This window comes from Aulostomus chinensis, chromosome 18, assembly GCF_037954235.1.
Source record: "Aulostomus chinensis isolate RoL2024-O1b breed Wild chromosome 18, RoL_Achi_v1.0, whole genome shotgun sequence".
Classification (NCBI taxonomy): Eukaryota; Metazoa; Chordata; class Actinopteri; order Syngnathiformes; family Aulostomidae; genus Aulostomus; species Aulostomus chinensis.
This window is the reverse complement of record NC_141337.1, coordinates 23,325,583-23,395,386: the sequence shown is the minus strand read 5'-3', so window position 1 is coordinate 23,395,386 and position 69,804 is coordinate 23,325,583. Positions and strand designations below refer to the sequence as shown.

Sequence of the window (69,804 nt, the reverse complement as noted above, 5' to 3'; positions counted from 1 at the left end):
GGCTGGAGCCTATCCCAGCTGCCTTTGGGCGAGTCGCCAGTCCATCGCAGGGCCGACACATACAGATGGACAACCATTCCCTTCCACAGCCACACCTACGGTCAATTTCAACGCTTTTGGATGTGGGAGGAGGCCAGAGTGCCTGGAGAAACCCACCCAGGCTCAGGAGGAACATGCCAACTCCACACAGAGAGATCCCACGCTCAGCTCGAACCTGGAACCTTCTTGCTGTGAGGCCCACTGTGCTGCCCATCCCTCTCCCACTCTCAGCCAATCTTCACCCCAATCAGCCTCTACCACTCACACCTGTTCACCCCACAGGTTATGAAGCTTCCCCTGCCCTCCTCATTGTCAGATTGTTTCTCTGCTTTGTGAGAGTCTCCAGCACTTTTCTCCTGCTTGCTTTGCCTGTTGCCGACCCTGCCTGCTCCTGTTTCTGCCTCCTGTCTGCCCCTTTGGTAACATCCATGCTGACTTTTCCTTTGTTGTGTTTTGTAGAAGACCTTTTTTTTTTGGACCTTTTTCCTTTCTTGCTCTGATTTTTGTTTGCAGCCCCTTCCCCTCTCACCTGCTCCCGTTCCCTGGTGGACGTGCTTCTGCATCAGCCAAGCTTTCCCAAGTTGCTCAGAAAGTTCTTTTGCATTTTCCTTCACCAATGTCTCGTGTGTTGCATTTGGGTCCATTTTACTCCTCGTTTCACATGAATTGTCAATCAAAGGGGATTAGTGTCAGATTCACTCGTGCCTCAATGATGCAACAATGAGATTAATATCCACAATCAATCATCTGTTCATTAAAACTTGATTTTTCTTGTGTCAACACATTTCTTTTAAAATCAACAGGAGTTGTCATGGAATCTGGTTCTGTCTTTCAATGGTATGATAGCAGTTGACAGCGTAGGAGCTCGTAGCTTTGAGTTTGGTGCTCACATAACACAGCAGCTTCAAACAGAAGCTTTTCTTGTTTTGGTCAAGTGAAGGGTTTGTTGTCCCAGAAAAACATTCACTGTAGTTGGTGAAACTCAAATGTTTACCATTTGAGTAAAACTCTGTAATTGTACTGATCAGTACAAGGAGCAACCCAGTCTTTGTAGGGATTAGGGTTGGGATTCATTAGGATTTGAATGATTCCGAATCCTTACCGAATCCTTCAAAATGGTCCGAATCCTTACCGAATCCTTCAAAATGGTCCGAATCCTTACCGAATCCTTCAAAATAGTCCGAGTCCTTACCCAATCCTTCAAAATGGTCCGAGTCCTTACCCAATCCTTCAAAATGGTCCGACTCCTTACCGAATCCTTCAAAATGGTCCGAGTCCTTACCGAATCCTTCAAAATGGTCCGAGTCCTTACCCAATCCTTCAAAATGGTCCGAGTCCTTACCCAATCCTTCAAAATGGTCCGAGTCCTTACCGAATCCTTCAAAATGGTCCGAGTCCTTACCCAATCCTTCAAAATGGTCCGAGTCCTTACCCAATCCTTCAAAATGGTCCGAGTCCTTACCGAATCCTTCAAAATGGTCCGAGTCCTTACCCAATCCTTCAAAATGGTCCGAGTCCTTACCCAATCCTCTGACTGAATCCTACATTGTATCCATGATACCTGCTACCAGACTATTAAATATCAGATCTCTGATGCTGAAAACTGAATTGGTTAATGAACTGATATCTGACAATTGTACTGACCTGCTCTGTCTCACTGAAACCTGGCTGCTTGTTGATGAGTATGTTAGTCTAAAAGAATCCACTCCTCCCAGTCACATTAATACTCATTTTCCTCCAGGCTCTGGCCCAGGAGGTGGAGTGGCAGCCATTTTTGACAAAAGTTTAGTTATAAATCCCAAACCCAAAATAAGTTTCAATTCATTTGAAAGCCTGATTCTCAGTTTGTCTCATCCAGCCTGGAAAACTCTACAGCCACTCTTATCTTCTATTGTGTACCGCCCTCCTGGTCCTGACTCTGAATTCTGATCTGAATTCTCAGAGTTTCTATCAGTTTAGTTCTCAAATCAGATCAAGTCATGATTGTAGGTGACTTCAATGTTCATGTGGATGTTGATAACCACAGTCTGGTACTGCATTTCTCTCTCTTCTAGACTCACTTGGTTTCCATCAGTCTGTTCATGAACCGACTCACCATCACAACAACACCCTCGACCTCCTCCTAACATATGGAACTGAAGCTGAACATCTAGTTGTATTTCCACAGAACGCTTTTATCAGACCATCAATTAATCGCTTTTGAATTTGCACTCATCAACGACACTCCACTCAGGAAAACGGTGGTTTCCAGATGTTTGTCTGATCAGGCCACAGCTGGATTTAAGGAAGCGATTCCATTGGCGCTAAATTCAGTGTCTTGTCCCATTGTTACAGAGGACACTGTTGTCAACCTTAGTCCCTCCCAAACTGATCATTTTATCAAGAGTGCAACAGGCACCTTAAGAACAACTTTGGACTCAATTGCCCCATTAAAAAGAAATCTATAAATCCAAGGAAACAAGCACCTTGGTACAATTCAGAAACCAGACAGCTTAAACAAAAAACCCAGAAGTTAGAGAGAATATGGCGCTCCTCCAAACTGGAAGAGTCTCATACAATCCGGCAAGACAGCCTTAAAAGTTACAAGAAAGCCCTTCGTATAGCGAGAGCAGCCTACCACTCGGCACTCATCGAGGAGCAGAAGAACAACCCCAGGTTCCTCTTCAGTCCTGTAGCCAGACTGACAGAGAGCCACAGCTCTACTGAACCAAGCATTCCTGTTTCCCTGGGCAGCAAAGATTCTACGGACTTCTTTAAAGACAAAATTGTCCTTATTAGAGAGAAAATTCACCTCCTCCTGCCATCAGCTGACAACATGGCACCTATAGCCTCAGAAGCCTTCGAGGCTGCTGGAGGACCAGACATGCACTTGACAGTTTTTCTACCGTTAGCCTTGATGAGCTCAGTTCAATCATTTCCTCCTCTAAACCATCCACCTGTCTTCTCGACCCCATCCCAACCAAGCTACTTAAGGACTCTCTACCCCTCGTTTGCCCCTCTCTCTCTTGGACATGATCAATGTGTTGCTGGTATCTGGTTACGTCCCACAGTCCTTTAAAGTAGCAGTAATTACACCCCTTCTCAAAAAAGCAACCCTGGATCCAGGAGTTTTGGCCAACTACAGACCAATATCAAGTCTTCCATTTCTCTCCAAACTTCTGGAGAAAGCAGTTGCTCAACAGCTCTGTGACTTTCTCCACAGCAACAGCTCATGAGAGGATTTCCAGTCAGGGTTCAGGATTCATCCTAGCACAGAAACAGCACTAGTCAAAGGAACTGCACTAAACTGGTTTAGGTCATATTTACTAGGTCGAGCTCAGTTTGTACTAACTAATGATAAACCCTCGGAAACCACTGCAGTCACTTGTGGTGTTCCACAAGGATCTGTGCTTGGACCAATCCTCGTCACCCTTTATCCGCTTCCTCTCGGTCACATTATTAGGAAACACTTAATTAGTTTCCACTGCGAAGCAGACGACACACAGCTGTACGTATCAATGCATCCTCATGAAATAAATCAGCTGACTAAACTGGAGGCCTGTCTGAAGGAGATAAAAACTTGGTTGACCCATAATTTCCCTCTATTAAACTCAGATAAAACTGAAGTCATTGTCCTGGGCCCAAAACACCTTAGAGACACCCTAGCTCATGAGACAGGTACCCTGGAAGGCATTACCTTGGCCCCTAGCACGACCGTAAGGAACCTAGGAGTTCTCTTTGATCAGGATCTGTCCTTTAATGCCCACATTAAGCAAATTTCTAGGACTGCTTTCTTTCATTGACAAAACATCGCTAAGATCAGACACATCCTGTCTCAAAAGGATGCAGAAACACTAGTCCATGCCTTTGTCACTTCCAGGCTGGATTACTGCAATTCCCTCCTATCAGGCTGCACCAATAAGTCCCTAAAGACTCTCCAGCTGGTCCAGAATGCTGCTGCCGTGTGTTGACAAGAACTAGTAGAAGAGACCATGTCTCTCCTGGACTGGCTTCTCTGCATGGCTCCCTGTGAAATTTAGAATAGAATTCAAAATTCTCCTTCTAACATACAAAGTCCTCAACAGTCAGTCTGCTTCATCCCTGACAGAGCTCCTAGTCTCCTATTATCCAGCCAGAACCCTTCGCTCCCAGGATGCAGGGTTCCTGCTGGTTCCTAGAGTTCTAACAGTAGAATGGGAGCCAGAGTCTTCAGCTATCAGGCTCCCCTCCTGTGGAACCGTCTCCCAGTTTCGGTCCAGGACACAGACACCCTCTCGACCTTTAAGAGCAGACTTAAGACCTTCCTTTGCTTCTTAGGCTGGCCCTTAGATATGCTGCTATAGGCTTAGGCTGCTGGGGGATCTCCCATGGTGCACTGGGCTTCTCTCTCCTCCTCTCTTCCCTCTCTACCCTCCTATATGCAGTGTTGGGGTAGTTACTCAAAAAAAGTAATCCATTACACATTACTAGTTACTTTTAAAAAAGTAATCCCTTACTTTACTTAGTTATTCGCTGCTGAAAGTAACTAGTTACATTACTAGTTACACTACTTTTGGATTACTCCGCAATATCACCTGAGCTGCACCTAACTTGATTGCCAATGAACAACATATAGTTAGAACTTTATTACTGCAGTGCCCAGATCAGCACAAATGTGTATTCTAATGAGGAGGACATACACAAGATCTCTCTTTTATGCACTTTAATGCAACAAAGCTGTAAAATCACTTTACAGGAACATTTGCCAAAAAAGGCTACAAGACTTGCTGTATGCAAAATGTCTCAAAATAAAATTGGGATTAAAGCTTTCACTCTAATCTTAATTCACTCAGTAAATGTCTGATTCTGTTTCCATGAGGTGAGCATCAGCAAACTGAATTTCTTTACAACAATATAACATTCACTTATTAAATGTCTGTTTGTTTCCATGAGGTGAGCATCAGCAAACTGAATTTCTTTACAACATAACTTAAAAGAAGTTGTCCTTCCAACCACCCAGTGCAAACAAAGTTTGTTTAAATTATATCATTAAATGAAATAAGACAATGGCTCTCATCACAATATCAGACAATGAATGAGGCTTCAATGGAAAATAACTTAACACTACATATTAAGTGTAATTTGTAATTATGTGAACTATAGCTTTACAGTAATTTTTTTTCATCCTACTCGACATTCTCATCAAAGAAATGGTTATACCTCAGCAGGAGGAGTCTCTCAAACCGTTTGTCGGACAACCTGCTCCTCCTGGGAGTCAGTACCAGGCTGCCAAGGCTAAAGAGCCTCTCAACCGGTGCACTAGAGGGTGTGGCTGTGTTGTACTTCAGTGATTCAGTCTTTATTGTGGGGAAACGGTGCAGGATCTCCATCTCTGACCCCGACTGCAAATAGTCAATGACTTCAGTTTCATGGTTGTAGGGGGCTGGATCCTCCTCATCAAAGTCAAAAAGGTCATCCTTACTTGTGCTGGAGGCGGGTGTCTGAGGTGCACGTACAACCTGCTTGTCGTGGGGGTAAGCACGGCATTCAGTGATCAGCAATGTCTTGAAGGCATCTCTCCTCTCTTCTTCTTTCAGCCACCGCATTTGAAACCTTGGTAGTGTGACAGCAGCAAGGAGAGCATCTTTGCTGTCCAGCAGCAGCTCAAATCCTTTCTTGATGGCCTGCAAATACGATGTGGAAAGATTTGATGAGCTTGGCCGTGTACAGTATAATTTGCAATAGTATAAGATTCATCTACTCAGCTGTAGTTGCCATGTGAGTAAATGAGGGATTGTGACATATCTGTGGATTCACTTCAAAAAGTTTAAAAATAATTATGAATTGACATTTTATGGTGCTTCATGTAGTGTACATTCACTTAGTAGATTTTGTATATGTATGTGATGTCCACATGAATAGACTTTTTATTTATTCTATTATCTTAATAATTAGCTGTTAGTTAACTCTGATGCAATTACTTTAAATTTGTGCTGTCCCTGTAAAAAAAAAAACACTAAAATAAATTCATATATCAAATTCATAAAAGAATGCTTTTGACTTTCCAATTCAAGATTATTAAAACATACATACCTGTACTATGGCATTAGGCAGGCCTGCTGTCATCTGGGAGAGCCCATCTTGCAGTGCCAGTGTCCTTGACATCAGAATCTCCAGTGTTGGCAGGAGACTGCCATAATCGCAGTTATCTTCGCCTTGTAATATGTCCAAAGCCACTGTGAGTGGTTTCATGACTGTGCAGGATTCCTGAAGGAACTGATATTCCCGTTCAGTGAAGGCTTTCATTTCTAGTCGACTGCAGAGAGTGTTCAACTCTGACATGGGAATGTCAATGATGCGGGACAGGGCATCATGGAGGGAGTTCCATCTCGTTGTTGTAGGTACTATGAGTGTTCTTTTGCACACTCTCAACAAGTTCAGATGCCACAGTAGAACGGCTGGTTTTATTCCAGAGGGCAGAACACTTCCCAGTTGCACTTCTGTAAACAGATTTGGACTCGGAGTTTGCTGTGAGCCACTTGTCAGCATCATTACTCGAAATCAAATTCAGTTATTTAGATAGCGATAGACAGATAGATAGATATTCAGTAGCGGCCTCCTCACCTGTCTTCTGCTTAGGATGTTACGGAAACTCGGCGATTCCACAGTCGAAATAGGCAGCATTTCCTCCACGATGTATGCTGCTACAAGCCTCTGTATCTCAACTTTTGTCGATACATGTTGTTGAAAATCAAGCCTCGTCTGCTTCGATGGTGTCGGCATGTTTTCCTCAGCGTCACTCGGGGTCCGTCCTTCTTTAGCCACTAGCTTGGTGTTAGCATGTTGCCGATGTCGGTGCTTGGACAGATTTGAGGTGATGTTTGAGGCAGTGGATAGTTGCTTCTGGCCAGGGCATAATGTACATTTTACAGTCACATTCTTCGCCTGTAGCGCAACAAATTCGAAGTAGTGCGCGTATCTCCACCCGTCAAAAGACGTCCTGAGCGGCTCTGCCATCATTTCTTCTCCACCTTCATGAAATCGCGCTCCGGTCACGAGGTCACGTAAAATCACGTTCCTGAGGTCAGACAAGTGTTGCGGAGCCGTGAACATGCATGAAAGGGATGTTGGATTTTTTTTTCTGTCCTCGCGCTCTGCATGTAGCTGAACAGCTTAAAGTAACTAAAGTAAGGTAATTTTTTTTGTCTAAGAGTAACTGTAATGTGATTACACAAATTACAACTGTAACGCGGTACATTACTGCGTTACTGGCGAATGTAATCCCGTTACAGTAACGCGTTACTTTGTACCGCGTTACACCCAACACTGCCTATATGTGTCATATATAAATCATACTCAAACGTATCACTAACTCCTCTTCTTCTCCCCTCATCCCAGATCCTGGGTGCTGCTGGAGGAGGCTGCAGACCTGAAGAGGCTCCAGCTGCCACCCGTAGCTCCATCTGCTCACGTCCCCGTCTGTCCATCAGTCTCTTCCCTTTATAACTCTCTTTATCTCTGTCCCTCTCTTTCCTTCTGCATATCTGTCTTCCTCCATTGTCTGTCTTTGTCTCTGCCCCGCTCTCCTGCTCTCTTTCCCCTAAGCGGTCAAAGTAGAAGGCCGTCCCCACTGAGCCTGGATCTGCTCGACGTTCCTGCTTGTTAAAGGAAGGTTTTCATCGCCGCTGTTCCAGGATGTGCTGCTGATGGAGAATTGTTGGTGTAAATTCAGTGAAGGAGTGAGGTACTGGACCTGCTCTACTTGGAAAGAGTCAGGAGAGAACTTTTGTTGGGATTTGGCGCTAAATAAATACAACTGACTTGACTTGACTTGACATACTGAAAAAAGTATATCGTCCATCATCGTCTTCCGCTTATTCCTTACTCAGAAGGGTTGCGGGGGGCTGGAGCCTATCCCAGCATCGACGGGTGAGAGGCGGGGTTCACCCTGGACAGGTCGCCAGTCCATCGCAGGGCCAACATACAGAGAGGAACAACCATTCACACTCACATTCATACCTACGGTCAATTTAGAGAATCCAATCAGCCCAGTCCCAAAATTGATGTCTTTGGATGGTGGGAGGAGGCCGGAGTACCCGGGGAGAACCCAAGCAGGCACGGGGAGAACATGGAGACTCACACAGAAAGATCCCGCGCCCGAGCCGGGACTCGAACCCGGAACCTTCTTGCTGTGAGGCAACAGTGCTGACCACTGCACCACCGTGCAGCCCTAAAAAAGTACATAATTAACACAAATGCAATCATACCAATACAAAAACTTGATTCTAACTTGCACAGTACAATTAGAAGATTTGTGTAAAGAAATGGATCAGACATTTAGGTTGTTGGGAGCATGAATAAACTTAACAGTTCTTTTGCAAGGGACTTACCATATCTGCTTTTTCTGGACGAATCCTAGACTGTTCTTGGCTACTGAGAACACTCTGATGGTGTTGATGACAGAGGTAGGACATTCGGTTCCTTTAATGGATTTGAGTCCTTCTGGGTCACTCGCTTAACAGATCCGGGTTAACGGGTCTTTTGAGTCACTTGAGTCAGTATCACCAAGACCACAATCCTAGATGACACACAGCCTGTGAGTGACAGCTGTCATAACCCAGCTCTTAGGCCATGACAAAACTGGGAACAGACAAGCGGCGGACGGCCATAAAGTAAATATTTATTTAAACAAGGTAATCGACTGAAGTTAAACAATACAAAAATGGAGTGTGGAAGTCAGTCAGTTCAGTAGTGTAAGTGTGGATGTGTGGAAAATGAAGTGCAGGGTGTTGTGGGTGAAACCAAACAAAAGACAAACCCAAATCACAGCTGCCCGCTGAGATGCGACCAGGTAGAAGAGAGAACCAGAACTGCTGCAAGTTGGCCCGTTTCTATTTCTATTACTCAGATAAGTCAGTTGGTCACCAAGGCCAAGGCCTCCACTTGCTCCCTTGACCCCATGCCCACAGCTCTGGTCAAGGGCTGCCTCCCGTCTCTCAACTCTCACATTACGGGCATTGTCAATGCATCACTCTTGTCTGCTTCGGTGCCCATCAGCTTGAAAAACGCCTCTGTCACTCCCATCCTGACAAAGGTCGGCTTGGACCTCACTGACCTTGGACACTATCGACCAATCTCCAACCTCCCTTTCATCAGTAAGACACTCAAGAGAGCAGTTGCCACCCAGCTCCACCATCACGTCCACCAATGAACTGCATGAACCATTTCAATCTGCCTACAAGACCCACCACAGCACTGATACAGCCCTCATAAGGATCACAAATGACTTCCTGAGGGCTGCGGATTCTGGCATGCTGGTCCTGTTGGACCTTACTGCTGCCTTCGACACAGTCTCCCACTCCATTCTTCTGACCCGCCTTTCCACCCATGTTGGACTCACTGGTACTGCTCTGTCCTGGTTCCACTCCTACTTGTCTAACAGAAAACAGTTCATCACTATTAATGGATCCAGCTCTCACCCTGCCCCCGTCGACTACGGTGTGCCACAAGGTTCTGTCCTTGGCCCCCTCCTCTTCATCATCTACAAGCTCCCACTTGATCAGATCATCCGCCATCATGGTTTAAATTCCCACTGCCATGCTGATGATTCCCAACTGTATCTCAGCACATCACCATCTGCCCTGCTCCCCCTACAATTTCTTACAGACTGCCTGCATGAAATTAAATCCAGGATGACCACCAACCTGCTCCAACTCAACAGCCAGAAAACGGAAGTCATTGCCATCGCTCCTAATGCTCTGCTTAACAACGTTTTGGATCTTGTCCTCTCAGTGGATGGTGTCTCCACCTCTCTGTCCACGTAGGTCTGCAACCTTGGTGTCATCCAGGATTCAACCCTTTCATTTGACTCACACATTAAATCTGTCACCAAATCTGCCTTCTTCCACCTCAGAAACGTCTCCAGACTCCAGCCATCACTCTGACTCTGTTGCTGAAACCCTCATACACGCCTTCATCACCTCACGTCTGGACGATTGGAATGCCATCCTCCATGCGATCACCAATAAAACTATGGACAGGCTTCAACATGTGCAAAACTTGGCTGCCAGGGTTCTCACCCACAACAAACCCTGGCAGCACATCCCCCACCCCCACTGGCTCCCCACCAAATACCGGATGACCCTCAAACTCCTCATCCTCACCTACAAATCTCTGCATGCACTGGCCCCTCAGTCTCTATCCCACCTCCTTCACGTTCACCATCCCTCATGGAACCTGCAGTCTGCCAACCTGGGTCTCCTGACCGTCCCCTGCACAAGCAGACGCACCTTTGGGAGCAGGGCCTTCAGTGTGGATGCTCCCACTCTGTGGAATTTGCTCCCAATACATCTGGGCGAGGCCCAAACCCTGGAATCCTTTAAATCTTTGTTGAAGAGGCACTTGTTCTCCCAGGCCTTCACCTGTTAAATTTGTCGTCTTGTTGTTTTTGGTGTTATTGTTAAGCGTCCTTGGGTGTCGTGAAAGGCGCTATATAAATCATAATAATTATTATTATTATCATGATTATTATTTCCCCTGGAGAGGAGCACCGGGCCCAGGTGCTCCCAGTCAGCGGTCATGCCAATTATAACGTGGGAGGAGAGGAAGACAGAGAGGCTTACCACAGCAGACAATATGCCTCACATTGGCCGGGCTGTCACACAGCTGTGTTTCTGAACTTGCCAATACTGGCAGCTAGGCTACTTGCTAAAAGCTAGATAGATGGTAGATCTACTACACGAGAATATACAGGTTAAGAGGAAAGTTACTGACACAGTTTGTTCACGTAGCCTCGTGGCAGCAGGAAGTGCAGGACCAAAGGGTGAACAGAGACAACAGACTCACCAATCCTGGGTTACTTAAAGGATCTGAGTGAAAGATCTGAGTTGGTCTGAGTTAACCCAATTCTAGTTGACGATGCTTGCCCTGGCTGCGGGCCTTCCTGGAGCAGCTTCATCCTGCACAGCCTGTGGGTGGGACCGTGAGGACAGTGGCGCTGGTTACGAAGGTTTTCTCAGGTAAAATTAGCTCCAAACTAAATCTGACATATTTTGATGACATCATGATGTCAATTGTTCATAAATATGCACTGACCTTGTCAAATAAAGATAGAAAGAAAGTAAATCTATTTTTAGGATTTAAGTGGGTTTATTAATGCATTTAGTTTTGCAAATGAAAAGTTTTGTTTACAAAATAAAAACCTTTGCTTGCAGCTGAAGATTTTGTTTGAGAGTCAAAAAGATTTGCTGCCACATAAATCAGGGTTTTTGTGTCTTTTTTATGCTATAAAACAAAACAGGTTTGGGAGCAAATCTTTCCACATTTAATTTTTTTTAAAATGCAATTCAAAAGAATTTGAGATCATCTCACAATTTTGTTTGCAGATCAAACAGCTTGGTTTCGGGGTCAAAAACCTTTTCTTTGTTCAGGCCAAGTTGAAGGGCGACCTGGATGCATCCTGAAGGAAAGGGACTCCCACCTTCCCACTTCCAGGCCGCTCTCTCCATTACTGCACTGGAGGATTGATTCCAGCTTTTTGACGCAGGAAACACAAAACAATAATTTAAGCCCATCGAAGTCTCAATATGAAATAAAATACAATATAATAAGATAAGGGAGGGGGACACAGACGTTCAACTAGAGAACACCAAGCAAACCCACACCGAAAAAGGAGAGAATTTCCTTGTTGCTCTAAATTATATTTCTTAACTAAATGACATCTACACACACACACAACTACATCAACCTTTTGTGTCTTTTGGCTTTGATACAGAACAAATATTAACACCTCAGAGCATTTCCGTGTTCCGGTGTTACCTAGCAACAGGTCTGCTAGCTTAGCATGCAGCAAACTTCTCTATTTAAAAGATTACGACAAAGTCTTCAACTTCAAACATTAAAGATAGTATTGCGAATAAGTTGTGACTATCATCCCTTAATCGGGAACACGTATTTATGTATTTCATAGGAATTGTAGCCCACCTAGTTGACAAATCAAGAGGGGCAGCGTTTAGCGTCGGCGTAGCTCGGCTGGAGGATTTCTTCTCCACTTCACCTCAATTTGGCATGAAGCTCCTCCGAGCTCTGCGCGCCCTCTGCTGGCCGACTTTAGTACTGCTCTAAAGCCGGAACAAAGTACCCCGTCATCTGAATTTCAATCACTTGTTAAAACGCAGCGAGCAAAAAGCCTGATTCTCATAAAAGACGCAGTTCAACATGAAACACCTCAATAACAAGGATGTGCAGCAACAAATCAAAGTCACATCCAAGGTGACTGAACTCTGACCAGTCTACCATCCAGTCCCCCATCAAGCTGGCTTGCTCTCCCTGCCTCCCCTTCCAGAAGCTTCCTTCTTCAACTGTTATTAACATTTCCATGTTTCCTCCATTCTGCATTGTAAACTGTTTTCTTGTCTGTAACAACATCGACTGCACGTCTGTCCCTCCTGGTGAGGGATCCTCCTCTGTTGCTCACCCTGAGGTTTCTCTGATTTTTCCCTGTTCAAAGGGTTTTCTATGGAGTTTCTCCTCAGTCGATGTGAGGGTCTGAGGACAGAGGATGTTGTTATGATGCCATGAAGCCTGGAGACAAACTGGTGGTAAAAACGGCTCTACAAAGAAAATTACCTTGCCTTGCCTGAAATACTGAGATATAATTTAAGAGGCCATATCGCGCATGCACGCACACAAACACTGACGCACTCACACTGACGCACACACACACAAACAAACACTGACGCACACACGCAATTTTCCATCCATAGAAACACTCATTGCAACAGCGTATGTTAACTCAGTATTTTTCTTATATAAGAGTGATAAAATTATCCTTTTTAATCAGACACTGTTTCTTAATTTATTGATACACGCTGACATTTATTTTTGAATGTCCTGTATGTGTGCGCGCGCAGTCCTGAGAGGATGAGGAGAATTAAAAAACAACAGTGACACCTCGCAACCAGGCGCTTCAGCAGACGTCATCACGTAGCCCCGCCCATCACGATATAGCTGATATATGGAGACGGAAGCAGATCATCAACGGTTATTTCACCTCCAGCTGCTCGGAGAGTCTCGTACTTTCTGAGGAGCCACTAAAACTTGCAGGGACATCTTTGAACGAGCTTCTCCCAGCTTTTTGGGAGTTTCGGCGGCCTTCAGCGACCCTCGGGGAGCTTCAGCGCGGTAAGACCCGATTCACCCGCTTCTTATCCACTCGTGGTCCACCGTGCGAGGCTGGGCTCAGTTCGCCTTCCTGCCCCGGACTGCAGTCCACAATGAAGTGAGATTGATAATTGACAGAAATGTACAGGAATCTGTTAGTTTTACAGTTCGTCACTGTAAACCGTGTAAATTATTAGGCTAAGCTAATTAGCTTAGCATAAGTATTGTGACTTTAGTTTGAAAAAGGCTTTTTTTGCTTGGTGATGCAGACAAAGGCATTATTTTGTCCAAAATGTCCTTTTCCAACATTAAGAGGACTGACTTGCTGGTCTCATTTCACTTGTGAATGAGGTCAAGTTCATCCATGTACTGTTTTATCAGGCTGGTGCAGCTCCAGGTTGGTATTTGTCACTCTAATGGATCTGTTCCTGGGTCTGGCACTGTATTAAAGGCTCCGTCTATTATCAGAGCTGATAAATGATGGTACAGTGTGAATTTAAGCTTCTTGGACTCACCAAAAACCAGAAAATAGCATAGTTTCTACTGAGCCTCATTTAATATTCACACCAAGTTTTACACACCACATGTTTGAGTAGAGCTTTTTCTAAATGACAGGGATCATAAAATGGAGAATTTCAATATAAATGCAATGGTAAAAACTATAAACTGCTGAGTCAATTTGATGTTGGATTCTATTATCATCTTTCCAGAGTTGACAAGTAGAGGAGGACTGAGCAGCAAAAGGAGGCAGCAAACGTAAGGTCAGAGAAGAGAGACGGACAGGAGAGAGTTCAGCTGACTTGTTAGGGATTGTGAATTCATTGTTGCTGATGTGACAGTTAATATTGACTCCTGGTTGTGGATTCATTAGCTGTTTGTCTGTTTGAATGTGTAGGTGGAGTCACATCATGTATTTTGATTCATGTGAAGTTGTTTGAATTTGACAGGATAGTAAGTAGAGACGATGGGGAAGGAGTGGTGGAGAATAGTGGAGGAGGAGGAGGAGGAGGAGAGGCAGAGGAAGCTGGAAAGATCCAGAAGGGACAGAGCTAAGCTGTTGGAGACTGAGAGGCTGGAGAGGGAACAAGAAGAAAAGGTAAGAAAGGCAGAGGAGGAAGACCAGAGGCTAGGAGACAAGGAAAGGTACAGAAAAAGGAGGGATGCCTGGTTAGAGAGGGAGAGGTTAGACCAAGACGTAGACAAAGGGAGGAAGATGAGGGAGGAATCGGTTAGACAGAGGGGTGACATGGGGAAAAGTGCCTTAATAAAACAGGCAAGACTGAGACAGGTGATCCTCAACCAAGAGGAAACAAAGAGGAAGGAGAGGCTGCAGGAAGAAGAGAGAAGGAGACAGAGGGAGGAGAGGGAATGGAGGCAGAAAAATATCTGGGAGGGTCGCAGGGAGAAGAGACTGAAAGTGACAGACAGGGCTTTCACTGCAAGGGAGGAGAGGGAATGGAGGCTGACTATTTATTGGGCATTTCGTAAAGACAAACGCCTCCAGTCCATCGCCCAAGCCTCCAACAGAAATAAGGCAGTTAGAGTGAAACGCTTTAAAACTGTCCTCCCACGTAAGTGAAGTGGTGGAGGAGTGAGACAGGAGGTGGGAGGGGTGAGAGACAGTCAGGCTCTAGGTGAGGGACAGTAAGAGGGATGGGGGACAAGACAGTAGGGGGTGAGGGAGGAAGTAGGAACGGTGGGGACACAGTAGGGTGGGGGTTTATAAGAGGTTTCGTTTCCTGCATTCCAACAGCATTTAGAGGTAGAAGATCAATTGGCTCCAATAATCAGACCTGCAGTTTTTGCAGAATCCAGCTCTACTCCACAGGACCACCACTGGCAGTGTCAACAGCAGTACTGCTGGTATTTGCAGTAATACCTGTGGTATTACCTTAACTCTGGGGAATCATTGTGGAGGTCGTGTATGATCTGGAAAATAGTGACGTCCCTAAACTGGGGCTGCACGATTTTGACGAAAGCTATTTGCAATTATTTTGGGACAAATAAAAGGAACTCTCAATTTTTACAACATTGTTCTAATTTTTCATAGAAAACCAGTTGCGATGGTCAACTGGAGTTGTTTTCTTGTTAATGCGCCATAAACACTGGTGTTTGTAAAGCACATGAGGTCTGCTGCTGCCACTGGGCCTGTGTGAGGAGAGCTCCAGTCACCTTTGGTGACCCAAGTGTAGGATAATGATGCCAGAAGATGAGATCCTGGCACTCACATGCTGGTGGAATGCAGGTTTTGCTTTTCCTTTCATGTTCCATCAAAAAGTAAAAGACACTGGTAACGGTACTCCTGGTTTACTGGGACGGGGTTCGATTCCCTGTGGTGTCTTGCTGATTGACTTGGCTTTACATGAATGGGAGGTCGGGGGAGACGGTGGGGAGGGTGAGAGATTAAGAACGTAGGAGCTGTAAGAGGGGAGGTTGATGTGGTTAAAAATCAGTATTTTAGGAATGAGTCTTTGCTCATGCGACTTATTAACGTGTGTGATGTTACATGATCGAGATATGAGAAGGCAAGGCAAGGTAATTTTCTTTGTAGAGCCGTTTTCACCACCAGTTTGTCTCCAGGCTTCATGGCATCATAACAACATCCTCTGTCCTCAGACCCTCACATCGACTGAGGAGAAACTCCATAGAAAACCCTTTGAACAGGGAAAAATCTGAGAAACGTCAGGGTGAGCAACAGAGGAGGATCCCTCACCAGGACGGACAGACGTGCAGGAGATGTTGTTACAGACAAGAAAACAGTTTACAATGCAGAATGTGGGAAACATGGAAATGTTAATAACAGTTGAAGAAGGAAGCTTCTGGAAGGGGAGGCAGGGAGAGCAAGCCAGCTTGATGGGGGACTGGATGGTAGACTGGTTCCTGGGAGGGGAGGCAGGGAGAGCAAGCCAGCTTGATGGGGGACTGGATGGCAGACTGGTTCATGGGAGGGGAGCGCAGGCCGGTGTAACAGTGGGGAATAAGGGGGGGGGGGGGCGATGCAGGCGGCGGTTGGAGCTCTGGTGGATCTGTGGAAACACAGAGAGACTGAGAGACATCAAGGCCAAACTACAAAGTGCAACAAGTAATGGTAGTGACAGTTCCAAAAATGTGCAGGGAGGAGAGGAGGAGAGAGGGGGAGAGGAGAGGAGAGGAGAGGAGGGAAGGGCTCCATGTAACCTGATGTGTCCCCCAGCAGTCTCAGCCTGTAGCAGCATAGCTATCAATGGTTCAGAGCTACCTGAACCAGTCCTAACTGAAGGCTCTGTCATAGAGGAAGGTCTTAAGCCTGGACTTAAACGTAGTTAAAGTGTCTGCCTCTCTGACCCATGGAGAGATGCTGGTTCCACAGTAGAGGAACCCAGTAACTAAAGGCTCTACCTCCCAGTCTGTTTTAGAGATACTGGGAGTCACTAAAAGACCTGCATTCTGGGAGTGGAGTGCTCTGGTGGGACAGAAGGGACTAATGAGTTCTTTCAGAGAGGATGGGGCTTTATCATTGAGAGCCTTATAAGTCAGCAGAAGGATTTTGAAGTGGATTCTAGATCCTACAGGAAGGAGAGAAGCTAAAGTAGAGAAATGTGTTCTCTCTTCTTAACTCCCGTCAAAACCCTGGGTGCAGCGTTCTGGACCAGCTGGAGACTCTTTAGAGAGAATTTAGGACATCCTGACAGGAGAGAGTTGCAGTGGTCCAGCCTAGAAGTGATAAATGCATGCACCAGTTTGTCAGCATCACTCTGGGAAAGGATGTTCCTAATCTTAGTGATACTGCAGGTGGAAGAAGGCGGTCCTAGTCACATGATTTATGTGGGAGCTGAAGGAAAGGTCCTGGTCAAAAATGACCCCAAGGTTCCTTGCAGTTGTCCTCAGGGTCAAGGTGATGCCATCTAGAGTAGAGATCTGATTAGAGAGGTGTCCCTGAGGTGTTTAGGTCCAAACACGATGACCTCAGTTTGATCTGAATTTAGCAGTAAGAAGTTAGAAGACATCCAGGATTTAATGTCTTTCAGGCAGTCTTGCAGATTAGTAAACTGGCTTGTGTCGTCTGGCTCCATCGACCAGTAGAGTTGTGTGTCGTCCTCATAACAGTGGAAGTTGATCGAGTGTTTCCGTATTATGTCACCAAATGGGAGCATGTAAAGAGTGAAGAGAATCGGTCCTAAAACTGAACCCTGTGGTACACCATATGTGACTCTGCTGTACTCTGAATAGTCATTATTAACATTAACAAACTGAAACCTATCTGATAAGTAGGACTTGAACCATTTTAGGGCAGTTCCTTTAATCCCAGTTTCATGGGCTAGTCTCTGTAGCAGGATGCTGTGGTCGATGGTGTCAAATGCAGCACTGAGGTCCAAAAGGACAAGGACAGAGACAAGACCTGTGTCTGAAGCTATGAGAAGATCATTAGAGACTCTGACCAGCGCTGTTTCAGTGCTATGGTGTTCCCTGAATCCAGACTGGAAGGCTTCAAAGAGCTCGTTGCTGTGCAGATGTCCATGTAGCTGCTCCAGGACAACCTTCTCAAGGATCTTGGAGATGCAGGGGAGGTTGGATAGTTGGCTAACACATCTGGGTCAAGAGAAGGTTTTTGAAGTGAAGGGTTGATGACAGCCACCTTAAAGGCCTGTGGCACATAACCCGTGACTAAGGAAAGATTAATTTGATTTAATATAGAAGTGTTGACTAGAGGGAAGGCGTCCTTAAGGAGGCTTGTTGGGATGGGATCCAGCAGACAAGTGGCTGACTTGGAGGAACCGACTGCAGAAGTTAATTCTGACAGGTCGATGGGGGAGAAGCTGTCCAAGTGAGCACCAAGTCTGGGAGGTGCTTCTATGGGGACTGTAGTCTGTCCTCCATTACTGGCAATCTTTGTTCTAATATTCACAATCTTTTCAGTAAAGAAAGACAGGAAGTCATTACTGCTGAGAGTTGGGGGGATGCATGGCTCAACAGCACTATGGTTCTTGGTGAGCCTGCCCACGGTGCTGAAGAGGAACCTGGGGTTGTTCTTATTCTTTTCTATCAGGGACGAGTAGTAAGCGCTTCTGGCATTACGGAGTTCTTTTTTATATATTCATAAACTCTCCTTCCAGGCTTGGCGGACTTCCTCGTGCTGGCTGGAATGTGTCTTCCTTTCCAGTTGTCTGGTCTTCTGTTTTAAGGCACGCAGCTCTGGGCTGTACCAGGGAACTATTCTTTTCTGGTTGATAACCTTCTTCTTCAGGGGAGCTACGGCATCAAGTGTCCCAAGGAGTGCTGCTGCAGTGCTGTCCACAAGATAGTCTACCTGCGAGGGGGTGGAATCAGCATAACTGCCCATTATATCACTACAAGATGTGGCAGCAAGCTCTGCTGGAATAAGCTCCTAAATCTAGAAACAGCAGTGTCAGAAAGACTTCTACTGAAGCGAGACTTTTTCCCAGGTAGGATATAATTTGTTAAAGTAAATTCAAATGTAATTAAGGAGTGATCAGACAAGACGGGGTTCTGAGGAAGAACTGTAATGAGGTCAGCTTCTATTCCATAAGTGAGTACTAAATCAAGGATGTGATTAAAAGTGTGAGTGGGTTTGTTTACCCTCTGACAGAAGCCAACAGAATCAAGAAGCGACTTAAACGCAGTGGCCAGACGATCATCATTGACGTCCACATGGATGTTAAAGTCACCCACTAGAATGACTTTGTCTGAGTTCAATGCCAAGTTAGACAGAAAGTCAGGGAGTTCTTCTAAGAACTCAGAATAAGGTGCAGGAGGACGGTACACCACAGCAAGTAAGAGTGGTTTCTCTGCTTTCCAGTTTGGGTGGGAAAAGCTGACAATAAGGCTCTCAAATGAGTTAATGAACTGTTAGGTCGAGGGTTAAGCACCAAATTTGACTGATAGATTGCAGCTCCTCCTCTGCCAGTGGTGCGAGGTACATGGTAGTTAATGTAGCCAGGAGGGGAAGATTCATTTAAACTAACAAACTCATCTTGCTGCACCCAGGTTTCAGTGAGTGCTAATACACCAATCTGATAATTAGTAATTAAATCGTTCACTAGGAGAGACTTGGATGCGAGAGATCGAATATTAAGCAAACCACATTTAATAGTTGTATTGTGTTGATTTGCTGGAGCAGTGGTTTTAATTTGAACTAAGTTGCTATAAGTTACTCCTCCAGATTTGGGTGCAGCCTTATACAGCCTCGGGGCAGACACAGTTTCTATAGGCTGGGTGGGTGACAACACCAAGGAACCAGCAGAGGGGCGTGTTAAACTGCAGCTCTGCCTGCTGGTCTGAACTCTGGGTGCTTGTCAGGGATTAGTATGGCTAATAAATTGGCCTCTGTTCCTAGATAAGAGAGATGCACCATCCAAAGTAGGATGGACGCCATCTCTCCGAATCAGACCAGGCTTTCCCCAGAAGGAGCTCCAACTGTCTATGTAAGCCACGTTGTTATCTAAGCACCACCTGGACATCCAGCGATGGAATGAACGCATGCGGCTAAACATGTCGTCACTCGCTAAATTGGGCAGCGGGCCAGAGAAAACTACGGAGTTCGACATTGTTTTTGCGTAGCTGCACACCGAAGCCATGTTAACTTTAGTTAATTCCGACTGGCGAAGCCGGGTGTCATTAGCGCCGACATGTATTACAATCTTACTGTATTTAACCTTACGTTTTGCCAGCAGCTTTAGATTTGCCTCAACGTCGCCCGCTCTGGCCCCTGGGATGCACTTTATGCTCGCTGGAGTCTCCACCTTCACGTTGCGGAGAACAGAACTGACAATGACTGATGTCGGCTTCACAGCGGGGCTGCGAGCTACCGAGCCGACATGTAGAGTTTTACTCTCAGCGGGGGTGTCGCTGAGTGGGGAAAAGCGGTTGGAAACATGAAGGGGTTGGTGGGCAAACACGGGCTTACTGCGTCTAGGTTTCCCTCGTTATGTCACCCAGCGGGACTGGCTAGTTCCCGGCTGCTAGCGGTGGCTAGGCTAGGTGGCTCCGCACCCGCTAAGGTGGAGTGAGAAGCTCCTGAAGGTAAAGGACTAGGACGCTAGCTTCCATGGTGCGGAGCCGAGTCTCTAACTCACTAAGCCTCGCCTCCAGGACTACAAACAAACTACACTTATTACACGTACCATTAACACTAAAAGAGGCAGAGGAAGCACTTTATTTTGATGCTATTTTCGCCCTCTAGTGGCTGAGTTTGGTTAAGCACTGCTTTCATTGTCACGAGCGACCTGGTAGTCATGGGAACAGCTAACATTTCTCACAGAGTTCATGTGTTGTCTAACTGCTATGTTTATTGCTCATTTCTACATTTGTGCCTTGAGAAAGCATCGTCTTTCAGTTCATTTGTGACATTGTTGTAGTGATGAGGTAATGTTTCGAACTGGAACTTCATTTTTTTGTTTGACAATATGAAAATAGCAAAGTGCAGCGCTCATTTTTCTGACGGCTATTTAGCTAGCCCGCCAGGTTGGCTCTCAGTTGCTCGTTAGCTTCTAATGTCAGGTCTAGAAATGATGTCCTTGTGTATCCAGTAGAGGGCGCTCCGACTCTGACATGTCACGCTCCACAGCAACCCCACAGTGTGAGCGTGAAGGAGTGTACGGTGCTGGAAAGACAGCATCGCATACCAGACTGAAATCAAGCAGCTTACCTCAGTGGTGAGTTTATAATAATTAGTTTGTGGAATACAAAAAAGTTTCCAATGACGTCCCTTGTTGCGTCTGTCACGTTTCACTGAGATTATCAGTCCAGCGTGACATGATATGTTAGCAAGCTAAAGAAAGTTAGGATAACCTAGCTTAAATGTTAGCTACCTTGCTAAACTATTTCAGCGAGTGAGTCACGGCGTCATGAAGGATGTAACAGTAACGTTCCAGTACTTCAAGGTAATATTCCGCTCACTCAGGCAGCTGCATGCTACCAGACGAGATAAGACCAGAGCAAATTAGCATGACGCTTCATCAAAAAAACAAAACAAAAAACAAAGGTTGTGGCTGCTTTTATTTTCAGCAGCGCGGACTGTGTGTTTTTAACTTCTGAGGAGGAAAAAGCGTTTCTGACTATTGCGGCTTCCTGCACGATCCTTTTAGCCGCTGAGAATGGGAGGTTGGGTCCTCATCTTAGTGGATTCATGACGCGCTCCCAGAGGCCAAGCTGACAGAAACGCTGAGATCCAAAGGCGTTTTGGTGCATTTATTATAAAACAACCAGCACAGAGCTATCACAGCGCATCAAGGATGGATTCATGAAAAAATGAAACCAGTGATTAATCAGGAAAAGGGTGATGAATGAATGAGTGGGTCGCGATCAACAAAAACTACGGCGACTACCCGACCCTGACTCTCTCTCCTCTGTGTTCCCGGCGAGTGCCCACCTTTACGCACATGCACCTCTGCACGCACACACGCCTACTCCCCCGTGAACCAACCCCTATGCAACACACACACACTCAAGCACACCACGCCCCTCCTTCTTAGCCTGTGTGTCTCCTACACTGACCGAAGTTAGAACTTCATGGAGGAAAGAAAATGAACACCGTTGAGAGGGCATGCGAATCCATACGACGCTGTTCATCCGCCTGCCTCTCACCTACAGAGACACACTGACCGACATCTAAATTAGACACTGAGCAATGTAATGCACAGCAATAACAGCCCTGCCATGAGTTCTGCTTCAATAAATCTGTTACTTTGTAAATGCTGACACTGTCAGAGAGACTTGTAAATGTTTACTGAGATGATAGTGGGTTGCCCTTCAAGGTGAAACTTGGTAACAAGTGTTTGGAATGATATTTAAGACAACAAAAGCAGGTATTTTGTCCTTTTTACATGAAGCATGTAAAAAAATAAACAAATAATCGGTCAATATATTGGTTATAATGTATTGGTTATTGGAATGTTTTATTCTCTGATATAGAAATCGGCCCCAAACATATCCTTATCGGTCAGGCCCTCACGTGATGCTTCAACTGCAAATATCTGTACAAATCTTTGTCAGTTTAACTTTCTTGATCCTTTATTTTTTGGGAGCTTTTGAGTTCTTCATTCCTCCTTCAATGCATCTTCGGTCCAACTTCCAACTTCTTTATCTCTGTATGTTCTATTTGGTTTGATCTCTGTGTCCTACACATCCGTTTTAGGAATCTCCTCTGTGCTACCAAGTTCTACTTTGTGACTGTTGTGAACCAGATCTTGAAAGATACGCCCAGCTCTGGATGAACCTGCTCCTGAAGGGTTTTCTCTATTTATCATCACCAATTATGGCCTGTATAGGAACCCTGTCTTATATTCATGCCAGTTTCTTCCACCACGCTGCACAGGAGGGCTCCCACGAGTTTAGCAGTGTTTCTCTCTCTCCCCGTCCCCATTCCAGCCAAGCATCTGGTTTTAGCAACTGTATCAGATTCATGTTTTTACAGATTTTGTCTTGGTGATCCTCGCCCCTGCAGATTTGTTTCAGAATTTCTTCTTTTTGCATTTAAAGAGGTTTGGACATTGACTTTTGTTACACAAAATCTGACAATTACAATGTAATTTGTACAACTCAAGTGGAGTTAAACAAGTCCCTCGGGCCTCTTGGGCTCCTGGCCATTGAACCTTTTTCTAGCATTGAACCAAAGAGCCAAGCTCATTTAGAGGAGAGCTGCCGTGGCAGTGACCCAGCTCAGTGGATGTCCTCATTCCCAGCTTAAAAAGACGTCAGAAGTGGGCAACTAGTTCCTAGACATACATCCTTGTTGGAGACAGAGGAGACCTGGGAGAGGACAGATTCCCAGAGCCAGAGAGGACATGGGAGAGGACAGATTCCCAGAGCCAGAGAGGACATGGGAGAGGACAGATCCGCAGAGAGAGGAGACAGACAAGGAAGAGAAACTCCTACAGCTTGAGAAGATGTGGGGACAAAGACCAAAAAGGAGGTCAGAGAGAGAAAAACCTGTGAGACAGAACAACGGGTCCAACTGTGGAGGGACTGAGCAGGTCAGAGTGAACGTCACACTGGTGCGTACTTCAACATGGCGGCACATATCTGAAGATTCTAAAACAAGCCAACTCCTTCACGCCAATTTACACAGTTTGATTCATCAAAAACTCAAACTGCGGTCAGAGATTTTCAATTCTCTCACCCACAAACAAGCCTCATCGATAAATCTGGAAGAAGAGACCCTGGAAAGTTTGCAGGGGTACGTCGACGAGTGCTCCCACCAAGTCGTCATGGGGAAGACCGACAACGCGGCGACTCCACTTCCTAAAAGAAGCCGACAGTCCAGCGCACCCTCATCACCCGATAAGGACTTCGGGGACACTCTGGAATCAATGGACAAGAAACTGACAAGTTTCGACGCAAGACTCTCTGGTGGAAATCCTCCACCGAGAGTTCCAGGCTCTCCGAGAGTCGCTGGAATTCAGCCAGCAACAGGTGGCTTCACTGGCCGCTGAAAATCAAGCCCTGAAAGCCTCCATGAAAACACTCACCGAGGGGCGACGGAGATGAGAACAAACGGATGAAAGAGGCCATCCTCGACATCCAAGCTAGGAGCATGCGGGACAGCCTGGTATTCTCCGGCATACCTGAGCAGACGGAGGAAGACCCCGAGCTGTCCCTCAAAGACTTCCTCCACAAACAACTGAAACTTCCGATGGAGACCGTGAAGAACATCACCTTCCACCGGGTGCATCGCCTTGGAGGGAAGAGGCCAGAGAACCGGCGGCCCAGACCCATCGTTGCGAAGTTGGAGCACTTCAAGCAGAAGGAGCTGGTGAAGAGCCGGGGCAGGGAGCTGAGAGGAACGGACTTCAGCGTGAACGATCACTTCCCTAAGGAGATGCTGGAGCGCCGCAAACGCCTGTTCCCTGTCAGGAAGACGTTCATCGACAGAGGATCCCGCGCTGTCATCGCGTGGACAAACTGTACGTTAACGGCCAGCTGTTCCGTGATCCGGAGATCACCCCTTGGCTCTGCTAAAGCGCGTCTCCTCTCTCCACCGGAACTCACCGGATTCAGCCGAGGATGGTGTGAGCATGGTGAAGGTCATGGATGAAGGTAACACCAGTTTCTCTCATTCGTAGTTTTTTCTTCTGTCTCTTTCAACACTGTGTTGAACCTAAAAACATAAAAACGCACGTGGTCGACTGCTACATGCCGAGTTCACTCTCGAGTGTGTATTTATGTGAGTGTTCATGTCCCCCCTTTGTCCTTCCTGTCGTTGTTCTGTGTTCCATGTCATTTTGAAATGTGATGTTTACATGGTTTGTAGTGCAGGGATATAATATTGTTACATTTGCCACACACATGCACTCTCATCCTCTCTGGCGCCACCACACACGCGCACAAAGACACAGGTACAGGTTCTCTTGCTCACTCACCGACTGATTACAACTTACACTCAGTAGATCAGTTTAGACACTAACAAACTAGGGTTTGTCACTTGGAATGTACGTGGAATCGGCTCACGTGAAGAACGGCTAAAAATCTTAACACACCGACACAAGCAGACATTGTCCTGTTACAGGAAACCCATCTACCTAAAACAGGTAATCGTGTGTTCAGCTCCCAGTCCCGCACACTTTCACAGAGAGTTCTAACACCAAGCAAAGAGGCGTAGCCATTCTGATTCACTAAAACGTCAGGTTCACTCAGCCCACTCAGACACAGCACTCATAGTGGGAGGGGACTTCAACCTGGTATTCAACCCACAAGTGGACAGAATCAGTAGAGCAGCTCGTCAGCGCAACTGCCAATCATCCGACATAATAAAGCAGTCCATGAGTGATTTCGGTCTTTGCGATGCTTGGCGCTCACACCACCCCACGCTTAAGGAAGACACCTACTACTCGCCAGTGCACCACTCCTCCTCTCGTTTGGACCACTTTTTAATTAGTAACTCAATTGTGAAGGACGTCTTTGACACCAAGATTCACCCTATTGCCATTAGCGACCACGCACCAGTCACTCTGACACTCTCAAAAAAAATTAGAACACCGCTTTCTAAACAATGGAGATTTAATACATCATTGCTCAAGGACCCCAATTTTATTAAATTCTTCAAGGAGGAATGGACGATATTCTGTGAGATAAATGACCAGCCTGATGTCTCAGCTTGGGTGCTGGGGCAGGCGGCAAAAGCAGTCATGTGAGGCAAAATAATATCTTCCTCTTCACATCAGGAAAAACAGGAGAAAGCTCTCGAAACAGAATTGGATGAAAAAATTCAAGCCTTGGAGACATCTTATGCTACCTCCCAAGAGGAACACCTACTGAGAGAATTGAGGGAATTAAAACCAAACGATTTACTCGACATCAAAACACAATTTCAGCTGCAGAGACGACGCTTGGAGAACTTTGAACAGAACAATAAATCCAGCAGATTTTTAGCAAACCAACTAAAACAGAACAAAGAAAGAGCAACAATGTCCTCCATTAAGGACTCCAATGGGGAAACAACCTGTGACCCAGAAGAAATCAATGACATTTTTAGGGAATTGTATAAAAACTTTACTCACCTGAGATGAACCCCTCCAAATCTGGCATTGAAACCTTTCTGAGCACAAGTGACTTGCCAAAATTAAATCAAGACCAAATAACGGCTCTGGAGTCACCGATTTCAATGGAGGAACTTCAAGAAGCCCTTAAACATTCGCCGAACAAGAAAGCCCCAAGACTGCAGAAGATTACAAAGAGTTTACAGTGTACAAGTACAAAGATTTAGTTGTTCATTTCCAGAACATCAGAATCTAGGAATGGAATCAGGAGGGTAGAGTGGAGCCGACCCCCCTCTACCCTCCCCTTGTCTTTGTGGGAGGCCACAGCGTACCAGGTGATGATGACGATGACGAAGGCTGGTGGAGTGCATCGTCATCATCACCATTGTCACCACCATCATCATCACCACCATCATCACCACCATCATCAGGTCGAACCCCCTCAGCTGCAGGAACTCCATGAGCCTTATAGGTCACTTGTGTCCTGCTGTTATTGACTCATGAAATCAGAATCAGGGGAGTTCTCAGATCTGATCTCAGAGCCTCATTGGCTGTCAGGTTCCACTCCGCCCTCTCCTGTCTGTTCTACCCGTTCAAGGATTCATTCTTTTTTCCTCCACCTTTCACTTTTTTCAGCTCTTTGCAGCTTCACTGTCACCTTGCAGTTTCTGGAGGAAATGTTTCTGAGGGCCTGAACACGGAGGACTACATGTTCTCACACTCACTCCCTTCTCGATCCACGTGAAGGAGTACGTGGAGGGAGGGCGCACGCTGGCGTAGGGCCAGAGTTCTGATGTCAGTGGAGATGACAGACGCAGATCACAGCGTCCAGTCAAGATGACAACATCAGAGACACCATCGCTGACAGCAGCCAGTGATCCTAGGATGACAGATTCAAGGACACCGGAGTGTAAAGGAACACGTTTCCTACTCTCTGCAAACACAAACCAGTCTACCAGTCGACCAACAACTCAGAATGGTTCCCTATCAGGAACTGGTGAAGTTGGGACAGGGCGCATTCGGCCAAGTTTTCAGGGCCAAGGAAACGGAAACTGGCAGAGTGAGTAGCTTGAGCTGGGACGGGATTAGACGGACTGTTGTCATTGACTTAGTTTCCATGTGTCAGCATCTGCTCTCATGTGTCCCTCAGATCGTGGCTCTGAAGTTCATCGAAAAAGATGGTCGCTCATATCAGGAGATCCGACTCCTCAAGAGGGAAATGGCCGTTATGAGCAAAATCCGCCATCCCAACATTGTAGCGCTGCTGAGCAGCTTCCAAATGGAAAAATATGTAAGACAGCGATGAATCTTCCCTCTGAATGCCTCCTGCTCTCAGGTGGATCCTTGATCCGCTGCACCATCGTCTCATTGTGTGACCAAATCTCTCCACTGTGTCAACAGCTTGTTTTTGTGATGGAGTACGCTGGAGGCTCCAACCTGCTCCAGGCCCTTCACAATGGTGGGACCTTCCCAGAGCACCAGGTACTCCTTCATTACACACAGTCACGCCGGACATGACACTCACTGAGACTTCACCCCATCAACATTTGCACTTCTCTCCCTCTTCCAAGGTCCAGAATTTTGCCTGCCAGCTGCTCTCAGCATTCCACTACTTGCACTCACGTCACATTATTCATCGGGACGTGAAGACGGCCAACACTGTGCTGGGGGACGACGGCGTGGTCAAACTGTGCGACTTTGGGTAAGAAGATTTAGACGTTGAAGGAAAAGGTGGCTGTGAGCGTCATCATCTACAAGTGTGTTTATATGTGATGCCGTTCTGTCTCAGGTTTGCCAGGGCCTTGAGGAAGCCCACGTCCAAGCTGACGTACCAGATGGGAACCGTAGCCTTCATGTCCCCTGAGCGGATAAGGGGGGAGCCCTACAACCACACTGCTGATCTCTGGGCTCTGGGCTGCACCCTGTTTGAGCTCCACACTGGGGAGCTTCCCTTCTACTCAAAGTCCAGACGCCAAATGATGCAGCTCATCCTGGAAAGCTCGGTTGAGTGGCCCAACAACATGAGCCCCAGCTGCAAGGTACAACAGCTCCATCCTTATACTGCATCCTCAGCTGCTAACTAGCTAGCTAGCCACTGTGTTAGCATGCTCAAACACAAGCTAACGTTAACAGCCAAAAGATGCTTACTGCTGCTTATTAAGACAAAGAAAAGTGTAGCGTCCTGCTCACCGTGACCATGTGACGTCTCCTTTACAGAGTTTCCTGAGAGGTCTGTTGACCAGAGACCCTGAGGAGAGGCTGTCATGGCCTCTGATCCTGACTCATCCTTTTGTTGCTGGCGGTGTTCATCACTTGGATGAGGACGGTGACGAAGATGAAGATGAGGAGAGACCTGAGTCAGAGGACAGCAATGAGACGAGTGACAGTGATGAGACCAGTGACGAAGAAAGTGATGAAGATGATGATGAGATCAGTGAAGAAGACGAGGATGAGGACAGTGAAGAAGACGAGGATGAGGACAGTGAAGAAGACGAGGATGAGGACAGTGAGGACACCGAGGATGAGGACAGCGGGGACACCAGCGATGAAGACAGCGAAGACACCAGCGATGAGGAGAGTGATGAAGACTCTGAGCATCTACAGCTAGAGAACCTGGTTGGAGAGCACGATGAGGGAAACGGAGACAGGAGGATGAAGCTTAAGAACCTCCGATGGATCCGTAAAAAGCTGGGTCTGAGGTCCACCACGGACAGAACCAGGGAGGACGGGCTCCAGGCCCTCTCCTTGAAGACAGACATGCAAATCCTCCATCTCAAGATGAATAAAGAGATCGAGGCAATGCGAGAAGACGCAGCTCAGAGGGAGCGTTCTCTTCGGAGGGAGACGGAGAACCTGAAGGTGACACTCGAGGCCTGTGTGGGGAAACTGGCCGCTGACCTCCAGGCGGAGAGGCGGAAAAACGCTCTCCTGGAAAAGGAGCTGCAAGAGGTCCGCCTCCGTGAGGAGGTCAGGAAGAGAAGAGAGACTGCTCTTGAGGTGGCAGAGACCCACCAGGTGGAGCGTCACACAGAGGTGGGGCTTCAGCAAGATGAAGTCAGGGAGGAAAACCTGGACCTTGAGAGAATGCAGCAGTCGTTGGACCACGGGAGGACCTCCAGAGAGGGGGCAGAACCGGTTCCAACAGCCCCTGAACCTCTGGAGGACGCTGCTGTGCCAGAAGTGAAGAAAAGGTCCTTCTGGAAAACAGCTGGGATCTGTCTGGGGCTGACCCTGATCCCTGTGGCCGTAGCGGCCCTTATTGTCAGGCGCTGATGACCCAGCTGGGGTGGGGGCTGTACTGGTGGATCAAGAGTTCTGGTTCTCTGATGAGTCCTGTATTATAAAGCAGTGGTTCTGAGGGTCCAGGGTCTGAGGAGGCTCCCCAGCAAGGATGGCATAAATGATGAGGGCTCAATCACCGGCTGATCTTGAAATATAAGGAATTCAGGGGTGTGTAAAAGTAGCTCGACTGCACCCCCTAGATACTTTCAAATTGTTCCCACTAGCTGCTTGTTTATGAACATGAAATTCAGCAGACGTGTGGAACAAGCTGGTCAGGGGCTGATGCTGCTGGGGCCTGGCAGGGCGGGTCTACTACCTGGATCCAGATCCTCCTCTCCTGGCAGACCTTCAGAGGACTCACAGCTGACTCATCATGTCATGTTGTTTTCATGCTTGATTCATTAAATGTTCTTTTGCTCAAAGTTGTTCTGACACAAGTTGAGTTCACTAAATAAACACTGAGTTGGTGAGTACATTTGTCAAGACCACGTTGGACTCTGTGGTGTCTCTGGACCCCTGCCCACTCCGACCAGCGACGACATGTTTAGCCGGACGTCATCGTTCAAGCGCAGGCCGTCGAGGTGGCGCCCAGCAAACCAAGGGGGCTTCCTCCTGATTTTCTCCTCAGTTTCCTTCATGAACAGAGATTCCAGCGTCTGCTGGTCCAGCCTCAGTTGCCCCTCTTGGTCGTGGCTCCATGTGAACGCTGCTACTCTGTCCCTGACAGCTGAACTGAAACCTGGAACTCTGGTTTCTTTTGCTTTTAGCTTTACTGTCTTTTAACTCTTAATAAAAACATGGAATTCTAGAACCCCACGTATTCAAACAGCTCAGGATTTGTTTGGAACCCACATAAAAGAAGCATTTCATACAAAGATACATCAAAAATATTGAATTTTATGTTTTGTATTTTGTACCCCACAAAAAAATGACTTGAGTGAGGGGTAAACTTATTTGCAGTCTTTTGCGCGTGTGCAGTTACCATTGTTTTCCAGCAGAGGGAGGTAGTGGTGCTGTTTACGGGAAAGGAAGCGCAGCGCAACGGCGTTTCCGGGTTCGGCGTCAAATTGACAAAGACAAAGGAACCATTTATTATCAACCTCATCGTTCTTTTGGCTCAGTTTCACAGTCACAAGTGTGAGTTCACCCATTAAAAAGACTTCCATCCAGGTGCTGATTCTCTGTGACTATCAGAATGGGTCCAGACCCTCCTGCTGGTCCCTGAGTCTGAGGGAAGCTCTAAAAGCATGGTGGTGGTGCTGGAGAGGTGAAGGTGCGCGTGACCGAAGGAAGTGAGGAGCAACAGCTGATGTCTGAGAAGATGAAGCAGATTCTCTCATGGAGCTCCCCCAACCAGGAGAACTGAGCTGGCTCAATCCAGCCTCAGGGTCCCTGTCCTCGACCTGGTCTCCGGTGTCCAGCAGCAGCACGTCGCCCCTGAAGACCCGGCCCTTCTTGACCGCCGCGGCTCTTCGGACCACACGCTCCCCTCGCCACACGTCCCCGAGTGCTTCCTAGTGTCCTCCTGGTGGAAGAGGACATGAAGCAAGAATTTAAAGGAAAATGGAACCTTCTGTCATTCATGAACAATTCTTTGCACCGATTGTCATTTATTTGACTCTTTTTGTTTTAGCATCAGTGAGACTTGTTTATTCTACTTTTCATTGTTTAGCCTCTAGTGATTTGGTATCGTGGAGAGTCCTCGTTTTCTAAGTTCTTGCGTGCTGCGGCTGGTGGGGCCTCCACCCGTCCGGTGGTCCGAGTTCAGTCACCTTGGATGTGACTTTGATTTGTGGCTGCACATCCTTGTTATTGAGGTGTTTCATGTTGAACTGCGTCTTTTATGAGAATCAGGCTTTTTGCTCGCTGCGTTTTAACAAGTGATTGAAATTCAGATGTCGGGGTACTTTGTTCCGGCTTTAGAGCAGTACTAAAGTCGGCCAGCAGAGGGCGCGCAGAGCTAAGGAGAAGCTTCATGCCAAATTGAGGGAAGTGGAGAAGAAATCCTCCAGCCGAGCTACGCCGACGCTAAACGCTGCCCCTCTTGATTTGTCAACCCAGGTGGGCTACAATTCCTATGAAATACATAAATACGTGTTCCCGATTAAGGGATGATAGTCACAACTTATTCGCAATACTATCTTTAATGTTTGAAGTTGAAGACTTTGTCGTAATCTTTTAAATAGAGAAGTTTGCTGCATGCTAAGCTAGCAGACCTGTTGCTAGGTAACACCGGAACACGGAAATGCTCTGAGGTGTTAATATTTGTTCTGTATCAAAGCCAAAAGACACAAAAGGTTCATGTAGTTGTGTGTGTGTGTGCGTAGATGTCATTTAGTTAAGAAATATAATTTAGAGCAACAAGGAAACTCTCTCCTTTTTCGGTGTGGGTTTGCTTGGTGTTCTCTAGTTGAACGTCTGTGTCCCCCTCCCTTATCTTATTATATTGTATTTTATTTCATATTGAGACTTCGATGGGCTTAAATTATTTTGTGTTTCCTGCGTCAAAAAGCTGGAATCAATCCTCCAGTGCAGTCATGGAGAGAGCGGCCTGGAAGTGGGAAGGTGGGAGTCCCTTTCCTTCAGGATGCATCCAGGTCGCCCTTCAACTTGGCCTGAACAAAGAAAAGGTTTTTGACCCCGAAACCAAGCTGTTTGATCTGCAAACAAAATTGTGAGATGATCTCAAATTCTTTTGAATTGCATTTTAAAAAAAATTAAATGTGGAAAGATTTGCTCCCAAACCTGTTTTGTTTTATAGCATAAAAAAGTCACACAAAAACCCTGATTTATGTGGCAGCAAGTCTTTTTGACTCTCAAACAAAATCTTCAGCTGCAAGCAAAGGTTTTTATTTTGTAAACAAAACTTTTCATTTGCAAAACTAAATGCATTAATAAACCCACTTAAATCCTAAAAATAGATTTACTTGCAGTTAAAGGAAAATATTCCAAAAGGGACAGTTTTGCTCTCAAGTAACTTGTGATTACAATTTTTAAGAATGATGTCATTAGAAGTTTGTGTACAATAAAAACTTTTATTGATGTAAATATCATTAATGGGTGGCGCCGTGGAGCAGTGGTCATCACTGTGGCCCCCAGCAAGAAGAAGTGTTGTCACCACACTGGATTTCAGACTTTGATTCGATATTTTGAAAAATGTTGACATTCGATTTGATTTTTGATGCCAAGCAGCCACTCAGAATTGAGTGCAAAAATGTTTCTTATTGAAAGAAAAATAAAGAACTTTATTCGAGAAGTTTTGCAAGTTTTTCTGTACACATTAACAGTACGCAAACAAGTTTTAATATATGTAGCCTACTGAGCATTAGCTTGAGCTACCGCTCGCTAACAAGACAACACGTCAAAGTCAAGCCCGATAGATGTGGTAACTCCAGGCAACACGTACTTCAAGTTCTGCTGTTAGCAGCCTCTGGACCTCTAAATCTACTCAGGTCCGGTGTCTGTCATGGAGGAGCTTTGCTACCTTCGTCGTGTTCCCTCCTTTTGTCGGCTCAGTTCTGTTGCATCTCTTGCATGTCGGCTTGCTGCTGTCCTTTCCTTGTTCATCCGACTCAAATCCAAAGAACCTCCGAACAGCACTTCTACTGATTTGTTTATTTCTTAAAACTGGGTGTGAAGGTCCTGCAGACGCCATCTCACGGCAGCTTCCACACGTAGAGCGACGACACTACAAAAAAATACAGCCAGCGGTGTTTGTGTGAGCGAGGCAGGAGGTGAGGGGCTGCTGCACGAAGGCTCGCTCCCAAGGGCAGCGCTCTGTGTGTGTGTGTGTGTGTGTGTGTGTGTTAATCCAGACTGTAAATTGACCGTAGGCGTGGCTGGGAGAGCCAATGGTTGTCTGTCTCTATGTGTTGGCCCTGCCATGGACTGGTGACCTGTCCAGGGTGTTTCTACAACAACTGATTAGAAGAGTCTTTTGTTGTGAACTCATAATCCATGTTAATCAGTTTTTTTTAAGTACCTTCAGGCTCAGGCCCTATTAGGTTTTTGTTTGTTTTTTCCCTCTTCTCCTTTTCCTCTGCAGTGTTGTTTTCTTCACGCTGGATGAAAACGACGACGTCAGACCCTTTTTTCCATGAGGAAAATGAGACTAAGACGAACGGAAGTCAGGTGTGCTTTTATTTTTGTTTCATCCTGTTTTATTGTGATACAATACTCATATTGTGTGCCTGTGTGTTGTCTGCTTCTGCAACAAAACACTAAAAGTAAAAGGTAGAGAAAGAAAAAGAGGGGAAAAACTGACCTTTGAAAGTTGGATCAGTTCCAGTGCTTCATTCTAACACCTGTATTGGCCTATGAAGTACATACACATATATCTTTATAGGTATCTTTGATATTTGACTAAAACCTTTGAGTTTTCGTCGACTAAAACTATCAAGGATAGAAATGACTAAAATGTGACTAAAACTAAGAAGCATTTGGTCCAAAAGACTAAAAGTAAATCTAAAATGCCTGCCAAAAACAACACTGCTGTGGCCTTTGGCTCCCTTTGACTCCCTTTGGCTCCCTGTGGCTCCTTGTGTCTCCCTTTGGCTCCTTGTGGCTCCCTGTGTCTCCCTTTTTCGCCCTGTGGCTCCTTGTGTCTCTCTTTGGCTCCCTGTGGCTCCTTGTGGCTCCCTGTGGCTCCTTGTGGCTCCCTTTGGCTCCTTGTGTCTCCCTTTGGCTCCCTTTGGCTCCTTGTGTCTCCCTTTGGCTCCCTTTGGCTCCTTGTGTCTCCCTTTGGCTCCCTGTGGCTCCTTGTGTCTCCCTTTGGCTCCCTGCCGCTCCTTGTGTCTCCCTTTGGCTCCCTGTGGCTCCTTGTGTCTCCCTTTGGCTCCCTGTGGCTCCTTGTGTCTCCCTTTGGCTCCCTTTGGCTCCTTGTGTCTCCCTTTGGCTCCCTGTGGCTCCTTGTGGCTCCCTGTGTTCGGGGGGTTTCTGGGTGCCCTGGTGGCCTGGTCCTGACCTGCCTGCTATCCTAGACTGGGGGCGTGTTGTTCTGGTCCCCCACATCAGCTACAATCAGCTCCCTGCATCAGCCAAGACAAACTGTAGCACACACACACACACACACACACACACACATACACACATGCGGAGCACACTGATCCATAATCACACACTCAGACATTTATTTTAAAATTATATTAAACCAAATGGTAAATTTGCACTGGAAATTCTGCAACCAATGTTTTTCTTTTTTTTCTTCTGTTGTTATTGTTGTTACTGTTTTTGTTTGTTAGTTTGTTTTTCTTTCTGCTATTGTTGTTGTTTTTGTGTATGCAGAGTAAAACTGCTTCAGTCCAACAAGGCACCAGGAACATTGATGCTGCTCGCCCCAGCTGCTGAACAGGACAGGAAATTAAAAAAGAATAGGACGTCTGAATAACTTTGCTCTACATTTTCTTTAAAGAAGTGGTTGTGTGTCTTTGAGTGGGTTGGAGGTCCTTGTACTCTTCTGTATAGAGTTGCTACGACCACGATGCAACCTCCTGCATTCTAGTGCATTTTAAAGCTGGTTTAATATCGCTGTGACAAGAGAGCAAATATCAAGTTAAATGGTGGGTTTGGTAAACTACTACATGTCCCAGACATGATTCTCTTCCCCTTCAATGGCTGTCTTTCACTAAGGCTATATTTTTCCTGCGTTTGGCACCCACAAATCAAAATGGAACAAAGAAAAAAACCTCAGACTTTGGACTTTAAACTTAGTCAGTCTTGAGGTATTTTCCGGATATTTTCCCCTCCGAATGGGAATGGGACACAAGGCATGACAACTCAATTGCTTATGGTCCTTAAATGAATTTAATAAACATATTCAATCAACATTTACAAATATAGATGAGGATCAAACTAGAACAAATATAAAATGACTTCATTGCTCATAATACTGACATTTCTCAGAAATCAATGTATCTGCAGGCTGGGAGACAAACTCCTTCTCTCTCCCTCTCGTTCCCTCTCTCCATTTCTCTTTCCCATTCTCTCTCCTATCTCTCTGGTCTCCACCTGATTCTCCCCCTGTAGTTGGATCATGCTTTCATATGATGTCATGTGTTTGGTTAGCATCTGGTAGCATGAGGTGGTGAAATGTGCAGAAGCAGAAACGCCGTTTTGGTGTTTTTGTTCCATGCCCACATACTTGCTTGGGTTGTGAGCTGTGTTTCCTTTGGTTGGCAGTTCTTAGGATGTGCTTTTAGCTGAGTTTCTCTCCATCATGTTGGTATGCTACATGTCAGGATTGGAGCCTACTAGCGTGTTCAAAGATCGTCTGGAGTGCAGCACCTCACTCTGTCCCCCTGGTTGGGGTCACTCGGGCTCAAAAGATGCGTATGTACAGTCCTTAACGTCACCTTTATGGGTGGGGTGGGGGGGGGGTGAGCGCATAGAAAATATTTTGGCTTTCCAGCACTCGCACACCTGTCCACTGACTGTCTCTGCTCTGGTCCACTGCAGCGATACACTGTTGCTGCCCTTCAGCAACGAAACCTTGCTCAGTCTCTCTCAGGAGAGAGAGGGGGATTGTCCAGATGAAATTATATTACAGAATAAATGGTACAGGCCGATAATCGGTTCTCAAAGATCAAGCATCTCAACAATCTAGTCCATACATGGATGTTTTGAATTTTGACCAGAAAATGTACCCAAATTATGGTAAAAGTGGGTGGGTCCAATGACATTGGACCCTAAAGGTTCGATCACTCTGCACTGACATTTTACCCTGTTCCAGCTGCTTGAGGAGAACATTGTCCATTTTGTGAAGAAAGAGCTGAAGAGGGTTCGGAGGGTTCTGAGTCCTGATGACCCAGAAGAGGTGTTTGGTGAGGAGGACGAGCAGAGGAGCAGCAGAGAGGCGTTTCTGAAGATCACACTGTGCTTCCTCAAGAGGATGAATCAGGAGAAGCTGGCTGACTGTCTGCAGAGCAGTAAGATGATTTTAACAGCGTTCAAGTTCTCGTGCATTGTATTGTTTTATGTGAATGAACGTTCCATAGATTCAAGCCTTTACCAAACAAGTGCCCACAATGTTCATTAGCACAGGCTATCAGGGCCATTTGTTGATAACAGCTGAGCATTCAATAAAATCACCCCAACGTATGGATCAGCAAACTGTCTGACCTCGGTCTGCCACACCTGCAACTAGACGAAAGACTTCTGAACAAACCACACGCAGACTGTAAAGCTACCCCGTCTCTCCTCCACCATTAGAATCAACACCCCAAGGCTGGATGATGTGGAGGTCCAACCTACATTCATTAGACATCTATGACTGCATAGCAGCTCCTTCCAAAACAGTCCATCATAAAATCTGCAGATGACACAAAAGTAGTGGGGTTCATATTTGGAGAGGATGAGGTGGCATACAAGGATGAACACAAAATAGAAAAAAAGCATGAAAGAATATCACATCACCTCAGAAAAGGAGGCACTGATCCTCCACCACTTTTCATCGAGGGTGAGTGTGTGGGAAGAGTCCAAAACTTTAGATTTATAGGGACTCGTATCCCTGACAACCTCACCTGGTCTGTCAACACAAAGGATGCTGCGAAAAAGGTTCAGAGATGCTTTCTTTGGCTGCTGAAGAGGAATAACAACCGTCTGCAGACGGTAAAAACAACAGCCCGCAAAATCATGGGCTCTTCTCTTCCTTCCTGGAATAGATGGCCAACACTCGCTACTTCAGCAGAGCCTCAGCCATCATCAAGGACGAAGCTCATCCTGGTCACCATCTGTTCCACCTCCTGCCTCTGGGAGGCGATAACCATCCATTAAACCCCCGATTTCCAGAATCAGTCTCAGCTTTTCCTGACAACCATACACACACTGAATGGGCTCAAATTACACACACACACACACACATTCATTGATTGAGTCCGTTTTCTTTTTTGTTTTTTTTCCTCGAACTACATTTATTGATTTTTTGCTATTTCCTATTGAGTTTAGCTATTTATTATTGAATGGGTATGGGGACTGTAGTGCTGTGTGGCTGGGTTTTCTGTGGCACCTGGACAAAGAGCAGCACTTTTAATTTAGTTGTACTGCTTTTGGCAGTGTAATGTCAATAAAAGTACTTGGACTTTTATAATGTATCTACCGTCTTGTTGTCTGACTTAGTTTTGAGTAAACCCCTTCAGGAATGTAACATTGGTTTGTATCTTTATTTGACAAGGTCAGTGCATATTTATGAACAATTGACATCATGATGTCATCAAAATATGTCAGATTTAGTTTGGAGCTAATTTTACCTGAGAAAACCTTTGTAACCAGCGCCACTGTCCTCACTGTCCCACCCGCAGGCTGTGCAGGATGAAGCTGCTCCAGGAAGGCCCGCAGCCAGGGCAAGCATCGTCAACTAGAACTGGGTTAACTCAGACCAACTCAGATCTTTCACTCAGATCCTTTAAGTAACCCAGGATTGGTGAGTCTGTTGTCTCTGTTCACCCTTTGGTCCTGCACTTCCTGCTGCCACGAGGCTACGTGAACAAACTGTGTCAGTAACTTTCCTCTTAACCTGTATATTCTCGTGTAGTAGATCTACCATCTATCTAGCTTTTAGCAAGTAGCCTAGCTGCCAGTATTGGCAAGTTCAGAAACACAGCTGTGTGACAGCCCGGCCAATGTGAGGCATATTGTCTGGTGTGGTAAGCCTCTCTGTCTTCCTCTCCTCCCACGTTATTATTGGCATGACCGCTGACTGGGAGCACCTGGGCCCGGTGCTCCTCTCCAGGGGAAATAATAATCATGATAATAATAATGATAATTATGATTTATATAGCGCCTTTCACGACACCCAAGGACGCTTAACAATAACACCGAAAACAACAAGACGACAAATTTAACAGGTGAAGGCCTGGGAGAGCAAGTGCCTCTTCAACAAAGATTTAAAGGATTCCAGGGTTTGGGCCTCGCCCAGATGTATTGGGAGCAAATTCCACAGAGTGGGAGCATCCACACTGAAGGCCCTGCTCCCAAAGGTGCGTCTGCTTGTGCAGGGGACGGTCAGGAGACCCAGGTTGGCAGACTGCAGGTTCCATGAGGGATGGTGAACGTGAAGGAGGTGGGATAGATACTGAGGGGCCAGTGCATGCAGAGATTTGTAGGTGAGGATGAAGAGTTTGAGGGTCATCTGGTATTTGGTGGGGAGCCAGTGGGGGTGGGGGATGTGCTGCCAGGGTTTGTTGTGGGTGAGAACCCTGGCAGCCAAGTTTTGCACATGTTGAAGCCTGTCCATAGTTTTATTGGTGATCCCATGGAGGATGGCATTCCAATCGTCCAGACGTGAGGTGATGAAGGCGTGTATGAGGGTTTCAGCAACAGAGTCAGAGTGATGGCCGGAGTCTGGAGACGTTTCTGAGGTGGAAGAAGGCAGATTTGGTGACAGATTTAATGTGTGAGTCAAATGAAAGGGTTGAATCCTGGATGACACCAAGGTTGCAGACCTACGTGGACAGAGAGGTGGAGACACCATCCACTGAGAGGACAAGATCCAAAACGTTGTTAAGCAGAGCGTTAGGAGCGATGGCAATGACTTCCGTTTTCTGGCTGTTGAGTTGGAGCAGGTCGGTGGTCATCCTGGATTTAATTTCATGCAGGCAGTCTATAAGAAATTGTAGGGGGAGCAGGGCAGATGGTGATGTGCTGAGATACAGTTGGGAATCATCAGCATGGCAGTGGGAATTTAAACCATGATGGCGGATGATCTGATCAAGTGGGAGCTTGTAGATGATGAAGAGGAGGGGGCCAAGGACAGAACCTTGTGGCACACCGTAGTCGACGGGGGCAGGGTGAGAGCTGGATCCATTAATAGTGATGAACTGTTTTCTGTCAGACAAGTAGGAGTGGAACCAGGACAGAGCAGTACCAGTGAGTCCAACATGGGTGGAAAGGCGGGTCAGAAGAATGGAGTGGGAGACTGTGTCGAAGGCAGCAGTAAGGTCCAACAGGACCAGCATGCCAGAATCCGCAGCCCTCAGGAAGTCATTTGTGATCCTTATGAGGGCTGTCTCAGTGCTGTGGTGGGTCTTGTAGGCAGATTGAAATGGTTCATGCAGTTCATTGGTGGACGTGATGGTGGAGCTGGGTGGCAACTGCTCTCTTGAGTGTCTTACTGATGAAAGGGAGGTTGGAGATTGGTCGATAGTGTCCAAGGTCAGTGAGGTCCAAGCCGACCTTTGTCAGGATGGGAGAGACAGAGGCGTTTTTCAAGCTGATGGGCACCGAACCAGACAAGAGTGATGCATTGACAATGCCCATAATGTGAGAGTTGAGAGACGGGAGGCAGCCCTTGACCAGAGCTGTGGGCATGGGGTCAAGGGAGCAAGTGGAGGCCTTGGCCTTGGTGACCAACTGACTTATCTGAGTAATAGAAATAGAAACGGGCCAACTTGCAGCAGTTCTGGTTCTCTCTTCTACCTGGTCGCATCTCAGCGGGCAGCTGTGATTTGGGTTTGTCTTTTGTTTGGTTTCACCCACAACACCCTGCACTTCATTTTCCACACATCCACACTTACACTGCTGAACTGACTGACTTCCACACTCCATTTTTGTATTGTTTAACTTCAGTCGATTACCTTGTTTAAATAAATATTTACTTTACGGCCGTCCGCCGCTTGTCTTTGCCCAGTTTTGTCATGGCCTAAGAGCTGGGTTATGACAGCTGTCACTCACAGGCTGTGTGTCATCTAGGATTGTGGTCTTGGTGATACTGACTCAAGTGACTCAAATGACCCGTTAACCCGGATCTGTTAAGCGAGTGACCTAGAAGGACTCGAATCCATTAAAGGAACCGAATGTCCTACCTCTGTCATCAACACCATCAGAGTGCTCTCAGTAGCCAAGAACAGTCTAGGATTCATCCAGAAAAAGCAGATATGGTAAGTCCCTTGCAAAAGAACTGTTAAGTTTATTCATGCTCCCAACAACCTAAATGTCTGATCCATTTCTTTACACAAATCTTCTAATTGTACTGTGCAAGTTAGAATCAAGTTTTTGAATTGGTATGATTGCATTTGTGTTAATTATGTACTTTTTTAGGGCTGCACGGCGGTGCAGTGGTCAGCACTGTTGCCTCACAGCAAGAAGGTTCCGGGTTCGAGTCCCGGCTCGGGCGTGGGATCTTTCTGTGTGAGTCTCCATGTTCTCCCCGTGCCTGCTTGGGTTCTCCCCGGGTACTCCGGCCTCCTCCCACCATCCAAAGACATCAATTTTGGGACTGGGCTGATTGGATTCTCTAAATTGACCGTAGGTATGAATGTGAGTGTGAATGGTTGTTCGTCTCTGTATGTTGGCCCTGTGATGGACTGGCGACCTGTCCAGGGTGAACCCCGCCTCTCACCCGTCGATGCTGGGATAGGCTCCAGCCCCCCGCGACCCTTCTGAGTAAGGAATAAGCGGAAGATGATGATGGACGATATAATTTTTTAAGTATGTCAAGTCGAGTCAAGTCAGTTGTATTTATTTAGCGCCAAATCCCAACAAAAGTTCTCTCCTGACTCTTTCCAAGTAGAGCAGGTCCAGTACCTCACTCCTTCACTGAATTTACACCAACAATTCTCCATCAGCAGCACATCCTGGAACAGTGGCGATGAAAACCTTCCTTTAACAAGCAGGAACGTCGAGCAGATCCAGGCTCAGTGGGGACGGCCTTCTGCTTTGACCGCTTAGGGGAAAGAGAGCAGGAGAGCGGGGCAGAGACAAAGACAGACAATGGAGGAAGACAGATATGCAGAAGGAAAGAGAGGGACAGAGATAAAGAGAGTGATAAAGGGAAGAGACTGATGGACAGATGGGGACGTGAGCAGGTGGAGCTACGGGTGGCAGCTGGAGCCTCTTCAGGTCTGCAGCCTCCTCCAGCAGCACCCAGGATCTGGGATGAGGGGAGAAGAAGAGGAGTTAGTGATACGTTTGAGTATGATTTATATATGACACATATAGGCAGTGTTGGGTGTAACGCGGTACAAAGTAACGCGTTACTGTAACGGGATTACATTCGCCAGTAACGCAGTAATGTACCGCGTTACAGTTGTAATTTGTGTAATCACATTAAAGTTACTCTTAGACAAAAAAAATTACGTTACTTTAGTTACTTTAAGCTGTTCAGCTACATGCAGAGCGCGAGGACAGAAAAAAAAATCCAACATCCCTTTCATGCATGTTCACGGCTCCGCAACACTTGTCTGACCTCAGGAACGTGATTTTACGTGACCTCGTGACCGGAGCGCGATTTCATGAAGGTGGAGAAGAAATGATGGCAGAGCCGCTCAGGACGTCTTTTGACGGGTGGAGATACGCGCACTACTTCGAATTTGTTGCGCTACAGGCGAAGAATGTGACTGTAAAATGTACATTATGCCCTGGCCAGAAGCAACTATCCACTGCCTCAAACATCACCTCAAATCTGTCCAAGCACCGACATCGGCAACATGCTAACACCAAGCTAGTGGCTAAAGGACGGACCCCGAGTGACGCTGAGGAAAACATGCCGACACCATCGAAGCAGACGAGGCTTGATTTTCAACAACATGTATCGACAAAAGTTGAGATACAGAGGCTTGTAGCAGCATACATCGTGGAGGAAATGCTGCCTATTTCGACTGTGGAATCGCCGAGTTTCCGTAACATCCTAAGCAGAAGACAGGTGAGGAGGCCGCTACTGAATATCTGTCTATCTATCTGTCTATCGCTATCTAAATAACTGAATTTGATTTCGAGTAATGATGCTGACAAGTGGCTCACAGCAAACTCCGAGTCCAAATCTGTTTACAGAAGTGCAACTGGGAAGTGTTCTGCCCTCTGGAATAAAACCAGCCGTTCTACTGTGGCATCTGAACTTGTTGAGAGTGTGCAAAAGAACACTCATAGTACCTACAACAACGAGATGGAACTCCCTCCATGATGCCCTGTCCCGCATCATTGACATTCCCATGTCAGAGTTGAACACTCTCTGCAGTCGACTAGAAATGAAAGCCTTCACTGAACGGGAATATCAGTTCCTTCAGGAATCCTGCACAGTCATGAAACCACTCACAGTGGCTTTGGACATATTACAAGGCGAAGATAACTGCGATTATGGCAGTCTCCTGCCAACACTGGAGATTCTGATGTCAAGGACACTGGCACTGCAAGATGGGCTCTCCCAGATGACAGCAGGCCTGCCTAATGCCATAGTACAGGTATGTATGTTTTAATAATCTTGAATTGGAAAGTCAAAAGCATTCTTTTATGAATTTGATGTCTGAATTTATTTTATTGTTTTTTTTTTACAGGGACAGCACAAATTTAAAGTAATTGCATCAGAGTTAACTAACAGCTAATTATTAAGATAATAGAATAAATAAAAAGTCCATTCATGTGGACATCACATACATATACAAAATCTACTAAGTGAATGTACACTACATGAAGCACCATAAAATGTCAATTCATAATTATTTTTAAACTTTTTGAAGTGAATCCACAGATATGTCACAATCCCTCATTTACTCACATGGCAACTACAGCTGAGTAGATGAATCTTATACTATTGCAAATTATACTGTACACGGCCAAGCTCATCAAATCTTTCCACATCGTATTTGCAGGCCATCAAGAAAGGATTTGAGCTGCTGCTGGACAGCAAAGATGCTCTCCTTGCTGCTGTCACACTACCAAGGTTTCAAATGCGGTGGCTGAAAGAAGAAGAGAGGAGAGATGCCTTCAAGACATTGCTGATCACTGAATGCCGTGCTTACCCCCACGACAAGCAGGTTGTACGTGCACCTCAGACACCCGCCTCCAGCACAAGTAAGGATGACCTTTTTGACTTTGATGAGGAGGATCCAGCCCCCTACAACCATGAAACTGAAGTCATTGACTATTTGCAGTCGGGGTCAGAGATGGAGATCCTGCACCGTTTCCCCACAATAAAGACTGAATCACTGAAGTACAACACAGCCACACCCTCTAGTGCACCGGTTGAGAGGCTCTTTAGCCTTGGCAGCCTGGTACTGACTCCCAGGAGGAGCAGGTTGTCCGACAAACGGTTTGAGAGACTCCTCCTGCTGAGGTATAACCATTTCTTTGATGAGAATGTCGAGTAGGATGAAAAAAAATTACTGTAGACTTCCGGTTTGACGGATGGAGGAGTAAGTCGCAAACCGGGAGAGCTCTGTTTAAATCCGGACTAAAACTTGAAAATTTAAAGATTTGCTCTTTATCACCACAGTCAAGCTGTGCAAACATATATTTAAACATTAAACCATGGGGAAAACAACCAAAAAGCAGAGTCAGCCAGCCGAAGAGCAGCCGAACAAAAGCCACGAGGACGGAACGCAAGCTAGCCAAGACATGCTACCAGCAGCTAGCAATGCGCCACTGACTCTCGCGGACATGGAAAGATTGTTGAAGTTAATGGAGGACCGCATTATAGCTAAACTTTCCACACAGCTCTCCGCTGACCGGGCTACCATCGACAGGCATGAAGAAACAATAAACGACATTGAAGCTTCTCTTAACGAGATGGAGACCAGGCTGGCCACCCTCGAATCCACCTGCTCAGCCCTGTCCAGTGAAAACGAGTCACTCAGACTTAAAGTGGATGACCTGGAAAACAGATCGAGGCGCAATAACATCCGAATAATCGGCATACCTGAGAAGGCTGAGGGAACTCAACCCACCCTCTTCATGGAGACATTCATTAAGGAAATATTTGGTCCCGAGGCTTTCCCGACCCCCCCCCCAACGGTCGACAGGGCTCATCGTGTCGCCATCCCGAGGAAACAGGGTGACCGTCCGCGTCCATTTATCGCTCGGATCCATCACTACCAGACGAAGGAACGCATCATGAGACTAGCGAGGGAGGCCGGACCGCTCACATTCCGCGGAGCCAAGGTTCACATGTACCCCGACTACAGCGCTGAAATCTCGAAGAAGAGGGCGGCTTTCCTCACGGTCAAGTCACAACTTAAAAACGCCGGGTTTACATGGACAAAAAATGACTTTTCTCTCGCCAGGTGAGGTCTCCTCCTTTCTTGCTAATAAACAGCCGGACACATCCCACACCCCGACAACTCCATGAAATATTTATGAAAAGTAGTGAGTTACTGGACAGTATTGTAATGCCACGGAAAGCCATTACATTGCCTTCTAACGCAGGCTATAGGCTATATAGGCATGCCATAATCTAAGTGTGACAAACGTCCTATGTTCATTCTCGGGAATATTAATGTTACAGGCTGTTAGCAGGCTGTCACTGTTATCCTGTCTGTTATTACTTATTTTTACTTTTATATAAGCATTTTTATGACTCAGATATATTTTATGAATATCTGTTCGTGGAAACGCTCCACAGAAGTCACAATGGTTTATTATTAATAAGCCCTGTAATGCCTTTGCACAGTTTCATGTTTAAATCTGTAAAGTATTTTAAGTGTAAACAGAGTTCTTGTGTTAGTGTTAGTCAGTTGTTCTTAGCAACGGTAGTTGAGAGCACTGGTCGTGCCCTCCATGCCCCTTCCTTGAGAGACGTCTCTCTTTTCTTTTTCCTCTTTTTTTTTTTTTTTTTTTTTTGCCCCAGCCTTCACTGCCTACACCATATATATCCTCATTTCCTCATAAGATATGACATCTAACTGCAGGCAAAATCAGCCAATCCACTTTGTGTCATTAAACGCCAAAGGTATGAATACTTGGGTCAAACGACAAAGAATAGGTTCGTATTTACAACAGTTAAATTCTGATATAGTCTTCCTTCAAGAAACTCATCTTAAAAATACCCACATAAACTATCTGAAGAGAGGTTGGGTTGGCCAGGTATACCATTCACGGTTTAATGCCAAAGCCAGGGGGACAGCAATTCTCATACATAAGGACATCCTCTTCCAAGCTAAGGAGGTGATTGCAGACACGAATGGTAGATTTATTATTGTTGCTGGCCTATTGTTTGCCAGTCCTGTTATCCTTGTCAATGTTTATGCCCCAAACTATGACGATAGCAATTTTTTCAATAAATTATTCTCCACCATACCCTGCCACGATAATTACAATCTGATTATAGGGGGTGACTTTAGCTGCGTACTCAATACTGTATTAGACAGGTCCTCAAACAAGACTCAACCTCTGACTAAATCTGCTAAAGTTGTAAATGATTTCATTGCTCAAAACGGTGTTTCAGACATTTGGAGATTTAAATTTAATGATAGAAAAATATTTTCCTTTTTCTCTAACTCCCATCACACATATACTCGCATAGACTACTTTCTTTTAGATAATAGATTGTTGGGAAATGTTAGCGATTGCTCCTACCACAGTATTACAATTTCTGATCACGGTGCGGTCTCATTTCGTGTTTCTTGACCAAACTGCTCTAGGCCCTCTCACAAATGGAGACTTAACCCTCTCCTTCTAGCTGATGAAAATTTCGTAAATCACATCTATTCTCAGATTCAATTTTTTCTTGAAACCAACACTTCTCCAGAAATCTCCCACTCAACCCTTTGGGAGACCCTTAAGGTCTATCTCCGGGGGCAAATAATCGAATACTCCTCTAGGGCAAAGAAAATCAGGATCGCCAAACTTAATGATATCTCCCAATCGATCGCACGGATTGATAGTCAATACCCCACCTCCCCTACCCCAGCACTTTTTAAAGAGAGACTACGACTACAGACAGAGTACAACTTACTTTCCACAGACAAAGCTACATACTTAATTACAAAAGCTCGATACAATATTTACGAGTCTGGGGACAAGGCTGGCAAATTACCAGCACAACAATCTCGTCAAGCCCAATCGTCCCGGCTTATTCCCAAAATTTACAGCACAAATGGTGAAATAATTACAGATCATGTCAGAATCAACAACTCTTTCAAACAATACTACAGCAATTTATATATGTCTGAATTCGATGACAACCTCTCTCAAGTTAACTTTTTCACTGAAAACCTAAATTTTCGCTCTGTTCCATCCGGTATGAGCTCGGTATTGGGTTCTGAGATCACTAGTACTGAAATTTTAGAAGCCATTAAATCCTTAAAATGCAACAAAGCATCTGGCCCGGATGGGTATAATTCAGAATTTTATAAAAAATTTGCACTCCAGCTGTGCCCACTGCTCCAAACAATGTTTAATGAATCCATGTCATCTGGTCATCTTCCACCAACCTTGCGACAAGCTGCAATAACCCTGCTACCAAAACCAGGCAAGGATCCGCTCCAATGTGCCTCCTATCGCCCTATTTCCTTACTAAACATTGACTACAAAATTTTATCCAAAATATTAGCAAAGAGATTGGAGAAGGTTATACCACAAATAATTTCGCCAGACCAAACTGGGTTCATTATAAATAGGCACTCTAGCTCAAACATTAGACGGCTCCTTAATATAGTTTACTCCCCGCCTTCCTCCCCTCCCGAAGTGGTGATCTCGCTTGACGCCGAAAAAGCGTCCGATAGAGTAGAATGGCAATATCTGCTTCTAGTACTGGAAAAATTTGGATTTGAAAACTCCTTTATTTCTTGGATAAAACTCCTCTATGCCAACCCTCTTGCCTCCGTCATCACTAACGGACAGCAATCCGAATATTTCTCTCTTGGTAGAGGCACACGCCAGGGCTGCCCCCTATCACCACTACTTTTTGCCATTGCAATTGAACCTTTAGCCATCGCTCTTCGACAGTCAAAGGACTTCTTAGGTGTGGAACGAAGCGGCCTCACATACAAGTTATCATTATATGCAGATGATCTCCTTTTATATGTCTCAAACCCCTTAAAATCTATTCCTGTCATTCTTGATACCCTAAGTCTGTTTGGGAGAGTCTCAGGTTACAAAGTCAATGATGAAAAAAGTGAAATGTTCCCTCTTAATCGGATGGCTTCTCTAATCCCTACATCTCATTTTCCATTTAAAACAGTAAGCAAAGGCTTCAAATATCTTGGGATTGAAATTACACCAACTTTTTCTTCTCTCTTCAAAAAGAACTTTGGTATTTTATTAGGGAAATGTAAAAAAGATATGGACAGATGGAAGAACCTCCCACTGTCTCTAGTAGGTAGAATTAACCTCGTTAAAATGATTGTCCTACCAAAATTTCTCTACCTCTTTCAGAACATTCCCATAATGATCAGAAAATCATTCTTTAAATCATTAGAAGGGTGTATAACATCATTTATTTGGAATGGCAAACCACATAGAATTAAAACAAAGGTTCTCCAGAGCTCAAAAAAATTTGCGTGCTTGGCCCTACCTAATTTTATGTATTATTATTGGGCATGTAATATTAAGCAGATGTTACATTGGATCGACGGTGACCTACCTGACAAAGGTGAAACCTGGGTGCAAACTGAGTATGCATGTAATCAATTTAATCTAAGATCCTTAATATGTGCCCCATCGCCCCCCTCCCCCCAAAACCAATTTCGTACTAACCCAGTGGTCTATCACTCAGTCCGGATTTGGTTCCAATTTAGGAGGCACTTCAAATTACTAGCAACATCAGTACACTCCCCCGTTGAGAACAACCATAATTTCCCACCCTCTCTCACTGACTCTACATTCGCAGTTTGGTCCTCAAGGGGTATTAAATCGCTCTACAACCTATACGTTGACGGTAAGTTTGGATCGTTCTCTCAACTTTCTCAGCTATATGATTTGCCAAAAACTAATTTCTTTAGATATCTCCAAATTAGAAATTTTGTTCAGAAAAACTTGACTTCTTTCCCAGATCTTCCGGAAAACAACACAGTTGATCTTATCCTATCATTGTCCCCATATAAAAAAGGTGTAATGTCAATTCTTTACAAAAATATTTGCAACATCGTCCCTCATTCTTTGCAAGATATTAGAAAACAGTGGGAGGATGATCTCGGAAAGGAAGTGACAGATGACCAATGGAAGACAGTGCTTAACCTAATACACACGTCCTCCCCTTGTGCTAAGCACAGCTTGATTCAACTTAAAATAGTTCTGAGAGCACACTTGACCAAGGCTAGGCTGGCAAAAATTTTCCCTAATATTGACCCTTCATGCCCTCACTGTAAGAGCCAACCAGCAGACTTCATACATGTGTTCTGGTCCTGCCCCAACCTTAGCACATTTTGGGCTAACATTTTTCATGCCTATACTATAATGTTTCAGAAAGACATAACTCCCAGCCCCATGTGTGCCTTATTTGGATTTATTCCTGAAACCTATACTCTTAGAGGCAAACCTCGTGTAGTCATTGCATTCACTTCCCTGATCGCTAGACGAATCATTCTCCTCTCCTGGAAAGACCATGCTCCTCCTAGCTTCTCAAGATGGATTAAAGACACTATGCAATTTTTGAAGCTTGAGAAAATATGATATACCCTCAAAGGGTCTCTGCAAAACTTTAATAAGACTTGGACTCCCTTTTTAGAGTATTATGAAAGCTTGCAAATCCCATTGAATAAAGCAGACTGAACGAGCTGCGGAACTGGAGTAATAACACCTGTGTGGCGGTGACCCCCCCCCTTCCTTTTTTTTCTCTTTTTTTTTCTTTTTTTTTAATTTCATTTGATTAATCTTTTTAATTAATTAATATGATTACTAATATTTTCCTTTTTTTTTTTTTTTTTTTTAGAAAACTACAATTGGGACTATCCAGGGGCAATTGTGAGGGAGGGATAGGGAGAGTTGGGAGGGATGGGGAACGGGTTCTTTTGTTGATAATGCAATCTATGCTGTAAACAATGTATGTCCAGTATATATGAAAATCAATAAAAACTGTTAAAGAAAAAAAATTACTGTAAAGCTGTAGTTCACATAATTACAAATTACACTTAATATGTAGTGTTAAGTTATTTTCCATTGAAGCCTCATTCATTGTCTGATATTGTGATGAGAGCCATTGTCTTATTTCATTTAATGATATAATTTAAACAAACTTTGTTTGCACTGGGTGGTTGGAAGGACAACTTCTTTTAAGTTATGTTGTAAAGAAATTCAGTTTGCTGATGCTCACCTCATGGAAACAAACAGACATTTAATAAGTGAATGTTATATTGTTGTAAAGAAATTCAGTTTGCTGATGCTCACCTCATGGAAACAGAATCAGACATTTACCGAGTGAATTAAGATTAGAGTGAAAGCTTTAATCCCAATTTTATTTTGAGACATTTTGCATACAGCAAGTCTTGTAGCCTTTTTTGGCAAATGTTCCTGTAAAGTGATTTTACAGCTTTGTTGCATTAAAGTGCATCAAAGAGAGATCTTGTGTATGTCCTCCTCATTAGAATACACATTTGTGCTGATCTGGGCACTGCAGTAATAAAGTTCTAACTATATGTTGTTCATTGGCAATCAAGTTAGGTGCAGCTCAGGTGATATTGCGGAGTAATCCAAAAGTAGTGTAACTAGTAATGTAACTAGTTACTTTCAGCAGCGAATAACTAAGTAAAGTAAGGGATTACTTTTTTAAAAGTAACTAGTAATGTGTAATGGATTACTCTTTTTGAGTAACTACCCCAACACTGCATATAGGAGGGTAGAGAGGGAAGAGAGGAGTAGAGAGAAGCCCAGTGCACCATGGGAGATCCCCCAGCAGCCTAAGCCCATAGCAGCATATCTAAGGGCCAGCCTAAGAAGCAAAGGAAGGTCTTAAGTCTGCTCTTAAAGGTCAAGAGGGTGTCTGTGTCCTGGACCGAAACTGGGAGACGGTTCCACAGGAGGGGAGCCTGATAGCTGAAGGCTCTGGCTCCCGTTCTACTTTTAGAAACTCTAGGAACCATAAGTAACCCTGCATCCTGGGAGTGGAGGGTTCTGGCTGGATAATAGGAGACTAGGAGCTCTGTCAGGGATGAAGGAGACTGACTGTTGAGGACTTTGTATGTTAGAAGGAGAATTTTGAATTCTATTCTAAATTTGACAGGGAGCCATGCAGAGAAGCCAGTCCAGGAGAGACATGGTCTCTTCTACTAGTTCTTGTCAGCACGCGGCAGCAGCATTCTGGACCAGCTGGAGAGTCTTTAGGGACTTATTGGTGCAGCCTGATAGGAGGGAGGTGCAGTAATCCAGCCTGGAAGTGACAAAGGCATGGACTAGTGTTTCTGCATCCTTTTGAGACAGGATGTGTCTGATCTTAGCGATGTTTTGTCAATGAAAGAAAGCAGTCCTAGAAATTTGCTTCATGTGGGCATTAAAGGACAGATCCTGATCAAAGAGAACTCCTAGGTTCCTTACGGTCGTGCTGGGGGCCAAGGTAATGCCATCCAGGGTACCTGTCTCATGAGATAGGGTGTCTCTAAGGTGTTTTGGGCCCAGGACAATGACTTCAGTTTTATCTGAGTTTAATAGAGGGAAATTATGGGTCAACCAAGTTTTTATCTCCTTTAGACGGCCTCCAGTTTAGTCAGCTGATTTATTTCATGAGGATGCATTGATACGTACAGCTGTGTGTCGTCTGCTTAGCAGTGAAAACTAATTAAGTGTTTCCTAATAATGTGACCAAGAGGAAGCAGATAAAGGGTGACGAGGATTGGTCCACTAAGATCTAATAAGACCAGCACAGAGACCAGTCCCTCATCTGATGCTATTAGGAGGTCATTGGTAACTTTGACAAGTGCTGTTTCTGTGCTAGGATGAATCCTGAACCCTGACTGGAAATCCTCTCATGAGCTGTTGCTGTGGAGAAAGTCACAGAGCTGTTGAGCAACTGCTTTCTCCAGAAGTTTGGAGAGAAATGGAAGACTTGATATTGGTCTGTAGTTGGCCAAAACTCCTGGATCCAGGGTTGCGTTTTTGAGAAGGGGTGTAATTACTGCCACTTTAAAGGACTGTGGGACGTAACCAGATACCAGCAACACATTGATCATGTCCAAGAGAGAGGTGCTAACGAGGGGTAGAGAGTCCTTAAGTAGCTTGGTTGGGATGGGGTCGAGAAGACAGGTGGATGGTTAAGAGGAGGAAATGATTGAACTGAGCTCATCAAGGCTAACGGTAGAAAAACTGTCAAGTGCATGTCTGGTCCTCCAGCAGCCTCGAAGGCTTCTGAGGCTATAGGTGCCATGCTGTCAGCTGATGGCAGGAGGAGGTGAATTTTCTCTCTAATAAGGACAATTTTGTCATTAAAGAAGTCCGTAGAATCTTTGCTGCCCAGGGAAACAGGAATGCTTGGTTCAGTAGAGCTGTGGCTCTCTGTCAGTCTGGCTACAGGACTGAAGAGGAACCTGGGGTTGTTCTTCTGCTCCTCGATGAGTGCCGAGTGGTAGGCTGCTCTCGCTATACGAAGGGCTTTCTTGTAACTTTTAAGGCTGTCTTGCCGGATTGTATGAGACTCCTCCAGTTTGGAGGAGCGCCATATTCTCTCTAACTTCTGGGTTTTTTGTTTAAGCTGTCTGGTTTCTGAATTGTACCAAGGTGCTTGTTTCCTTGGATTTATAGATTTCTTTTTAATGGGGCAATTGAGTCCAAAGTTGTTCTTAAGGTGCCTGTTGCACTCTTGATAAAATGATCAGTTTGGGAGGGACTAAGGTTGACAACAGTGTCCTCTGTAACAATGGGGCAAGACACTGAATTTAGCGCCAATGGAATCGCTTCCTTAAATCCAGCTGTGGCCTGATCAGACAAACATCTGGAAACACCGTTTTCCTGAGTGGAGTGTCGTTGATGAGTGCAAATTCAAAAGCGATTAATTGATGGTCTGATAAAAGCGTTCTGTGGAAATACAACTAGATGTTCAGCTTCAGTTCCACATGTTAGGACGAGGTCAAGGGTGTTGTTGTGATGGTGAGTCGGTTCATGAACAGACTGATGGAAACCAAGTGAGTCTAGAAGAGAGAGAAATGCAGCACCAGACTGTGGTTATCAACATCCACATGAACATTGAAGTCACCTACAATCATGACTTGATCTGATTTGAGAACTAAACTGATAGAAACTCTGAGAATTCAGATCAGAATTCAGAGTCAGGACCAGGAGGGCGGTACACAATAGTAGATAAGAGTGGCTGTAGAGTTTTCCAGGCTGGATGAGACAAACTGAGAATCAGGCTTTCAAATGAATTGAAACTTATTTTGGGTTTGGGATTTATAACTAAACTTTTGTCAAAAATGGCAGCAACTCCACCTCCTGGGCCAGAGCCTGGAGGAATATGAGTATTAATGTGACTGGGAGGAGTGGATTCTTTTAGACTAACATACTCATCAACAAGCAGCCAGGTTTCAGTGAGACAGAGCAGGTCAGTACAATTGTCAGATATCAGTTCATTAACCAATTCAGTTTTCAGCATCAGAGATCTGATATTTAATAGTCTGGTAGCAGGTATCATGGATACAATGTAGGATTCAGTCAGAGGATTGGGTAAGGACTCGGACCATTTTGAAGGATTGGGTAAGGACTCGGACCATTTTGAAGGATTGGGTAAGGACTCGGACCATTTTGAAGGATTGGGTAAGGACTCGGACCATTTTGAAGGATTGGGTAAGGAGTCGGACCATTTTGAAGGATTGGGTAAGGAGTCGGACCATTTTGAAGGATTCGGTAAGGACTCGGACCATTTTGAAGGATTCGGTAAGGATTCGGAATCATTCAAATCCTAATGAATCCCAACCCTAATCCCTACAAAGACTGGGTTGCTCCTTGTACTGATCAGTACAATTACAGAGTTTTACTCAAATGGTAAACATTTGAGTTTCACCAACTACAGTGAATGTTTTTCTGGGACAACAAACCCTTCACTTGACCAAAACAAGAAAAGCTTCTGTTTGAAGCTGCTGTGTTATGTGAGCACCAAACTCAAAGCTACGAGCTCCTACGCTGTCAACTGCTATCATACCATTGAAAGACAGAACCAGATTCCATGACAACTCCTGTTGATTTTAAAAGAAATGTGTTGACACAAGAAAAATCAGGTTTTAATGAACAGATGATTGATTGTGGATATTAATCTCATTGTTGCATCATTGAGGCACGAGTGAATCTGACACTAATCCCCTTTGATTGACAATTAATGTGAAACGAGGACTAAAATGGACCCAAATGCAACACACGAGACATTGGTGAAGGAAAATGCAAAAGAGCTTTCTGAGCAACTTGGGAAAGCTTGGCTGATGCAGAAGCACGTCCACCAGGGAACGGGAGCAGGTGAGAGGGGAAGGGGCTGCAAACAAAAATCAGAGCAAGAAAGGAAAAAGGTCCAAAAAAAAAAAAAGGTCTTCTACAAAACACAACAAAGGAAAAGTCAGCATGGATGTTACCAAAGGGGCAGACAGGAGGCAGAAACAGGAGCAGGCAGGGTCGGCAACAGGCAAAGCAAGCAGGAGAAAAGTGCTGGAGACTCTCACAAAGCAGAGAAACAATCTGACAATGAGGAGGGCAGGGGAAGCTTCATAACCTGTGGGGTGAACAGGTGTGAGTGGTAGAGGCTGATTGGGGTGAAGATTGGCTGAGAGTGGGAGAGGGATGGGGGCAGCACAGTGGGCCTCACAGCAAGAAGGTTCCAGGTTCGAGCTGAGCGTGGGATTTCTCTGTGTGGAGTTGGCATGTTCCTCCTGAGCCTGGGTGGGTTTCTCCAGGCACTCTGGCCTCCTCCCACATCCAAAAACGTTGAAATTGACCGTAGGTGTGGCTGTGGAAGGGAATGGTTGTCCATCTGTATGTGTTGGCCCTGCGATGGACTGGCGACTCGCCCAAAGGCAGCTGGGATAGGCTCCAGCCCCCCTGCCAAGGGCCTCCGTTCCTCCTCCAGCCTCCAAGAGTGGCCTGTCAAACCTGGTGTTGAAGATGTGGGCGACGCCTCTGAGCTACGGAAGTCTATCTCCTGTGGTGTCACTGCAACCACAGTCAGTGCGTCAGATGTGAACACGAAGCAGTGTGACACCTGGAGGGAGCTGCTAGAAGCTACAGCGCAGGAGCTGCATGGGGGGGCAGATCAGAACAGGGACTGCACTGCTGAAGGTCACCGCAATGCAGAGACCCTCATCCTCAAGTGATCCCAGCGAGAGCTTCCCAGAAGAACTGTGGCTCCTGAAAGCAGGCAAACCTGTCTCATCCAGCAGCAGATTGCTCACCTTGTCACCTGAGGTGGATAAGGAGGAGGAGCTCATTCGTGTTGGCGGCAGACTCCGTCATGCTGAAGACCTGGAACAGACAGTGCATCCTATGGTGTTGGATCCTGGCCACACCTCTTCATCGCCCACCGAGGAACACCAGCTGAGTTGTAGTCTGTCCTCTAGTCTGGGAGAACTGAACATGAGGAACAACCAGCTGCAGGATTCATGAGTGAAGCTGCTGTCCTCTAGACTGGAGGATCCACACTGTCACCTGGAAACTCTCAGGTCAGACAACACCTCTCACTTTGTCACACCTTCACGCCGGTGACAGTCGTCGTTGGAGGTGTCATGTTTTCAAAGCAGCCTTCCTCTCGTCCATCTGTCCCGTTCTCCTCAACATCATATCTCAGGCCCTGTGTGCACCTGGTTTGATCATCCACCCTGATGTGTTCCATCACAAGTGGCTGGCTGTGCTGAGGCAGCGGTGCCGTTGGTGGACTTTTATCATGTTTGTCATTCAGAAATTAAAAAGCAGAAGAGGGAGAAATGATCATGATCCAGACCAGTTGTGTTTCTCAGCATGTTCCTAACTCATCAAATTCCCCAAGATGTTGATTGCAGCTGCAGTAACAATAATCTCTCTCAATGAGCCTCCACATGAGAATGTTTTGATCAGACGCTGCCCCTCTCTCTCTCTCAGCAGGGGGTATTTCCACTTAAACAAAGAGTATCAGCTGATGAGGCTTCAGTGTGACCCAGGACACCTTTTTCTCCCCACATTTGTGGACAGACCAGCTCTGAGTACGGTTTCAGTGCTCAGATCTCAGGATACAGTGTGTGTGTGTGTGTGTGTGTGTGTGTGTGTGTGTGTGTGTGTGTGTGTGTGTGTGTGTGTGTGTGTGTGTGTGTGGAGGTCAAAGGTCACTGTGAGAGCACAGTTTTTGGTGTGACTCAATGATTCACACAGTTCGCAAATATTCACTCAATTGTCTCATAGCATGAAATGATCACATTTTATAGCCCAGGGTCAAAGGTCAACTTCCATGTGACATCATTATCCATTCATCAAGTCCATCTCAGTACCACCTTGAGGGATCAACGGTGATTTCCATTTCATCAAAATGACAATTGAAGTGTTCTGTCAAAGTCTTAAATGATCTGCACTAAGAAAATGAGGCATATATAAATAATGTCTCCGTGATTCTTGACCTTAAAATTAGAACATTTTTCATCGCTGACAGATGTGTTTTCAAATGTTTCCATTTCTTCTTCAGGCTGGTGAAGTGCAACCTCTCAGAGAGAAGCTGTTCAGTTCTGTCTTCAGTTTTCAGCTCTCAGTCCTCTCGTCTGAGAGAACTGAACCTCAGTAACAACCAGATGCAGGATTCAGGGGTGAAGCTGCTGTCTGCTGGACTGCAGGATCCACACTGTCGCCTGGAAGCTCTCAGGTCAGAATACAGCTCTTATCTGACCACGCCCCCACGCCGATGACAGTCATGGTTGTTATGTGTTTTCAGGCCTTCCTTCCACCCGTCCGTCCGTCCCATTCTCCTCAACATCGTATCTCTGGAAGGCTTTGAGGGATCAACGGTGACTTCCACTTCACCAAAATGAATGTTGAAATGTTTCACTGAAGTTCTTGAAAATGTTCTCAAATATGTTTGAATGTGCAAATGAGGTATCACCTACAACTTTCCCAGCACGTATAAAAGAACGTGATTTTAGACAACGTGTGCTCAGCTTCATGTGGTGTGATCAATGAAGAAGGATTCAGAAACCTCAAGTTAATCACGTGCACTAGCAGTTATCAGAAATGTCCACCAGGAGGCAGCACAGATCTGTTTGGGAGGTTTTTCCCACAACTCAAACATTTATACTCCTCTGGCAAAGTCTTTTTCACATAAATGTCTAATAGCATGAAGAGATGACATTTTGTTTCTGACAGGTCAAAGGTCAACTTCAATGTGACATAAAGTCATGCAAAATCACCTTTCTACTCTCATGGGGAATTGTGGGTCTCTTGAAACACAATGAATTGGAAGAGAAGTTCTGGACCTGCTAAGTTTGCAAAGGCTCATGAGAGAACTGTTGTTGTGATTGTGTGCTTCATCAGTAAAGTGGACTTGATGACCAGATCTCCCTCAGTGGTCACCACGTACCAGCATGAGTTTAACGCCAGGAGTGACAGACAACTTTTCCAGGAGTGCCTGAGTCCACTGAGTTGGTTTTTTCTGAGCGAGCTTCTTTTTCCAGTGAGGAGCAGGCGTTTGCTGCCGCCTCCATTAAAAATGCTGCAGTGTAGCCATCCTCTTCTTCAGAGTTGTCCTCCTGTTTAGTGCAGCGGCTCCAAGCACTTCTACTTGAATATCTCTGGTGCTGGTGTCATCACCGCCTCTCTCTGATGTGGGTGGGGACCTGTCACCTTGGTAACCCACGCAGTGGAGGAGAGGCTTTTTCCTGTTGTATTGGTTCATCCTCAAGTATGAATGTCTGGCAGATTCAAGAATAACAGAGAATAAGAAGTGTTTGATCCAGGCTTCAGCCCCCCCCCCCCCCCCCCCCACGACCCTTAAGGAACAGCCCTTATAAGCGGTGTAGAAAATGGACGGATGGATGGAAGCGTTTGATCAGAGGCACGTGAGAAGTTGCTCTCCTGTTGTGTCTGGCATGACTCAGCAAGACCAGCCTGCACACGGACGTGACAATGAAATGACAGGAATCTGACTGAGCAAATCAGTTTACAAGAGGGAAGTCTAAACAGAGGCCGGGTGGGAGGCTCCATTGTTGCTGTTCGACAGTATGAACTTGACAAATCAGCTGCTGGTGTGTCTGAGGGAGTGAGACCAGATGGACAGAATACAGTTGTTTGTCCAACAGTTCATCTTGAACATCAGAAGAAGGAGAAGAAGAAGAAGTCCTTCATTGTTCCATGGACATTGGACGGTGAAATGTTGCCTCTGAATTTAAACCGTCCTCTGTGGAGCAGTGAGGGGCAGCATGAAGTGCTCAGGGACCAACCCCAGACCTCCTGCCAGAACCTTGGTCAGCAGCACAGACAGGAGTAATCAACCTAGCATACCTGCTTGTGATCGATTACTCTGGCCTGTCAGCTTTGTGACTGAGGAAACTGCCAGTAGGACAGCCCAGCTGTACGACACCCCTTTAGCTTCAGACTCTTACATCAACAATGAACGTCCCACTTCATCTTAGTGAAGACTGTCGGTGTCTGTGTGATTCTTTTGATATGATTTTGTAAAGGGAACTATGTTTTCTTAACTGCAGTCTGGAAGGATCTCAGGTCAGAGAGGAAGGCTTTACTTCTTTGGCCTCAGCTCTGAGGTTCAGCCCCTCCCCCCTGAGAGAGCTGGAGCTGAGCTTCACTCATCCAGGAGGCCCAGGAGTGAAGCTGCTGTCTGCTGGACTGAAGGATCCTGGCTGGAGACTGAAGACTCTCAGGTAGGAACATAGAACCTGAGCTTCAGCACAGCACTGCAGGTTATGAGAGAACGTGCTCAGAACTGTTTCAGTCATATTTCCTTCTCTCTCTCAAAGTTGATCACACTTCACGGGGTGATATGGCCCAAAAGCAATAACAGCCATATTGATGACATCACAAAATACTGATTATTTTTCTTCTTTTTTTAAGGTTAATTTCAAGAACATATAAATTCAACAGGCCAGCATGAATGTCAGTGACATCTTTGTGAATTCTTCCCTCCAGAGTTCAGCCGTCACCAGGAGATGCTGGAACGTGGCTTAGGGGGTCGAGGTCATCAGTTGAAAGACGACGTACTGGAGTGGGTCCTTGCTGGACTCTAACCCAGAAAAGGAGTGTTGAGGTGCACCGGGAAGCTTCAGAGCCTGTTCAGGTGGAGGTTGATTCACTGAGGCTCAGTTCCCCAGGCAGCTCCAAGCTTCAGGTTTTATCAGCTGGTTCAGACGCTTGTATGTAGATTGAATATGAAATAAACTCTTCTGCATCACACACCTGCTGTCTCTTTAGCTCTCCTTTCACAAGCTCACACCCAGGAAACTTCCTCTCCAAACTGGCGTCACAAACAGGATCTCACATGCAGCTGAGAAACAGTCAGTTGATCTCAAAGTCCTTCTTGGCTTTTGCCTCACCGTATCAAAGCTTGATGAGATCTCAAGAGCTGGAATTGGTCTGCACGGTTGTGAACGACTGTCAGAGATCTCTGTAGGTAGGAGGGTGAGCTGCTGCTGGTCGGGGCAGCTGCTCTCCTGCCTGACCAACAACAGAGACATCTTTTCCAAATTGAGCAAAACTATTGAAAGAAAGCAAGTCAGGATCAAGATCAAGGACAAAAACAAAAGCTTTCTAAGCAGAAGTTTGGTGCCCTTTGAATAACAATGTAACATTGGAACATAGAACTATAAACTTCTTCTCTGTGTTGAGTGTCAGTCTGAGCTGTAAATGGATGAGTGACAGTGGAAACTGCCCTCCACTGTTCTCAGCCTTGGTCTGTATCAGGTAGGACGAGTTCAAGTGGCCAGTAAAAGACCTCTTTGTTAGCTTAGTCACTCTTGTGTACGTACAAAGACCCGAGTGCTGTTTAAGTGTTCAAATCTGAAGTTCAGGGCGAGTGTTAGGCCCAGATGTGGAGGCACCAGAATTAAAGTGTGTGAAGGTGACATGTTTGAAAAAGTTGACTCGTTCCTTTGGCTACGTTTTCAAATTTAAACTTCCTCCTGCCAGGTTTTCTGAACAAAACAATGGAAACAAGCACCATGGAACAATTCTGCAATTCAACAGCTGAAACAAACACAAAGCTGGAGAGGATATGGCTGGCCTCAAAACTGGAAGAGTGACGTGATCTGGCAAGAGAGCTTCAAAAATGACAGGAAAGCCCCACGTAAACCTGGAGCAGCCTACGACTCAGCATGAAGAGAGGACAATCAGAACAAGCCCAGGTTCCTCTTCAGCACAGTGGCCAGACTGACAGAGAGCTGCAGCTCTGCTGAGCCCAGTGTTCCTGTTTCCCTGAGCAGCAAGGACTTCATGGAAGGATTCAATGGTAAAATTCTACTGATGGACATCAAATTGATGGCCTCCTGCAGTCCTGGAGAAGCACATGAATCAGGCAGCTGTCAGTATGGCAGCGGCTCGTCAGAGGAGGATGGAAACTGTTAATTACTGAATGTTGTTGGCACGAAGAAATGCTGCTGCCTGCACTCACCACCAAGACAGTCCATCCATCCATGCATCCAGCCATCATCCATGCATCCATCCATCCATCCAACCATCCAACCATCCATCTATCCATCTGTTACAAGAATTGTGGGTTCTTCAATGCAGAAAAAAAATGGCTGGAGTCACTAAAGCAGATTGAGGTGTTTTATTTCACCAAAAAGTGTGAAAAAAAACTAGGATAGCCAAAAATAAAGAAGCAGGGGAAAAAACTAGATATAAGAAATATAGCTGGGCATATGCCTTCTCAGGCCTGCAGCTACCCCAGACTGACTACCTGAGCCTTTGTGGCCAGTGGCTTTTAAGCGCCAAGTCCCTCCCTCTGGACCAAACCATAATGACCTGGCAGATAACAAAAGTACATAATAAAGGGGAAACGACACATAAAAGGCCATCTACAAAAGACCTTATAAACAAGAACAAACTCATACAAAACACTACCCGTCGCACAAAAGAAATAAACTCCAAAATCATAACAAAAAACAACTAATTGCCTAAATACTTGGCTTCTCATATGGTATGCCCCACCATTTGCACACCTGTGCAGAGGAAGTGCAGATGGCTACTTCCTGTTGCCTATATAACCCCGCCCCTTTGAGCAGCTCTGGTTCAGACCCAGTGACTGTGGAGGAGAGAGACAGCAGTTAATCTCAGCAAACAATTAAGGGATTGTGAGTGAATAAATAACCTGACTTTGCCTCAACAGTAGTGGTGTGTTTTCTTGACTCTAGGACTGTAAGGGAAGGTGGAAATGGTCGATTGTGATTGTGTTGTGGTGCGTGCACTCACCACAATGGCAGAGGGGAATATGGAAAGTGACCTGGTTTGTAACTGAGGGCCCGTCACTGAGGAGACAGCAGCACATGGCAGTCGTCACATTACCACCCTCCTCTCCTGCAGCGGCGACGTTTGGCAATCTTGATAGGAAGTCTGCTGTCACATTCTCCTTACCTGCTTCATGTCGCACACAGAACTTGAAGGGTTGAAGCTCCAGGTACCACCTTGTCACCCTGGCATTCCGGTCTTTCATTGACTGGATCCAAGTCAGAGCTCTGTGGTCTGTCTGGAGGTCAAACTCCCTCCCGAGAAGGTAGTATCTGAGGCTGTCCAACGCCCACTTAATCACTAGACACTCCTTCTCGATTGTGGAGTATCGGGTTTCACGGGGCAGAAGTTTCCTGCTGAGGTACAGCACTGGGTGTTCTTCACCTGGCTCACCCTGTGCCAGCACCGCACCTAATCCCAAGCTGGAGGCATCCACCTGCACCAGGAAGCGGCTCGTGAAGTCAGGGCTCTGCAGCACCGGGGAAGAACACAATCTCCCCTTCAGGCCCTGGAAAGCACTTTCACACTCCCCACTCCATTCCACAGGGTTACGGGCTGACTTGCAGGTGAGATTGGTCAATGGGGCTGCCAGGGTGGAGAAGTGAGGGATGAATCGTCGGTACCAACCAACTAGGCCAAGGAATGACCGCACCTGAGACTTGGTACGGGGCCTGGGGCTGTTCAGAATCGCCTCAACTTTGTCCACCTGCGGCCGGACTCCAGCTCTTCCCAACTGATACCTCAGGTAACGCGTTTCCTGTTTGGCCCACTCACATTTCTGCAGATTGAGTGTCAGGCCTGCCGCATTGATGGCACCCAGGACTCGGCGGAGGTGCTCCAGACGTTCCTCCCAGGTCAGGCTGAAAACCACCACATCATTCAGATAGGTGGCACTGCAGTCCTCGGTCCATAAGCCTCTGGAAGGTGGCTGGAGCCCCATGTAGGCCAAAGGGCATTACCGTGAACTGAAAGAGGCCGAGGGGGGTCCTGAATGCAGTGAGGGGCCGGGACTGGCTCTCAAGGGGGACCTGCCAATAGCCCTTGCAGAGGTCCAAAGTGGTGATGTAGTTTGCTCGCCCGATCCTCTCCAGCAGGTCCTCTATCCGGGGCATCGGGTAGGCATCGAAGAATGAGATGGCATTCTATTTTCGAAAGTCAATGCAAATGCGAAGGGACCCATCCTTCTTCGGCACAATGACAATAGGGCTACTCCACTCACTTCCAGATGGCTCAATGACCCCCAGCTCCAACATTAAACGAATCTCTTCCTTCAACGCCTCCACCAACCGTTCAGGTACTCTGTAGCACGCCTGTCGTACTGGAACCTGCCCCGGTTTGAGTCGGATGCCATGCTGCAACACATCTGTACGGCCTGGTTTCTGGGTAAACAACTGGGGATAAGTGTCAAATATGGCTTGCAGTTCAACTGGCTTCTTACCATCCAGGTGAGAGAGATCCACCTTGGCAGACTGCTTCCAGGCTTCCACTACACCTTCAGAGTCATCCTCCCCAACCACCTGACGGGCCAGCAGTGAAGTGATGGAAGGAGGGCTACCTCTCTCCTCCCAGGCTTTCAAGAGGTTCACATGGTACGTTTGCTTCTGTTTCCCCTTCTCTGGATGAAGAATCTCATATGTTGTAGGCCCCATTTTCCTCGTAACCACAAAAGGTCCCTGCCACTTCGCCAGTAGCTTACTGGTTGATGAGGGCAGAAGCAGCAAGACCTTTTGACCTGGTTTGAACTCACGTTGACGTGCTTCCTGGTCATACCACTGCTTCTGGGTTTCCTCTCCACGAGGCCATCTGTCTTTGGATGGTAAGGAGAGGTTCTGATAGGAGTTATGTCCAACTCCTTATGTAGCTGTGTCATCAGGTGGGAAGTAAAGTTGGTTCCTTGATCAGTCAGGATTTCCTCCGGAATGCCAACATGGGAAAAGAGCTGGACAAGGGCACTGATGAGTTTTGGGGTGGTTATTGATCAAAGAGGGAAAGCTTCCATCCACCAGCACCATCCATTCATCCATCCATCTATCCATCCATCCATCCATCTATCTATCCATCTATCCATCTAACATCCATCCATCCATCCATCCATTTTCTACTTCTAATCCTCTTGTCTGGATGAACCTCGTCTCCTCTTGATGAAGATCTTTGGACTGTGGCAGGAAGCTGGAGTACCGTAGAGAACCCACGCAGGTGCAGGGAGAACATGGAGACTCACTCAGACAGACCCCGAGCTGCAGCCGGGGCTGGAACCTGAAACCTTCTTTCTGTGAGGGGACAGTGCTGACCACTGCACCTCCGTGCCGCCCCCAAGACAATTTGTTTTTAAATCTTGTCAAGACAATTGTGATCAAAATGTACCTGAAATACTGAGATATAATTTAAGAGGCCATATCGCGCATGCACGCACACACACACTGACGCACACACACACACACACACGCACACTGACGCACACACGCAATTTTCCATCCATAGAAACACTCATTGCAACAACGCATGCTAACTCAATATATTTCTTATATAAGAGTGATAAAATTATCCTTTTTAATCAGACACTGTTTATTAATTTATTGATACACGCTGACATTTATTTTTGAATGTCTTGTATGTGCGCGCGCGCGCAGTCAGTCCTGAGAGGATGAGAATTGAAAAACAACAGTGACACCTAGCAACCAGGCGCTTCAGCAGACGTCATCACGTAGCCCCGCCCATCACGATATAGCTGATATATGGAGACGGAAGCAGATCATCAACGGTTATTTCACCTCCAGCTGCTCGGAGAGTCTCGTACTTTCTGAGGAGCCACTAAAACTTGCAGGGACATCTTTGAACGAGCTTCTCCCAGCTTTTTGGGAGTTTCGGCGGCCTTCAGCGACCCTCGGGGAGCTTCAGCGCGGTAAGACCCGATTCACCCGCTTCTTATCCACTCATGGTCCACCGTGCGAGGCTGGGCTCAGTTCGCCTTCCTGCCCCGGACTGCAGTCCACAATGAAGTGAGATTGATAATTGACAGAAATCTACAGGAATCTGTTAGTTTTACAGTTCGTCACTGTAAACCGTGTAAATTATTAGGCTAAGCTAATTAGCTTAGCATAAGTATTGTGACTTTAGTTTGAAAAAGGCTTTTTTTGCTTGGTGATGCAGACAAAGGCATTATTTTGTCCAAAATGTCTTTTTCCAACATTAAGAGGACTGACTTGCTGGTCTCATTTCACTTGTGAATGAGGTCAAGTTCATCCATGTACTGTTTTATCAGGCTGGTGCAGCTCCAGGTTGGTATTTGTCATTCTAATGGATCTGTTCCTGGGTCTGGCACTGTATTAAAGGCTCCGTCTATTATCAGAGCTGATAAATGATGGTACAGTGTGAATTTAAGCTTCTTGGACTCACCAAAAACCAGAAAATAGCATAGTTTCTACTGAGCCTCATTTAATATTCACACCAAGTTTTACACACCACATGTTTGAGTAGAGCTTTCTCTAAATGACAGGGATCATAAAATGGAGAATTTCAATATAAATGCAATGGTAAAAACTATAAACTGCTGAGTCAATTTGATGTTGGATTCTATTATCATCTTTCCAGAGTTGACAAGTAGAGGAGGACTGAGCAGCAGAAGGAGGCAGCAAACGTAAGGTCAGAGAAGAGAGACGGACAGGAGAGAGTTCAGCTGACTTGTTAGGGATTGTGAATTCATTGTTGCTGATGTGACAGTTAATATTGACTCCTGGTGGTGGATTCATTAGCTGTTTGTCTGTTTGAATGTGTCGGTGGAGTCACATCATGTATTTTGATTCATGTGAAGTTGTTTGAATTTGACAGGATAGTAAGTAGAGACGATGGGGAAGGAGTGGTGGAGAATAGTGGAGGAGGAGGAGGAGGAGAGGCAGAGGAAGCTGGAAAGATCCAGAAGGGACAGAGCTAAGCTGTTGGAGACTGAGAGGCTGGAGAGGGAACAAGAAGAAAAGGTAAGAAAGGCAGAGGAGGAAGACCAGAGGCTAGGAGAAAAGGAAAGGTACAGAAAAAGGAGGGATGCCTGGTTAGAGAGGGAGAGGTTAGACCAAGACGTAGACGAAGGGAGGAAGATGAGGGAGGAATCGGTTAGACAGAGGGGTGACATGGGGAAAAGTGCCTTAATAAAACAGGCAAGACTGAGACAGGTGATCCTCAACCAAGAGGAAACAAAGAGGAAGGAGAGGCTGCAGGAAGAAGAGAGAAGGAGACAGAGGGAGGAGAGGGAATGGAGGCAGAAAAATATCTGGGAGGGTCGCAGGGAGAAGGGACTGAAAGTGACAGACAGGGCTTTCACTGCAAGGGAGGAGAGGGAATGGAGGCTGACTATTTATTGGGCGTTTCGTAAAGACAAACGCCTCCAGTCCATCGCCCAAGCCTCCAACAGAAATAAGGCAGTTAGAGTGAAACGCTTTAAAACTGTCCTCCCACGTAAGTGAAGTGGTGGAGGAGTGAGACAGGAGGTGGGAGGGGTGAGAGACAGTCAGGCTCTAGGTGAGGGACAGTAAGAGGGATGGGGGACAAGACAGTAGGGGGTGAGGGAGGAAGTCGGAACGGTGGGGACACAGTAGGGTGGGGGTTTATAAGAGGTTTCGTTTCCTGCATTCCAACAGCATTTAGAGGTAGAAGATCAATTGGCTCCAATAATCAGACCTGCAGTTTTTGCAGAATCCAGCTCTACTCCACAGGACCACCACTGGCAGTGTCAACAGCAGTACTGCTGGTATTTGCAGTAATACCTGTGGTATTACCTTAACTCTGGGGAATCATTGTGGAGGTCGTGTATGATCTGGAAAATAGCGACGTCCCTAAACTGGGGCTGCACGATTTTGACGAAAGCTATTTGCAATTATTTTGGGACAAATAAAAGGAACTCTCAATTTTTACAACATTGTTCTAATTTTTCATAGAAAACCAGTTGCGATGGTCAACTGGAGTTGTTTTCTTGTTAATGCGCCATAAACACTGGCGTTTGTAAAGCACATGAGGTCTGCTGCTGCCACTGGGCCTGTGTGAGGAGAGCTCCAGTCACCTTTGGTGACCCAAGTGTAGGATAATGATGCCAGAAGATGAGATCCTGGCACTCACATGCTGGTGGAATGCAGGTTTTGCTTTTCCTTTCATGTTCCATCAAAAAGTAAAAGACACTGGTAACGGTACTCCTGGTTTACTGGGACGGGGTTCGATTCCCTGTGGTGTCTTGCTGATTGACTTGGCTTTACATGAATGGGAGGTCGGGGGAGACGTGGGGAGGGTGAGAGATTAAGAACGTAGGAGCTGTAAGAGGGGAGGTTGATGTGGTTAAAAATCAGTATTTTAGGAATGAGTCTTTGCTCATGCGACTTATTAACGTGTGTGATGTTACATGATCGAGATATGAGAAGGCAAGGCAAGGTAATTTTCTTTGTAGAGCCGTTTTCACCACCAGTTTGTCTCCAGGCTTCATGGCATCATAACAACATCCTCTGTCCTCAGACCCTCACATTGACTGAGGAAAAACTCCATAGAAAACCCTTTGAACAGGGAAAAATCTGAGAAACCTCAGGGTGAGCAACAGAGGAGGATCCCTCACCAGGAGGGACAGACGTGCAGTCGATGTTGTTACAGACAAGAAAACAGTTTACAATGCAGAATGTGGGAAACATGGAAATGTTAATAACAGTTGAAGAAGGAAGCTTCTGGAAGGGGAGGCAGGGAGAGCAAGCCAGCTTGATGGGGGACTGGATGGTAGATTGCTTCATGGAAGGGGAGGCAGGGAGAGCAAGCCAGCTTGATGGGGGACTGGATGGTAGACTGGTTCATGGAAGGGGAGGCAGGGAGAGCAAGCCAGCTTGATGGGGGACTGGATGGCAGACTGGTTCGTGGAAGGGGAGGCAGGGAGAGCAAGCCAGCTTGATGGGGGACTGGATGGTAGACTGGTTCATGGAAGGGGAGGCAGGGAGAGCAAGCCAGCTTGATGAGGGACTGGATGGTAGACTGGTTCATGGAAGGGGAGGCAGGGAGAGCAAGCCAGCTTGATGGGGGACTGGATGGCAGACTGGTTCATGGGAGGGGAGGCAGGGAGAGCAAGCCAGCTTGATGGGGGACTGGATGGTAGACTGGTTCATGGGAGGGGAGCGCAGGCCGGTGTAACAGTGGGGAATAAGGGAGCGGAGTGCTCTGGTGGACAGCAGGGACTAATGAGCTCTTTCAGATAGGATGGAGCTTTATCATTGAGAGCCTTATAAGTCAGCAGAAGGACTTTGAAGTCGATTCTAGATCCTACAGGAAGGAGAGAAGCTAAAGTGGAGAGATGTGTTCTCTCTTCTTCACTCCCGTCAAAACCCTGGCTGCAGCGTTCTGGACCAGCTGGAGACTCTTTAGAGAGAATTTAGGACATCCTGACAGGAGAGAGTTGCAGTGGTCCAGCCTAGAAGTGATGAATGCATGCACCAGTTTGTCAGCATCACTCTGGGAAAGGATCTTCCTGATCTTAGTGATACTGCAGATGGAAGAAGGCGGTCCTGGTCACATGATTTATGTGGGAGCTGAAGGAAAGGTCCTGGTCAAAAATGACCCCAAGGGTCCCCCTACAAGTGGATAAGGTTGAGAAAGACAAACAGGGCAGATACTTAATACTTAAGGGTTCCCTGGTAGGTGAACCTATCACACTAGTTAATATTTACGGCCCAAACTATGACTGTCCTCAATTTTTCCAAAGCTTGTTTTTCACACTAATTTGTCATGCTGGTGAACTTCTCATAGGTGGTGATATGAATCTAGTTCTGGACCCGTCCAAAGATCGGTCATCCTCTAATCCCAAAACTCTATCCCAAGCAGCGAAGACTCTCAAAAAAGAAACAGCACATTTCAAACTTGTAGATGTCTGGAGAGAAAAACACAAGTTAGTTCGTGAGTATTCCTTTTCCTCACATGCTCATAAAAGCTACTCCAGAATTGATATTTTCTTACTCATCCTGACAGGTTCCACCTTATATCCTCATGCGAATATTTAGCTATGACTCACTCGGATCATGCCCCTCTCATGCTCCAGATGGCTCAAAGGAACATTACTAATAGTTACAGACTTTGGCGTTTCCCCACATATCTACTTAACGACGAAAACTATGTTAAACTAATTAGTAACAAAGTTGAAAGTTTTATTAGCATTAATAGAGGGACTGCCTCACCAACGGCTGTGTGGGAATCCTTAAAAGCATATGTAAGAGGTGAGACTATAAGCTACACGTCATGGAAAAAAAAGCAATACACGTTGAAAACCAAAACACTTGAATCAGAGATTAGGAATCTTGAAAAAGAACACTCCCAAACTCATCATGAAGCGACTTTTCATCTTCTAAACATTAAAAGGACGGAATACAATCTGCTAACCACTAGGGCGATTGAGAATGCCATGGCTAGAACGAAACAGCAATACTATGAACATGGGGATAAGAGTGGTAAATTATTAGCCTGGCAGATTCGAAAAGAGGAAAACTCAAGATGCATCCCCTCAATGAAGACCAGAGATAATGCCTCAATAGTCCATGATCCCAAACGTATCAATGACATTTTTAAAGATTTTTATGCAGACTTGTATTCCTCTCAGGGCGTCGACACTCATAAAATGGCTGACTTTTTGGAGGGGCTTGTCTTTCCGGGGGTGGCGGTGGAGACACGGGATGGCTTAGAGGCAAATATTAGTAAACAGGAGGTTTTAAATGCAATTGGTAAGCTTTCATCAGGAAAGTCACCGGGGCCGGATGGATTTTCTATGGACTTTTATAAAGCATTTGCGTCTATTTTAATAACACCGCTAATGGACATGTTCAAACACTCACTTGAAACACACAAACTTCCTAAAACTTAGGAACAGGCTCTGATCACTGTCTTGCTAAAACCAGGCAAGGACCCAAAACTCTGTGGCTCTTACAGGCCCATAGCCTTCTCTCATCAGAATATAAGATTTTTACCAAAGTCATAGCCACCAGACTAGAGAAAGTGATGCCTGACCTCATACATAAAGATCAAACTGGCTTCATTCAGAACCGCTTTTCCTCGGATAACATTGGCAGGTTCCTGAATGTAATTTGCTGCGCCCAAAATGTTAATGTACCGGTTGTTGGCCTTTCATTAGATGCTGAAAAGGCATTCGATCGTTTAGAACGGCCCTATCTTTTTGCAGTTTTAAGAAAAATGAATTTCGGCCCATATTTGATACAGATGATAAAGATACTCCATCTTAATCCATCAGCAATGATTCCAACAAACTCTGACATCTCATGTCTCTTCTCCCTGTCGCGTGGCACTCGCCAGGGCTGTCCCTTGTCTCCGCTCCTCTTCTCACTGGTGGTAGAGCCCCTCGCACCTGCTATTAGAGCACATCCTGTAATAGAGGGCATTATGGTCGAAGATGTGAAGCATGTTATTTCGCTTTATGCTGACGACATTATGCTGTATCTGACTAATATAGAGATATTGCTCCCCGCCATCTGCACCCTGTTAGAAGAATATAACTGCATTTCCGGATACAAAATAAATAAACAGAAAAGTGTGATGATACCTATTAACTCAGCTGCTCAAGGAATAGCAAGGGGAAACATTCCCTTTCATTGGGACCCCGATAAGGTTGGTTATCTTGGTATGCAAATACCTAACCAGTTACATCAGATTTACTCTCTTAACTATGATCCTTTGTTTAAAAAAGTTGAAGCCGATCTAGACAGATGGAAGTCTCTTCCCATATCCCTAATTGGAAGAATAAATTGTATTAAAATGAATATTTTACCGAAATTTCTTTACTTGTTTCAAGCACTGCCAACACCAATTCCGAAGACTTTCTTTAAAAACCTGGATAGGCTGATATCTAAATTTCTGTGGAACGGTAAAATCCCCAGAGTTAAGCTCAAAAGCCTTTGTCGGCCCACTGATCAGGGTGGTTTGAACTTCCCAGATTTTCAGTCATATTATTTGGCTGCTCAGTCCAGAGCCGTCTGGACTTGGATCAAAGATCTAGAACACCCGCCATCTTGGAAACAGATGGAACAATCTCATACAACGGAAGTCTCGGCAAGCATCCCATTTATTCACTCTTATCACAAGCAAAGAAATGTGACCCCGATGGTAAAACTTACATCCAAAATCTGGGATGAAACCAGATCAAAGTTCCATTATGTCCACACACTATACGCTTCCACTCCATTTCATTTTAATCCGACTTTACCTGGGGCATTGAGAGACAGCATTACAAGAGACTGGCACAGCAGAGGCATGAGCACCATTTATATGAGCACAATAATCTGAGATCCTTTGAGCAACTGAGACTTTCTTTCGGGCTCCCCTCTGCACACTTTTTAAATATCTACAAGTCAGAGATTTTATCAGGGTACAGCAAGGTGGGAAACTTAGCCCCTTGGAGGACTCTGTGATAGATAGTATGATGCGAGACAAGCATAACTCTAAAGGCTTTTTATCCTATGCTTACAACAGACTAAGGAGCCTGGCAGAAAATGAAGCTTCTAAAGCAAAACTTAAGTGGGAAACAGACACTAATTCTACCTTTGAGGACTTCCAATGGAAGGAAATATGTAGTAGCTCTCAATCGTTCTCATATAACAGCCGACACAAACTTTTACAGTTTAATCTTATACATAGGGTTTACATGACTCCACACCGTCTCCATAAGATAAGTAGCAACCATCCTGAATGCTGTCCTAGGTGTAAGACTGAAATAGGATCCCTTCTCCACATGTTTTGGACCTATCCTGGAAATTGTTAGAGGAATTGTGGGGGTGGAAATCCCAGCCAACCCACGGCTGACACTATTAGGGGACTTGTTGGTCTTGCCAATCAATATGAGAGTCAACACTCGCTTCATCAG

The 69,804-nt window shown here is 45.8% G+C and overlaps 3 protein-coding genes, 3 long non-coding RNA genes and 1 pseudogene across 12 annotated transcripts; 4 read left to right on the top strand and 3 right to left on the bottom strand.

Annotated features, from left to right (window-relative positions):
* Positions 1 to 4,700: 4,700 nt before the first annotated feature.
* Positions 4,701 to 9,436, bottom strand: LOC147245811 (uncharacterized). 3 transcript variants are annotated; one of them, XM_086184745.1, is made up of 4 exons: positions 8,388 to 9,436; positions 6,622 to 8,227; positions 6,091 to 6,497; positions 4,701 to 5,681 (listed from the first exon to the last, which is right to left on the bottom strand). In XM_086184745.1, the coding sequence occupies exons 3-4, from the start codon at positions 6,337 to 6,339 to the stop codon at positions 5,184 to 5,186; spliced, it is 747 nt and encodes a 248-aa protein (XP_086040871.1). In that variant the 5' UTR covers positions 6,340 to 6,497; positions 6,622 to 8,227; positions 8,388 to 9,436; the 3' UTR covers positions 4,701 to 5,183. The 3 variants fall into 3 exon arrangements, with proteins under 3 accessions (XP_086040871.1, XP_086040873.1, XP_086040870.1); XM_086184747.1 differs by lacking the exon at positions 8,388 to 9,436 and having other exon boundaries at positions 6,622 to 7,075; positions 7,427 to 7,444; XM_086184744.1 differs by lacking the exons at positions 6,622 to 8,227; positions 8,388 to 9,436 and having other exon boundaries at positions 6,091 to 6,606.
* A 13,026-nt stretch (positions 9,437 to 22,462) lies between these two features.
* LOC147245810 (uncharacterized) lies at positions 22,463 to 24,035 on the bottom strand. Its single transcript, XR_015110008.1, has 3 exons — positions 23,812 to 24,035; positions 23,625 to 23,720; positions 22,463 to 23,456 (listed from the first exon to the last, which is right to left on the bottom strand). It is a non-coding gene; the product is annotated as an uncharacterized LOC147245810 (long non-coding RNA).
* Positions 24,036 to 26,418: 2,383 nt separating this feature from the next.
* On the top strand, positions 26,419 to 30,075 carry LOC147245809 (uncharacterized). Of its 3 annotated transcripts, XM_086184635.1 has the most exons (6): positions 26,419 to 26,691; positions 26,782 to 26,922; positions 27,033 to 27,113; positions 27,203 to 27,333; positions 27,421 to 27,670; positions 27,849 to 30,075. In XM_086184635.1, the coding sequence occupies exons 1-6, from the start codon at positions 26,608 to 26,610 to the stop codon at positions 28,902 to 28,904; spliced, it is 1,743 nt and encodes a 580-aa protein (XP_086040761.1). In that variant the 5' UTR covers positions 26,419 to 26,607; the 3' UTR covers positions 28,905 to 30,075. The 3 variants fall into 3 exon arrangements, with proteins under 3 accessions (XP_086040761.1, XP_086040759.1, XP_086040760.1); XM_086184633.1 differs by having other exon boundaries at positions 27,033 to 27,333; XM_086184634.1 differs by having other exon boundaries at positions 26,419 to 26,922.
* A 91-nt stretch (positions 30,076 to 30,166) lies between these two features.
* Positions 30,167 to 37,693, top strand: LOC147245808 (uncharacterized). The gene is made up of 4 exons (XR_015110233.1): positions 30,167 to 30,974; positions 31,426 to 31,587; positions 35,641 to 35,836; positions 37,208 to 37,693. It is a non-coding gene; the product is annotated as an uncharacterized LOC147245808 (long non-coding RNA).
* A 370-nt stretch (positions 37,694 to 38,063) lies between these two features.
* Positions 38,064 to 43,559, top strand: LOC147245807 (uncharacterized). 3 transcript variants are annotated; one of them, XM_086184748.1, is made up of 3 exons: positions 38,064 to 39,784; positions 41,097 to 42,082; positions 42,491 to 43,559. In XM_086184748.1, the coding sequence occupies exons 2-3, from the start codon at positions 41,624 to 41,626 to the stop codon at positions 42,986 to 42,988; spliced, it is 957 nt and encodes a 318-aa protein (XP_086040874.1). In that variant the 5' UTR covers positions 38,064 to 39,784; positions 41,097 to 41,623; the 3' UTR covers positions 42,989 to 43,559. The 3 variants fall into 3 exon arrangements, with proteins under 3 accessions (XP_086040874.1, XP_086040875.1, XP_086040876.1); XM_086184749.1 differs by lacking the exon at positions 38,064 to 39,784 and adding an exon at positions 40,568 to 40,745; XM_086184750.1 differs by lacking the exon at positions 38,064 to 39,784 and having other exon boundaries at positions 40,568 to 41,547; positions 41,676 to 42,082.
* Positions 43,560 to 49,450: 5,891 nt separating this feature from the next.
* Positions 49,451 to 52,170, bottom strand: LOC147245806 (uncharacterized; annotated as a pseudogene).
* Positions 52,171 to 54,278: 2,108 nt separating this feature from the next.
* On the top strand, positions 54,279 to 57,841 carry LOC147245805 (uncharacterized). The gene is made up of 3 exons (XR_015110009.1): positions 54,279 to 55,341; positions 57,176 to 57,349; positions 57,615 to 57,841. It is a non-coding gene; the product is annotated as an uncharacterized LOC147245805 (long non-coding RNA).
* Positions 57,842 to 69,804: the final 11,963 nt, after the last annotated feature.

Bases quoted from the DNA above. Each gene is read 5' to 3' on its own strand.
- LOC147245811 (XM_086184744.1), bottom strand. From the start codon at position 6,549: ATGATGCTGACAAGTGGCTCACAGCAAACTCCGAGTCCAAATCTGTTT. The intron at 5,682-6,090 runs GTATGTATGTTT...TCGTATTTGCAG, and splicing joins TGCCTAATGCCATAGTACAG to GCCATCAAGAAAGGATTTGA.
- LOC147245809 (XM_086184633.1), top strand. From the start codon at position 26,469: ATGACAACATCAGAGACACCATCGCTGACAGCAGCCAGTGATCCTAGG. The intron at 27,334-27,420 runs GTAAGAAGATTT...GTTCTGTCTCAG, and splicing joins GTCAAACTGTGCGACTTTGG to GTTTGCCAGGGCCTTGAGGA. The intron at 27,671-27,848 runs GTACAACAGCTC...TCTCCTTTACAG, and splicing joins ACATGAGCCCCAGCTGCAAG to AGTTTCCTGAGAGGTCTGTT.
- LOC147245807 (XM_086184748.1), top strand. From the start codon at position 41,624: ATGATGCTGACAAGTGGCTCACAGCAAACTCCGAGTCCAAATCTGTTT. The intron at 42,083-42,490 runs GTATGTATGTTT...TCGTATTTGCAG, and splicing joins TGCCTAATGCCATAGTACAG to GCCATCAAGAAAGGATTTGA.